General features: G+C 39.2%; 1 protein-coding gene and 2 long non-coding RNA genes across 3 annotated transcripts; 2 read left to right on the forward strand and 1 right to left on the reverse strand.

Moving 5' to 3' along the window:
- The first annotated feature begins 19836 nt into the window (after positions 1-19836).
- LOC109172968 lies at positions 19837-32737 on the forward strand. The gene is made up of 3 exons (XR_002052821.1): positions 19837-19846; positions 24772-24775; positions 32640-32737. It is a non-coding gene; the product is annotated as an uncharacterized LOC109172968 (long non-coding RNA).
- On the reverse strand, positions 32663-36852 carry LOC109172967. Its single transcript, XR_002052820.1, has 2 exons — positions 36814-36852; positions 32663-32785 (listed from the first exon to the last, which is right to left on the reverse strand). It is a non-coding gene; the product is annotated as an uncharacterized LOC109172967 (long non-coding RNA).
- A 13548-nt stretch (positions 36853-50400) lies between these two features.
- LOC109172964 (basic form of pathogenesis-related protein 1-like) lies at positions 50401-51096 on the forward strand. The gene has a single exon (XM_019322214.1). It carries the CDS (start codon positions 50420-50422, stop codon positions 50921-50923), a length of 504 nt encoding a protein of 167 aa, XP_019177759.1. The 5' UTR covers positions 50401-50419; the 3' UTR covers positions 50924-51096.
- Positions 51097-72089: the final 20993 nt, after the last annotated feature.

The raw sequence follows: 72089 nt of genomic DNA on the forward strand, positions 1-72089 counted from the left end.
GGGAATTAATGAGATTTCGCCTTTATTATATAAGCTTCAAAAGTTTAAAAATTTCGGGGTGTTACAGTTGGTATCTGATCCTAAGTTTGACCCTAGGATAAGACTATTAAGACAGACCTTAGGACATAGACTTGAACTTTAGGTACTTAGGGACATAGGATTCGGGAATCCTCTGACGCGCGTGAGATTATGAAACCTACACATAACCTCCCCTCACTTTATCCCTCCCCTATCTAAAGAGAACATTTCCCCCGGTTATCACATCGAAAGAAGAGCACCAAGCTCTAATTTAACGTTCTTATAAACATTGACCCAGAAAGACAACAGCATGGCGCCAAACAGAAGACAATCAAGGACTCCAGAACCCGCCGCACACGACCCCCTGACCCAAACCCTAGAACAACTAACGCAAGTCGCCCAGGCACTAAGCGACGTAGCTCTTCGCAACAACAGAACCCCGCCTCCTCCATCAAACGCGAACTCAGACGTCGCCCGACAAGTTTCAAATCATCGACCAACCACGTTCTCAGGAGAAGAGGATCCCGTAATCCTGGAGGAATGGATCCGGACCCTCGACAAAATTCTAGGGTTAGTGAAATGCCCAGAAGAATGTCGCGTAGAGATAGCCTCGTTCTACTTCGGACACGAGGCCGAGCTCTGGTGGATCCATGAGGGGCCCTGTAACACCCCGTGTTACAATCCCTAAAACCAATTAATCATTTAACCAAATTACCCAAAAGAAAGAATTAAATCACAATAATTAATTAGGAAAGGCCCACCATAGTCCACGGGCCCTCATCCCTAAACCCGAACCCTTAGTTCCAAAAGGAATAGAAAATTAGCAAGCCTATAATATTAGTTCCTAACCAGGACTCCTAAATATATAATTAGGGGACTTATGAGGCACCTAGAACCCGCGCCCCCCCCCCCCCCCCCCCCACCACAATAAACGACTCACCACCCCAAAGAGCTCCAAGAATTCCCTTAGAAGAAATCAAGAAAGCAAGAAAGCTTAAAGAAAGACCCTTCATAGCCAAGGAATTAATTAAGGCTAAGAGGTAACCCATGTCTCAACAAAACCTATTTTCATAGCTATGATTCCCCTCTTAGGATTTCCCCATATCATTGTGTATTGATGATTGTGATATTATTATTGATGATTGGTGGGATGATTCCATGGGTGATCTTGATGATGAGAGGTTCTTGATAATTATGGTGTTCTTGATAATTATATGACATTCTTGATGATTATATGATGTTCTTGATAATTGTAAGATGTTCTTGATGTTTATGTGATATTCTTACCGAATCTTGATATTAGAAGATGAATTGTGTCCTTGTTGATTTAAAAGTGATTAGAACCCTAGGTTGTATCGTATGATATCGTTCTTGGTATATGGGGTGGGAATTCGCATGATTGGAGGTTGATTATGTTTAGAAAAGCATGATAGGTTATGTGCTGTAAGTTTCTTGATTTTGATCCGTTAATTGCCTACGTGTGTTATCAATTGCGTTAGAAAGTGTCTAAGCATGGTTTCGGGTTCCACAAAGGTTCCCGGGGCATTTTTTTGATGAAAGAGTCAGTGGGGGGTAGGGGACCCGCCACCTACCCGTGGCCTTCTTGGGCAACGCCGGCAACGGGCAGCTGCCCGCCGGGCACCCGCTGCCCGGATTTGCTACCGCCGGCGGGTGATCCCTCACCCACCGGCTACCCGCTGGTTTGAACCCCGCATCGGGATCCTGGCTTCCCCGTTTGATGTTCCCCCGACCCCCGTGGTGTCCCAACGGACTCCGTCTATCGTGCCTATGTCTAGTTTGATATTTCGGGTACCGTTCGTAGGTTGTATGAGTCATATATATTGCATGCTATTTGAATTGGTATCCCGTTGACCTAGGTGAAAGAAGTATGAACCCCTTAGGATTATTCTTAGTATGTGAAGGATCACGCATAGGTTTTGTTATACATTTTCTCCCCCTTCCCAATGTCTTAATGTGAGTTGAATGTGCTTGCTATGTGTTATGTGTGCATGATACCCCAATCCGGTTGCGATCGGATTGGTTATTCCTGAGCTGCGGTTCAGAAGCTGGCTGCGGTCAGATTTACACTCTTGGGCTGCGGTCCACCGTTTGGTTGCGATCAAACGTTTCTACATGAGCTGCGGTTCATACTTTCCTGGCTGCGGTCAGATGACATACTCTAGGGCTGCGGTCCACTGTTTGGTTGCGATTAAACTATGATGAGCTGCAGTTCATCAGTCGGTTGCGATCGACCCCTCCGTGTTGCGATACGGGACAGGGTGCTGCGGGGCCGTGTCAGAGCTATATGCGCTGACCCTCATGTATGGGCATGCGATTGGTCCAGTGGCGCCAACAAAGTGTGCTATGTGATGAAATACGGATGAGTTGTTGTTATGAGTGTCTTGGGGATGTGACTAGGGGATTTACACTGGGAATCGCATGCGTTGGGTTATGGTCATTAATTATGCTTATCTTTACCTATCTTGCCTGTTTGTAACTAAATATGTTGGTATAACTGCTGTCTGTGCTTAGCCCTATCTGATGAGTGTATCCCTGTTTTAAAAGCTAGAGTTCGTAGGATATATCTTCATGTTCAAAATGGTTTTCGTATATCTATATATATCTATATTTATTGTATTTCAACGCGTTGGAGTGGGTTACCAGCATCTCTCGCTGAACAGATATATTTGGCTTTCAGGCACAGAAGAGTAAGTCACTGGAGCGCGCTAGAACTTGGAGCGTAAAAGTAGATAGTTTCCCTTTTGGCCTGCATGTCATGTCTATGCGTTTGCATTATTGAGGATATTAGTTAGTTCGCCTGTGCACCTGAGTTCTCTAACTTAGGTGTGGCATAGCACCCCGTACTCTTTTGTATCGTATTTTGGGATTTAATGAGATTCTATCTTTATTATATAAGTTTTAAAAGTCTTAAAAATCTGGGGTGTTACAGTTGGTATTAGAGCCTAAATTTGACCCTAGGATGAGACTCTTAAGACCAGACTTTAGGACACTAAGCTTAAACTCTAGGTACTTAGGAACATAAGATTTAGGAATCATAGGACGCGCGGTGAGATTGTGAAACCTACACATAACCCCCCTCACTTAATCCCTCTCTGACTTAAAGGAACTCCCCCCATCACTTATTGCATCAAGGTGAGAATACAAAATACAATCGACCTATGAACACCAGGATGGCACCAAAAAGGAGACAGACAGGAACACCAAAACTCCCCACTCAGGAATTCTTGACACAGAATCTACAACGCCTGGCCCAAATTGCCCCGGCACTGAGTACCACCATTCCCCAACCCTTACCAAGTCTCGGCACATCAACCACCCACCTTCTCGGGGAATGAAGACCCCACGGTCCTCGAGGAATGGATCGGAACTTTTGACAAGATATTCCGGACAACAGAATGCCTAGAAGACCACCAAGTCAGAATAGCCTCCTTCTACTTCAGGCACGAGGCCGATGCCTGGTGGGCCCACGAGGGGCCCGCATGTGAACAAAACCTCGAATTTAACTGGGAAACTCTAAAAACACGACTACGAGAACAATTCTACCCCAATCATCTAAGAGCCACCGTATATGAAGAGTTCCTCCACCTAAAACAAGGTGCAGCCCCAATCACGGAATACTACCAACGATTCCACCGGCTGGCCCGCCTCATCCCCGAGCTAGTACCCACCGAGAGGATCAAGATCAAGAAGTTCCTAACAGGCCTTTATCCCGAACACCAAAAAGCCCAGGCCACACAGGAGCCAGGAACCCTCGGGGAAGCCTATGCCAAGGCATCCCAACTACAACAAGTATTAAACCAACCCCGGGAGACACGTCTGGGGTACAAAAGGAAACCTAAGGGGGATCACACAAACCCCACCCGAGGACCTAAGAACCCCAGGGCCATCTCACCTCACAAGGTCTCAACGCCAACCATTCAGGAAAGGATCCTTACTCTAAGCAAAGCCAGGATCGGAGACAACAACATAGTCTCCGGAACCTTCCTGGTACAGGCCACCCCCGCCACTATATTGTTCGACTCAGGGGCTACCAACTCGTTTATAGCAACCGAGTTTGCCACTCAGCTCGGCCTCAACACCAGCACCAAGGTCCGACTTCAGGTCAAGGTGGCCTCCGGCGAAATCATAAAATGCGACCGCATGTACGAGAACGTAATGATTACCATCCAAGGGGTGGAATTTCCCAGCAACTTAATACAATTCAAGCTAGATGGGGTACAAGTGATCTTGGGCATGGACTGACTAGGGAAATTCCAAGCGCAAATCCTATGCGGAGAACAAAAAGTAGTCCTACGGGGACCAAACGGTAAAAGGGTATCACACCGCGGGAACCCCCAGGAATCAGGGATCAAATTGGTGAACATGATGAAAATGAAGAAATACCTAACCAAGGGAAGCGAGGCTTTCCTATGCTCGGTCGAGGACCTCAACGCCAAAACCCCCGGACCACAAACCATTCCAGTAGTAAACGAATTCACCGACGTCTTCCCGGACGAAATCCCCGGGGCACCCCCAGTCAGAGAAGTCGAGTTCACCATAGACCTCATACCCGACGCTGCCCCGATCTCTAAACCACCCTACAGGTTTGCACCAAAAGAAATGAAGGAACTGAAAACACAACTATAGGAATTGCTGGATAAAAGGGTACATCCGACCCAGCACCTCCCCATGGGGGGCACCAGTACTATTTGTTAAAAAGAAGGATGGAAGCATGCGCCTGTGGATCGACTACCGGGAACTTAACCAAGTCACGATAAAGAATAACTACCCCCTTCCTCGGATCGATGACTTGTTCGACCAACTAAAAGGGGCAGGGATATTCTCAAAAATTGACCTAAGGTCCGGATATCACCAAATACAAGTGGCAAAACCAGACATTCAGAAAACAGCCTTCCGGACACGCTACGGCCACTATGAATTCACAGTAATGCCCTTCGGACTCACCAACGCACCCGCCATATTCATGGACATCATGAACCGGGTATTCCGACCCCACTTGGATGACTTCGTCATTGAATTCATTGACGACATCCTAGTCTACTCCCGAAACAAGGAAGAACATGAAAGACACCTCCGCATAACCCTGCAGACCCTGAGAGAGCACCAACTATACGCCAAGTTCACTAAATGTGAATTCTGGAAAGACAGTGTGGCCTTCCTAGGCCACGTGATAGCCAAGGAAGGAATTAAGGTGGACCCCGCCAAAATCCGTGCCGTTAAGGAATGGACCACACTGAGCTCACTCTCAGAAGTCCGAAACTTCCTAGGCTTGGCTGGCTACTACGGGAGGTTTGTACCCGACTTCACCAGGATAGCCCAACCCCTCAACAAAATCATGCAAAAGGAAACCCCCTTCCGATGGAACAATGACTGCATCTCGGCCTTTCAAGAATTGAAGGATAAGCTGACCACGGCACCCGTGCTCGCCATCCCCTCCGGGGAGGAAGGGTTCGAGGTCTTCAGTGACGCGTCCAAAAAGGGATTGGGGTGCGTGCAAATGCAAAAAGGCAGGGTAATAGCATACGCATCCAGGCAACTCAAAACCCACGAAGAGAACTACCCCACCCACGACCTCGAACTAGCCGCTATCGTGTTCGCACTAAAGATTTGGAGGCATTACTTATATGGGGTGCAATGCAAGATTTACACGGACCATAAGATCCTAAAGTACATCTTCACCCAGAAAGACCTAAACATGAGACAACGAAGGTGGCTATAACTCATAAAGGACTACGATCTAGACATCCAATACCACGAAGGGAAAGCTAACATTGTGGCAGACGCCCTAAGCAGAAAGACTAACCACTCCCTCAACACCACCTGGATCCTACCGGACCAGTTGTACAAGGACTTCCAGAGATTGAATTTGGAAATAATAGAGCAAGATCAAGTCCACCCCGACGTCCACTTATTCAACAAGCAAATCATACCTACACTCTTCGAGGAAATCAAAATAGGACAACAGCAGGATCCGGAACTAGATAAAATCAGTCTCGACCTAACCCAGGGGAAGGAGGGGCCCTTCGAAATACACGAAGACGGTAGTCTCCGTTACCGAGGTAGGTGGTGCGTGCCCTCGACGCACCCCCACCTGAAACAATAGATCTTGGAAGAAGGGCAAAACTCCCCATACTCAGTTCACCCAAGGGGTGACAAACTATACCAAGATGTGAAAAGGTCGTTTTGGTGGCCCAACATGAGAAGGGAAATCGCAGATTTCGTGGCCAAATGCCTGAATTGCCAAAGGTTGAAGGCCGAACGATGCAAACCCAAGGGACTCGTACAACCCCTTGAGATACCACAAGGAAAGTGGGATTCCATATCCATGGACTTCGTCGGAGGGTTACCCCCAACAAAAACCAGCAAGGATAAAATTTGGGTCATAGTGGACCGACTAACCAAAACGGCACGATTCATTACCATGAAGGAAACATGGACAATGACACAACTGGCCCAAGCCTACTTGAGCCGAATAGTGAAGTACCACGGAGTCCCCCGGAACATCGTGTCCGATAGAGACTCTCGGTTTCTCTCACAATTCTGGAAGTCGCTGCAATTAGCCTTGGGGACACAACTAAAGCTGAGCACCGCCTTCCACCCCACCACTGACGGCCAAACCTAGAGAACCATTCAGACTCTCGAAGACATGTTAAGAGCCTATGTGTTAGACTTTCAAGGGACATGGGAGGGACACCTAGACCTTATTGAATTCTCATACAACAAGAGCTACCACGCAAGCATTCGTATGGTGCCCTACGAAGCTTTATACGGACAGAAGTGTAGAACCCCCTTATGTTGGGAAGACATGGTCGACCCAGTAGCTCTAGGACCCCAATACCTACAAGATACCATAACCAAGGTCAAACACATCGAGGAAAGGATGAAGGCTGCCCAGGACCGCCAGAAGTCCTACGCCGACCTAAGGAGGAAACAAGCCGAATTCAACACCGGGGACAAGGTCTAGTTGAGAATCTCGCCCACACGGGGGGTAATGAGATTCGGAAGAAAAGGGAAACTCAGCCCACGATTTATCGGCCCCTATGAAATCATAGAAAGAGTTGGGAACCTAGCCTATCGCCTCGCTCTACCCGTTGAACTAGAACGAGTACACAACGTATTCCACATATCCCAGCTAAAGAAATACATGCACGACCCAAGCCACGTGCTTCAACCCGAGGTCGTGGACCTCGACGAGTCACTAGTATACGAAGAAAAACCCGTGAGAATACTGGACACTAAGACAAGAACCACCCGACGTCGAGCCATAGAAATGGTGAAAGTCCTTTGGACCAACCATGGGACCGAGGAAGCGACATGGGAACTCAAAGACACAATGAAGGAACGCTACCCCAAACTTTTCACACCAGGTAACTAAGAAGAAGTCACTCGATAAGGACCAAGCTTTGGGGACGAAGCTTCCTGTTAAGGGGGGGGGGAGAGTGTAACACCCCGTGTTACGATCCCTAAAACCAATTAATCATTTAACCAAATTACCCAAAAGAAAGAATTAAATCACAATAATTAATTAGGAAAGGCCCACCATAGTCCACGGGCCCTCATCCCTAAACCCAAACCCTTAGTTCCAAAAGCAATAGAATAAGCAAGCCTATAATATTAGTACCTAACCAGGACTCCTAAATATATAAATAGGGGACTTAAGAGGCACCTAGAACCCCCCCCCCCCCACCACAGTAAACAACTCACCACCCCAAAGAGCTCCAAGAATTCCCTTAGAAGAAATCAAGAAAGCAAGAAAGCTTAAAGAAAGACCCTTCATAGCCAAGGAATTAATTAAGTTTAAGAGGTAACCCATGTCTCAACAAAACCTATTTTCATAGCTATGATTCCCCTCTTAGGATTTCCCCATATCATTGTGTATTGATGATAGTGATATTATTATTGATGATTGGTAGGATGATTCCATGGGTGATCTTGATGATGAGAAGTTCTTGATAATTATGGTGTTCTTGATAATTATATGACGTTCTTGATGATTATATGATGTTCTTGATAATTGTAAGATGTTCTTGATGTTTATGTGATATTCTTACCGAATCTTGATATTAGAAGATGAATTGTGTCCTTGTTGATTTAAAAGTGATTAGAGCCCTAGGTTGTATCGTATGATATCGTTCTTGGTATATGGGGTATTCACATGATTGGGTGTTGATTATGTTTAGAAAAGCATGATAGGTTATGTGCCGTAAGTTTCTTGATTTTGATCCGTTCATTGCCTACGTGTGTTATCAATTGCGTTAGAAAGTGTCTAAGCATGGTTTCGGGTTCCACAAAGGTTCCCGGGGCGTTTTTGTGATGAAAGAGTTAGTGGGGGGTAGGTGGGGGTAGGGGACCCGCCACCTACCCGCGGCCTTCTTGGGCAACGCCGGCAACGGGCAGCTGCCCGCCGGGCACCGGCTGCCCGAATTTGCTACCGCCGGCGGGCAGCCGGCGGGTGATCCCTCACCCACCCGCTACCCGCTGGTTTGAACCCCACATCAGGATCCTGGCTTCCCCGTTTGATGTTCCCCCGACCCCCGTGGTGTCCCAACGGACTCCGTCTGTGGTGCCTATGTCTAGTTTGATATTTCGGGTACCGTTCGTAGGTTGTATGAGTCTTATATATTGCATGCTAGTTGAATTGGTATCCCGTTGACCTAGGTGAAAGAAGTATGAACCCCTTAGGATTATTCGTAGTATGTGAAGGATCACGCATAGGTTTTGTTATACGTTTTCTCCCCCTTCCCAATGTGTTAATGTGAGTTGCATGTGCTTGCTATGTGTTATGTGTGCATGATACCCCAATCCGGTTGCGATCGGATTGGTTATTCCTGAGCTGCGGTTCAGAAGCTGGTTGCGGTCAAACTTACACTCTTGGGCTGCGGTCCACCGTTTGGTTGCGATCAAACGTTTCTACATGAGCTGCGGTTCATACTTTCCTAGCTGCGGTCAGATGACATACTCTTGGGTTGCGGTCCACTGTTTGGTTGCGATCAAACTATGATGAGCTGCGGTTCATCGGTCGGTTGCGATCGACCCCTCCGTGTTGCGATACGGGGCAGGGTGCTGCGGGGCCGTGTCAGAGCTATATGCGCTGACCCTCATGTATGGGTATGCGATTGGTCCTGTGGCGCCAAAAAAGTGTGCTATGTGATGAAATACGGATGAGTTGTTGTTATGAGTGTCTTGGGGATGTGACTAGGGGATTTACACTGGGAATCGCATGTGTTGGGTTATGGTCATTAATTATGCTTATCTTTACCTATCTTGCCTGTTTGTAACTATATATGTTGGTATAAATGCTGTCTGTGCTTAGCCCTATCTGATGAGTCTCTCCCTATTTTAAAAGCTAGAGTTCGTAGGATATATCTTCATGTTCAAAATGGTTTTCGTATATCTATATATATCTATATGTATTGTATTTCAACGCGTTGGAGTGGGTTACCAGCATCTCTCGCTGAACAGATATATTTGGCTTTCAGGCACAGAAGAGTAAGTCATTGGAGCGCGCTAGAACTTAGAGCGTAGAAGTAGATAGTTTCCCTTTCGGCCTACGTGCCATGTCTATGCGTTTGCATTATTGAGGATATTAGTTAGTTCGCCTATGCACCTGAGTTCTCTAACTTAGGTGTGGCATAGCGCCCCGTACTCTTTTGTATCGTATTTTGGGATTTAATGATATTCTATCTTTATTATACAAGTTTTAAAAGTCTTGAAAATCTGGGGTGTTACAGGCCCGCTTACCAACAAGAACCAGGATTCGACTGGGAAAACCTCAAGACGCGACTACGAGAATGGTTCTATCCAACACACGTAAAGGCATCCATGTACGAAGAGTTCCTCCATCTGAAACAAGGGACGACTACCGTCATGGAGTACCATAAACGATTCCTCGAACTAGCACGCTTCGCACCAGAACTAGTCCCCACCGAGGTAACCAAAATAGAGAGATTCGTATCGGGCCTCAACTTCGAAGCCCGAAAAACACTGGTGGTAAGCAGACCTCGGACCCTCAACGAGGCCTACTCCAGTGCCGCAAATCTCTATCGAATCCAACTACTCCAACGTGGGGTTCAAGAACAGATACGAAAGAGAAACACCGGAGGTGGAGCACCACCTGTAAAAAGGAAGAGAAACGACACCAACACAAGACCAAGCAATCTCACCAACCAAAGGCCGCCTCTAGGGAATAACGAAGCTAACACAAGAAGGTTCCCTTGCCCGAAATGCAACAAAAGCCATAGAGGTAAAGACTGCATGAGCAATCCCTGGCGATGCTTCAACTGCGGTGAAGAAGGACACAAGGCCTTCCAGTGCACCCAACCCCAAAAACCACGCCCCGCCACCATGGCCCAACACGGGGGCACCACTCACCAAGGAAACTACGGCGCCCCCGGGAAAATATTCGTCATGAGCCGCACTCAAGCCGACCTCGGGAACGAAAGCAATCTCGATGAGGGGAACCTAACCCCAGAAGACGAGGACCACGCAAACCCAGCGGAAGAAAACCAAGAGGACGATTTCTGTCTAGGATAAACTGGCAAAATTCCTTGTAATCACCTTTGTAGTAAAACTACTTATTTAGCAATTACTTCGGAATTATTATGAATAAAAGACTAGGTCGAAATTCGACACTAGAAGACGAAAGAGGGAAAAAGACAAGGACCACACCATCAAGAAAAGCCTAGTGTTGCCAATGGGAATTAAACCCTTAACCTCCCACATGCAAGACCAAGGTCTTAACCACTAGGCTAAAAGTGCTTCTTGAAACCTCAAGGGAACACTTTCTTCTTAAAAGCCCCTACAAATCCCTAAAACCCACAAAATCCCCAAATCAAAGATCCTTCTTCTCATTCTTCTTCTTCTTCTTCCTCACTTCATCCCCTTCCCTCTCCCACTCAGCTCACCGCCCCACCAGAAAATTCCGTCAGCCACACGACACCGCCACATGCCGAACGCCGCCACCGGCCGAGCGCCGTTCGTCAGCCCCACACCACCGCACCGCCGCCCAGCCGACCACCCACCTTCGCCCGGAAGTCGCCCACACCACGCCCAGCTGCAACCCGCTGCCAGCATCACCGGTCGCACACCCAGCCGCCACCGTCGATCGCCTCCCCCCCCCCCCCTCGCCGTTCGAAACAAACGAAGTTATCCCGCCCACCCAAGCCTCGCCGGAGCCCCGCCGCAGTCTCGCCGGAAAGTTCCCCGGAAAAACTCCGCCTTCAAGGGAAGCCCCACAATGCCAAAGAAACCCCTCGGAACCCGTACCCCGGAATGGAGCAACGCCGATTATACCGTAATCGGAGGTAAAGCCCTTGAACCCGACCAATTTTCTCCGGAATTGGTTGATATGCTTAAGCACCAAGGGCTTTTGGATACGTATCTCACCTTCAAGGGGGATACGTACCTCGAATTGGTGAAAGAATTCTATCAACATCTAGTGGCCACCAAACGGGGTGATAAGCTAGAAATCACCACCAAGGTCCGCGGCAAGGAAATTATACTCTCTGAAGGCCGTTTGGCCAAGCTCTTGAAATTGACCACCACGGGTGTGTCGAACTACGACCGAAAGGGGTGGATTGATACCAAAAACACGGGGTACAAAGACTATCTCAGGTACCTACTCGGGAAGGAGGAAGGATTTACCTCGGCCACACGACTGAATAGGAAGTGGCTATCGGCAGAGCAAAAGATATTGGTTATGATTGTAACCAATAGCCTCTTGCCCACGAACAATAAGAGCAAGGACGTGGGGAGTTTAGAGTGCACCTTTGCCTATCTCTTGAAACACAAAATCAAGTTCAACCTACCGGTCCTCATGCTAAAAGACATGGAGTTTTGCAAAACAAGCAACCGACTTAGCCTACCCTACGGGATGATCCTAAGTTGGATCATGGAGAAGAAGCGGGTGGACCTAAGCCACACTGAGGTTAAAACTGCGAATGGCATGATCTTTAACGCCCAGAACCTCCTCCGCAAGATATCTACTACACTGGAGGGGGACATTACCTCACCCTCGAAGAAATTTGCCTCAAACCCGAGGAAGAGCGAAGAGAATTGGTCGACCAATTGGATATCTCCAACAAAAAGCTCAAACGAGCAATGCAAGATTGTGGGGGTCTGGAGGGAAATGAGGATCAGGAGGAGGATGACGAGCCTAACCCATCGGTGCACCCACGAGCAAGAGGGAACCCAAGGGAACAAAACGAGGGTTCGGTCAATGAGCGCATCCTAGCGCAACTCAACCGGCAAAACCAAATCATGGAGGAAGGGTTCTCGAGGCCGCTTTGGGCACTCACGGGGCATCCAACTCCGGAGCAAGAGACCGAGGTAGACCCAAACTTTCCTATCACCACACCACCAGAAGTCCAGTCTACCCCAGCTAGGACAAAACGTAGGGCCACATTCCTCACCAGGAGGCCAAAATGCAGGATGTCCAGGGGTGAAAGAATGGATTAACACACCGGGCTTCGGGGACGAAGCCCCTCGTAAGTGGGGAGAGTGTAACACCCCGTGTTACGACCCCTAAAACCAATTAATCGTTTAATCAAATATCCGAAGAAAGAACTAAATTACAATAATTAATTTAGAAAAAGCCCACCATAGTCCGTGGGCCCTCTTCTCTAAACTCAACCCCTAGTCCAAAAAGGAATAGAGTTAGCAAGCCTATAGTATTTGGGCCCTAATTAGGACTCTTAGATATATAAATAGGGGACATAAGAGGCACCTAGAACCCCCCCCCCCCCCCCACCACAATAATCTCTCACCACCCAAGGAGCTCCAAGAATTCCCTTAGGAGAAATCAAGAAAGAAGAAAGCTTAAAGAAACACCCTTCATAGCCAAGGAATTAATTAAGGCTAAGAGGTAACCCATGTCTCAACAAAACCTATTTTCATAGCTATGATTCCCCTCTTAGGATTTCCCCCATATTCTTGTGTGTTGATGATTCGTTATATTAATCCTGATAATTGGTGTTATGATTCCATGGTGATCTTGATGATCTAAAAGACAAGAGGATCTTAATGATTATATGGTGTTCTTGATGTTCTTGATGATTATGTGGTGTTCTTGATGTTCTTGATGATTATATGATGTTCTTGAGGTTTAGGTGATATTCCTACCGAATCTTGATATTAGAAGATGAATTGTGTTCTTGATGAATTAAAAGTAATTAGAAACCTAGGTTGTATCGTGGAACTCGTATGGTATTATTCTCGGGATATTGGGTGGGAATTCGTATGTTTGGGTGTTGATTATGTTCAGTAAAGCATGATAGGTTATGTGCCGTATGTTCTTGCTTTTAGATCCGTTAATTGTCTACGTGTTGTTGTCAATTGCGTAGTTTCGGGTTCCACAATGGTTCCCGGGGCGTTTTCTATGATGAAAGAGTCAGTGGGGGGTAGGTGGGGGTAGGGGACCCGCCACCTACCCGCGGCCAATGTGGGCAATGCCAGCAGCGGGCGGGCAGCTGCCCGCCAGGCACCCGCTGCCCGGAAAGCTGCCGCCGGCGGGCAGCTGGCGGGTGAACCCTCACCCACCGGCTACCCGCTGGATTTTACCCCGTGGTGTCCCAACGGACTCCGTCTATCGTGCCTATGTCTAGTTTGATATTTCAGGTACCGTTCGTAGGTTGTACGAGTCTTACATATTGCATGCTAGTTGAATTGGTATCCTGTTGAACTAGGTAAAAGAAGTATGTACCCCTTAGGATTATTCTTAGTATGTGAAGGATCACGCATAGATTTTGTTATACATTTTCTCCCCCTTCCTAGTGTGTTAATGTGGGTTGCATGTGCTTGCTATGTGTTATGTGTGCATGATACCCCAATCCGGTTGTTATCGGATTGGTTATAACTGAGCTGCGGTTCAGAAGCTGGCTGCGGTCAGATTTACACTCTCGGGCTGCGGTCCACCGTTTGGTTGCGATCAAACGTTTTACATGAGCTGCGGTTCATATTCCTGGCTGCGGTCAGATGACTACTCTTGGGCTGCGGTCCACTGTTTGGTTGCGATCAAACTATGATCAGCTGCGGTTCATCGGTCGGTTGCGATCGACCCCTCCGTGTTGCGATATAGGGCAGGGTGCTGCGGGGCCGTGTCAGAGCTATATGCGCTGGCCCTCATGTATGGGAATGCGATTGGTCCTGTGGCGCCAACAAAGTGTGCTTATGTGATGAGATATGGATAAGATGTTGTTATGTGTGTTTCGAGAACGTAACTATAGGATTTATGCTAGCAACTGTATATGCTTGGTTATGTGCTTGTCTCAATCTATCATGCATTTTCTCTATGATGGAAAACTGTATATGCTTGGTATAACTGTTGACTGTTCTTATCCCTATCTGTCGAGTCTATTCCCTGTTTTGAAAGCTAGAGTCTCGTAGGATATATCTTCATGATTCGAAATGGTTTTTCTTATATCTATGTGTATATCTATATGTATTGTATTTCAACGCGTTGGAGTGGGTTACCAGCATCTCTCGCTGAACAGATATATTTGGCTTTCAGGCACAGAAGAGTAGACACTGGAGCGCGCTAGAACCTTGAAGCGTAGAAGTAGTTAGAAGGCCTGCGTGCCATGATTATGTATTTGCATTATTGAGGATAGTAGTTAGTTAGCCTGTGCACCTGAGTTCTCCAGCTTAGGTGTGGCATAGCACCCCGTACTCTTTGTATTGTGTTTTGGGAATTAATGAGATTTCGCCTTTATTATATAAGTTTCAAAAGTTTAAAAATTTCGGGGTGGTGTTACATAACCGATGGGGAGTCGACAAAACCTTGTTTATCAAAAGGTCAGGTAAACATATTACAATTGTTCAGGTTTATGTTGACGATATTATATTTGGTTCCACTCAAACAGGTGTTATAGATCAACTGGTTCAAGTCATGCAACAAGAATTCGAAATGAGTATGATCGGTGAACTGACCTATTCCCTAGGTTTACAAGTTCAACAAACAAATTAACGTATCTTTATATCTCAAGAAAAATATGCAAATGGCCTTCTAACAAAGTTTAGACTCGAGTCAGCTAAAGAAGCACGAACGCCAATATATGCAACTACAAAATCAAACCAAGATGAATCAAGAAAGCCAATTGATCCTACTCTATAAAGGAACATGATTGGAAGTCTACTATACCTAACAGCAAGTCATCCAGAAATTATGCTGAGTGTTGGAATATGTGCCAGATTTCAAGCTGCCCCTAAAGAATAACATCTCAAAGCCGTGAAAAGAATAATTAAATACGTCAAAGGTATTCTCAATTACGGCATTTGGTTTTCAAATGAAATTAACTTGAATCCTGTAGGATACAATGATGCCGACTGGGCTTGAAAATGCCGATGATCGCAAAAGTACCTCTGGTGGGTGTTTCTTCTTTGGAAAAAACTTAGTTGCCTGGCTAAGTAAGAAACAAAATTTGATATCTCTCAGCACAGATGAAGCCGAATATATAGATGTTGTACGCAGCTCCTATGGATGAGACAAATGCTTCTAGATTATGGTCTACATCAAGAGTGCATGACACTCTATTGCGACAATACCAGTACTATCAATATCTGCAAGAACCCGGTTTAGCATTCACGTACTAAACATATTGAAATAAGACATCACTTCATAAGAGAATTGGTAGAAGACAAAGAGATCAACCTGGAATACATTTCAACGAAGAAAAATCTAGCTGACCTATTTACAAAACCTCTTGATAACACGAGATTTGAGTTACTCCGGGCTGCTCTTGGAGTGCGCAGGTTTTCCATCTAATATATATATATATTTTTTTTAAATAAAGCTTTTGTTTTTTTTTTTTTGTTTTTTTTCTGGTTTGTTTTGTTTTGTTTTTTTTTTTTGTTTTTTTTTTGTTTTTTTGTGTTTTGTGTTGTTTTTTTCCTTGCATATATAATCTAGAAAATCCTCCAGATTTGCTCTCTGCTCCAGTCAGTTCTCCAGACCGTCTAACGAGTCATCCGACCGCACTAAAAGTCTCGCCTTTTTTTTTATTCTATTGTTTTTCCTCTCTCCTGACTGTTATACACCACCGTCTCCTTCCCCCTTTTTTAGAATCAAATCCCTAAAATCTCTCCCATCTTCCTTTAATTCTTCTCAAAGTTGCCTTCTAAAATTCTAATCCATGACAAAATCTTCCATCAAATCTACTTGTTATCCCGTACTCTCTCACATGGCTAGTCATTCTGATCTCAATCATTTCCTTCTTTACTTGACTGAGGATGAGCGATTGGATCTTTATCGCCAAATCATTCGAGGCACAGCTCCTATTTCTGATCTCTCCTCTCGCCGTGTTCTTGCGACTCTACTTCGCCATCCATCTCTAATGGAAGAATTGACCGTGAGAGACTCAAAGGAAATCTTTGCCAGGGCTTCGGGCATCACAGATGATCCCTGGCCTCTTGATGAGGAGTTCAACGAAGGGGATCTTCAAACAGAGCTTCGGGCTCGACAACTAAGGGCTTAATCTACTGTTTTATTTCTGTATCCTCTTAGGAAGCAATCACTTGTTGCTTTTTTCTAGGCATGCATCCATCTTTTTTGTTCTAATTTGCTTTTATCTCTTTGGCTGTGTTTGGTTGCTATGTGTTGTTGCTATGCATTTTTGTCTTAGGATCCCTCTGCCGGTCTATCTCTTGTGCATTTGTCTACAATTGCATTCACAGGTTCTCTACCACACCGCTCAGAAGAGGTCATCCCCACAATGCCTGAGCATTCATCTAATCCAACCTCTGCTTTAGCCTCTACTCCAGCTGCTGATCCAGCTTCTGCTCTAGGCTCTGTTCCAGAGGATGTTGGGGTTTCCATTCATGACATAGTCTCTGAGCCTGAGGATCCCTCCTTTCAAGCAGCCATTATGTCAGATCTTATTGCCAATATGCCCAACACTTCCCGTGTACAAATGGCGGTCCCAGTGATCACTGTGCCGTTTGCATCATCTAAGGCCAAAGGGAAGGCCAAAATCACTGATCCAGATGAACCTCCAGTTGCTCCTGTCCCAGCTCCAGCGGTTAAGAGAAAATTAAATTTGACCGAAGATATTGAATTTGTGTCTGAAACTCGCCCAAGCAAACGCTCTGAACATCGTCTGACTAGCCTTGCTCTGCGTACTAGATCTAGGACTGGCACGTCTACACCAACTCCTCCTCCAACTTCTGCTCGTGCTCCAAAGCCAGCCACTTCATCTAATACCAGGGCCTCTAAGGTATCCAAGGAGACACTATTCAGACCAATTTTGGTCTCTCCTGCCCTGGAAGCATTATGGCAACAACATTCCAGTCAAGACATCTTTGTTGAGAAGAACTTTAGCATTGAGTATCTTATCCGCACTTGCAACATCATTCCTCTTCTTCGTGCCCAGAATCTTCTTTAGACTATATAGAATGTGAGTGCTTACTCTGCTTGGCTAATTCCGAAATTCTAAAAAATCTACAATCTGATTCTCTCCTCCCAGCTTCTCCGCACTATCATCATGTTTTCTTGAGGGATGTTTGGTATGACTTCAATCCCTCTATTATAAATGCTTACTTTCAGCGTGATGTTTGTGATGATCTGTTTGAGCCTACTGGGGATTTTCTTGCATCGCACCTTACCCAAAATGAAGTTATTGTCTAGCCCAAAGATGGTTTTCCTTCCCATGTTCTTACGGCTGTTTACTCTGTTCTGTTCCGTTTAGCATCAAGTAACTGGATTCCAATGTCTCTGTGCACACCGTCACTAAGAAGATGGCTTCTTTGTTGTACAAAGTTAGGCATCAATTGACCATTGATCTTGGTCATCTTATTTATCATCATATTATGAGCTTTGCCAAAAAAGAAGGAAGCCAAGATTCATCTCCCGTTTCCGTGTCTGATCACCAGGATTTTACAACAACAAGGTCTACAACTCTATTCAAACGAAGAGCTCTGCCATATCACTCACAAGACATCTATGGACTCTCGCATCTTCCAAAGATCGCATTATGATGATCGGGCCACTCTCTCATCGATTCCACTTGTCCCTACTCCAGCTGATCCACCAACGACAGGCATAGACTCTACACCGACTGCTTCTACTACTAGCTCTACTTCGACACTGGCTGTGCTTAGACAGCAAGTCACCTTTCTCACCTCGCATATTGCTACCATGAAAGATGTTGGTCCTGATAGAGTGTAGTGAGAGTCTAGAGGGGGGGGGGGTGTGAATAGACTCTTTTCGTGTTTTGCCCTAAAGACCACCTTTCGGTGTTTTGGCGCAGCGGAAATATCAAGTTCGATTATTTGCTTTGCACGAGTTTATGTTGTAAGGAAAGCTTTCGGTAATAGTGATGAGGAAAATATGATGCAGAAGAGAAAAGCGTAAGTAAAGAGATAGAGAGACAAGGAATTTTATAGTGGTTCGGCTAACGTTGCCTACTCCACTCTTCTTCCACAACTTATGGAAGGATTGCACTATCACTTGTTATTACAATTACACAAAGACTTCCTTGATCACTAAGCCAGACAGCCTTCGTAGGTTTTTCAACTTCTCGAGTTTACTCCGCCTCTAGCAACTTCTTCTTCAGATTTGAGGTTGGTAGAAAATGATTTCTGATTTCTCCGACTTGATGAAGTCTTGACTGTGTGAGATGATTGCTTCGAACAAATGACAAGATTTCTTTAAGGTGTAATATGATGATCAATGAACTTTTTCAAATATCTTAGCACCTTAACACTGGTTTGCAAAAGCTTTAGAGAGCAGAGAGCGTTTAAGAGCTTTTGCATATATGGATCGAGTGAATGGAACCAGCACCTTCTTAGTTGATGAAGGTGGGTTTATATAGGTGATGAAGATTCATCCGTTGGAGGGAGAAGAAATTTTCGAACCTTTTAACCAGTGGATAAGGACCGGGGAGCTTCATGCATTAAATGCTCCATTAATGAGGTTGTACCATGTAGCCGTTGAAGGTGTGGAGAGCATTAGGGTTTTGTCCTTTAGCTCCAGGAGATGGTACATCTTCATTTAATGCTCCTTGGTAAACGTGTGCCACAAGTTGAGGTCCTTATAATTCTTAGGATGTTGTCAAGTCAGACAGATAAAACATTCTTCTCGTTGTTGAAGAGAAAGAATGCTTGGTGAGAATCGTCTTTAATAAATCTGTCCTTTCGAGATAGTTGACAACTCCTGATTAATTCTCGTTGCTGTTCATCACGCCTTGTGTCTTCTTTCGTCTTGGAGACCCTATCAACTAGACATAACTCATTTTCGTGTGTTTGTCTAGCTTAACACGAATTACAGGGGAGTTATGGCAACTCTCCTCTAAGACGAAAGTAGCAATCGAAAAAGTAAATAGTTAGGGGTCTACTTTCTACATTACATTGGTATCATCAAAATCCTAATACAAGGTTCCTAACAATTCCCCCTTTTTGATGATGCCAAAACCTATACTCTTCTTATAAGGCTGATAAAAAGTTCCATAAAGAATTTTTCTATTATAAAAGCATCCATACTTGAGAGTGTACAAGTCTTTTCTAGGATGAAAGCATTAATAAATAAGACAAGGACAAATAACGCAGACAAGTGACACGAGATGTGTGACAATGAGAGTTTCATATTAAGATGGTGAAAATTACAAAAAATTTATAATGAAAGCAGAACGAAAGGATATCTTACAATTCCAAGAGTTTTGACTTCTGTTGTTCAGCTTCCTCATGTTCACGGTCTTCCCTTTCCTTTTGGTGTTTGAGCATTCTGGTGAAGTCGATTTCCTCATTAATTCTTTTTTTGAGGACCTTTATCGAATTTGTCTTGACAAGATCTTCATGTTTTCCTTTGATGTTCAGACTTGTGTAGTTGTTGTAGGCTTCACGAATGTTTCTTCCATCGATTATTCCTGCTTTCCACCACGAGATCAGTTCGAACGAGTTCATTCTTTCTTGATAGCTCTTTCCCGACTCAGTGTGCACTTTGAAAGCTGCATTGTGAATGACACCTTGTGGAAAGTCTTTGGTTACATTTGAAAGGTCTTCAATCAGCTTCTTTATTCTTTCTCTTTCCTTGGATTCATCCTCTCTTCTTTTGACTTCTTCTTCACGTTTCTTCCATAACTCTCTGTTTTCTCTTGCCTTGTATAATTGTCCTTTGTCTTGAGCCAGACAGGAACGTTGCAACCCTCAAAACGTTTACCACTTCCCTCTTCATAGGGTACAAAATCCACAAAGTTTCCTATGTCATCCATAGTTACTTTGTTGTTCTTCATGAGTCTCTGCCTCAGGTTCGTCTGTTCTCTCTTGGAGAGACCTGTGAAGATGTACTTGGCTTTAGAACCAAAAGATTGGCGAGGCTTGAGTGATCTGGATTGATATCGTCCATGGTATCTTCGTTGTGAGAAATGGTGACCACGAGACCTGGATGTTGGATGGGACGGATTTGTGTTTCTTCGGCCAGAGTCTCTTGGTATCCGAGAAGGAGAGTGTCGTGCTTTTGGAGTTTCTCTCAGAGACGGATCTTTCGTGTTATCTCTTGGATGATCATCATCCTTATCCTTGTCGTCATTGTTTATCTTTTCCCCCTTTTTGGCATCATTGGCACAGGTGGTAGGAGGAACAGTGGAAAGCTTATTCACTGCAACTAATATGTCCTGGGTATATCCAAGAATCTGAAGAACATATTCACCCAGTTGGTAGGAATTATCTTGTGAGGTGTCTATCTTCATGCATGACAAATCAACACGTTCTTTGAGACTAAAGTGAGAGTGCTTGAGTTCGTGTTGCTGCCGTGTAATTTTGTTAACGGAGGTATTAAGCTCATGAAGCGTTTTTGCAATCCTCTCAAGGAACTGTCGATCAGATTGAGTTTGTTGAGGCGGTTGAGGCTGTTCTGGAGGTGGAGGTCGAGATTGAGATTGTGCAGCCATCAGGAGATCTACCTTCTTGCATAAGTCATCTAATACTTTCGTGTCTTTTTGCGGAAGAACCAAATATTGCAAATGAATCTTCTCGGCTGTAAGAACATCTACCTTCTTCAATGTTTGTTTGTGACGTGTCCATATGTTCATCTTTAGGTGGTGCTTCCCTTTTTCAACCACTTGCTGAGCTGAGAAGAATAGGTGAGGCTTCCATTTTTCCCTCAGTTGCTTCATCACGCTTGATTGGAGTCTCGTCCATAGGAGGAATATGTGGTACAATTGCACGAGACAAATCTTCTGGATGTTCAATTGAAATCTGTTGGGCTTGGTGTGAAGCTTCCTTCGTGTCATCACTGTCAGCGGGCAACTTTCTAAGTGGAGTTCTTTGAGGAAAGGTATCATAATCATGAGCGATCAATATTGGATCTGTAACACCCCAGATTTTCAAGATATTTAAAACTTATAAAATAAAGGTGAAATCTCATTAAATCCCAAGACATAATACAAGTGTACAGGGTGCTATGCCACACCTGAGCTAGAAAACTCAGGTGCACAGGCTATCTAACTAATATCCTCAATAATGTAAACGCATAAACATGGCACGCAGGCCGAAAGGGAAACTATCTACTTCTACGTTCCAAGTTCTAGCGCGCTCCAGTGACCTACTCTTCTGTGCCTGAAAGCCAAATATATCTGTTCAGTGAGAGATGCTGGTAACCCACTCCAACGCGTTGAAATAAAATACATATAGATATGTATATAGATATATGAAAAGTCATTTTGAGCATGAAGATATCTCCTACGGACTCTAGCTTATAAAATAGGGATAGACTCAACAGATAGGGCTAAGCACAGACAGCAGTTATACCAAGCATATACAGTTTACAACAGGCAAGATAGATAAGATAAGCACAATTAATAATCATAACACAATCTACAGTCATAATCAGCATATACAATTCTCACATAGGAAACAGTCATGGATAAGCACAACCAATAATCATAATTAAGCAATACTAGCAAGAGCCCTATAACAGTCACAACATCAACCCTTCTTATCTCTTCATGTAGCACACTTTGTTGGTGCATCAGGACCAATCGCATGCCCATACATGAGGGTCAGCGCATATAGCTCTGACACGGCCCCGCAGCACCCTGCCCCGTCTCACAGCACGGAGGGGTCGATCGCAACCGACCGATGAGCCACAGCTCTATATAATATTTATATACCTGACCGGTCTTTACCAGCCTGGTTAACAGTTGGGATGGTTCTCAACCCATTCAACTGCCCGTATAGTGGACCTTTGTCCTATATAATATTTATATACCTGACCGGTCTCTACCAGCCTGGTCAACAGTTGGGATGGTTCTCAACCCATTCCACTGCCCGTATAGTGGACCTTAGTCCTATATAATATTTATATACCTGACCGGTCTCTACCAGCCTGGTTAATAGCCAGTATGGTTCTCAGCCCACCCGACTGCCCGTATAGCCCGATTGATCTCAACCAAGTCAGAGTAACATACACACATAACATATAGCAAGCGCATGCAACCCATATTAGCACATTGGGGAAGGGGAAGAAAACGTATAATGAAACCTATGCGTGGTCATCCACAACTAGGAATACTCCTAAGGGGTTCATACTTCTTATACATAGGTCAACGGGATACCAATTCAACTAGCATGCAATATATAACCCTCATACAACCTACGAACGGTACTCGAAATATCAAACTAGACATAGGCACGATAGACAGAGTCCGTTGGGACGTCACGGGGGTCGGGGAAACATCAAACGGGGAAGACGGGGTCCCGAAGTGGGGTACTTTCCAGCGGGTAGCCGGTGGGTGAGGGTTCACCCGTCGGTTGCCCGCCGGCGTTACTGTTCCGGGCAGCTGCCTGCCCGCCGGCTGCCCGCTGCCGGAGCTACCCTTTTTGGCCGCGGGTAGGTGGCGTGTCCCCTACCCCCCCACTGACTCTTTTACACCAAAAACGCCCCGGGAACCTTTGTGGAACCCGAAACCAAGCTTAGACACTTTCAAACGCAATTGATAACACACATAGACAATTAACGGATCAAAATTAGGAAACAAACGGCACATAACCTATCATGCTTTTCTAAACATAATATACACCCAATCATGCAAAATCCCACCCAACATACCAAGAATAATACGATACGAATTCCACGATATAACCTAGGGTTCTAATTATTTTTAAATCAACGAGAACACAATTCATCCTCCAAAATCAAGATTCGGTAGGAATATCATATAACTATCAAGAACCTCATATAATCATTTAAGAACATCAAGAACACCATGTAATTATCAAGAACGTCATATAATCATCAAGAACACCATAATTATCAAGAATCTTTCATCATCAAGATCACCCATGGAAATCATCCCCCCAATCATCAATAATAATATCACAAATCATCAATACACAATAATATGGGGAAATCCTAAGAGGGGAATCATAGCCTTAATTACCTCTTAGCCTTAATTATTTCCTTGGCTATGAAGGGTCTTTCTTTAAGCTTTCTTGCTTTCTTGATTTCTTCTAAGGGAATTCTTGGAGCTCTTTGGGGTGGTGGGACGTTTATTGTGGTGGGGGGGTTCTAGGTGCCTCTTAAGTCCCCTATTTATATATTTCGGAGTCCTAGTTAGGAACTAATATTATAGGCTTGCAAATTCTATTTCTTTTGGGACTAAGGATTGGGTTTAGGGATAAGGGCCCGTGGACTATGGTGGGCCTTTCCTAATTAATTCTTGTGATTTAATTCTTTCTTTTGGGTAATTGATTAAATGATTTAATTGATTTTAGGGATCGTAACACGGGGTGTTACAGGATCGCTGTCATAGGCCAGATCATCTCATTGGACTCCCGCATTACCCAAATTATCATCGTTGTCATCGTCATCATCATCATCATGCTCATCATCTGCATCTTCGACATCATCGTCATCATTATCTTCATCTTCCTCATTCATGTCACTTTCGTCTTTCTCAATTTCTCGTCCATGCTCATCTTTCGAGCCACTGGTATTGCAGTTTGGATCATTATGGTGATCTTTCTCTAAAGTGGTTTTGACTTTTGATAGCAGCAAGGCATATCGAAGGTTCTTTAGTTCTTCTTCAACTGCTAGATCCAATGGTGGCTTGTTAAGTTCAATGCAGAGAGGGGCTTTGTCTTTCCCAAGAGTTCGATTTGTCATCTTGTAGGAGAACACTCGTCGTATTTCTTCAAGACGAAGTGCTTTGGAGACATCATCTGTACCAATCCATTCCAGGGCAAATTGTTCTTCGTCTTGCATGGCTTCAAAGGTTTCAATGAACGTACTTAAGGGGGCTGTGTGCCACTTTTGCCACTGCAAAACTCGTTGATAGTCACTTTCAATGGATTCTCGGAGCACTTGATCTCGTGATGGTGGTGGAACTGTTTCTTTGGGAATTGGAGTTGTTACTTGTGGAATAGCTAGAGTTGCTATTGGTATTACAGGTGTCTCGTCTACCAATGCAGGTTCTTGTGTCCGATTTACCTACTCTGCACTAGTAGGTTCTTGTGGTAGAGATGGAACTTCAATCATTGCATCAGTCACCTCTTTCGTCTTTTCTGGAGAACCAGGTTCTTGTGGAAGACTTAAGCGACTGGCCTCCATTTCTACATCAGCAGGTTGTTGTGTCAACCCTTGAGGAAGTTGCTCTGCTAAAGTAGGTTCTTGTGGATGGGGGACAGGGGAGGAGATGTGACCAAGTTCTGGTACTTGATGATCAGAAGGTCTTTCTGGTGAGACAACTCTCGGTTGATCTTCCCCCTGGAGAGGTGCTTCTTTCGTGCTTACTTCCCCTTGAGGAGGTGCGTCTCTCGTGTCTCCTACTTTCGGTGTAGTATCTTTCTTCGGGGAATGCTTTGGTTTGACAGGAGAACGAAAGTGACCCTTTTTACCAAGTCTTGAAAGGATCAGATTGTCTTCTTCGGAAGAGTCTTGCACAACTATTTTTACCAGTGATGGAGATTTTGGAGGTGGGGTTGTATTCTTCTTCCTTTGGGGAGATTTTGGAGGTGTTGGCAATGGTTGATCATCATCAGTCCTCTTTATCTTATCCCGAGAGGAGCGTTTTTCTTTACTTTGTCGTTTTGGCTTGGGTTGATCATCTTCGGATGCCTTTGGCATTCTGGACTTTCGTTTGGTTTTAACCAAATCAACTGGAATCCCCAGTTCCAATGCTTTCTGCTTGTCATAGCCAGATGGCTTCTACTTCATGTGGCAAGCTTTCGGTCCTGGCCGAATTCCTGGTCGCATTAAAACTCCTTTAGTGACAAGAAGATGACTTATCATAAATCTGTACCCTAGTTTATTGTTGATGTCTCCTGGACTCTTCCTATGATAGGTGATGGTGTGAACAAGATTGTTGAAAATAATCTTCGACCAGTCAACCTTAAGTTCATGAAGAAAGGCATGCAGCATCTTTAGTTTCTCTTTTGTCACATCATTGGTGCCTGAAGTCTTATGATCAACAACCTTATTGAAAATGTCAACTGTAAATTCATAATTTATCCGAAACCACTTCTTCTTTAATGGCCACGTGATCTCTGTCTTTAAAGGGGTTTGGTTGTTCTTGATAGACTCATAGAAATCTTCCGGATCGTAGTGATAATAAGTAAGGTTGGATTTGTAAGACTCATCTCTTTGTGGAAACCCGTAGGTGGCTCGAATGTCTTCAGAAGTGAGGACCACTTGATGATTGTGGACTCTGGAAGTGATGGTCAGAGAGTTGGAAGATATGTATTCATTCATGTAGAACTGTGTTACGTCGATGGGATACCGTATTGTGTAGAGATGTGTAATGAACCTGTACAATCCAGATTCCATGAGCAATCGTATGATATCTTCGCCAAATCTTCGATCTAACACGTACTCGAGAAATCCATGGGCATCCCACATGCTGCCTCCAATAATAAATGGAACTCTGGATTCAATAAATCGCATGTCTTCGGTTGGAAAGCTTGGAACTTCCAGGGTAGAAGGGGTTTCTGGTTCTTTTTCAGAGGATGTAGCTTGTGTATTTTCCGCCAATGTAGAGTGTTTGAGAGAATAAGTTTGGTAGCTTTTTCTGAGAGGTAATGAAAAAGGCGAGGTGTTAGTGGAATTTCAAAAGTTTAACCGTCTCCTCTTCTGCATATGGTAACTGATCAGAGCATGGGGGAGTGATAAGATCGTGTGCAGATCAAATTTGATCATTCCATACTTAATGCGGAGAGAGAAAGGTACTCGAGTATCTGTGGGTGCATTTAATGCACGTCAATTCATGTGTCAGTCATGATGGAGTAGTGGACCGTATTTCTTGGCCACACGATCCCCATGATGAACTATCTGACGGTTCAAATGAGACAGAGGCAAATGAGGCTTATCAAGCACGGTTCTAACCCGAAGGAGGATGAATTTGTCATAATGCAAGATTTGTAAGACAAATAAAGTCAAACAAATCTCTTATCATCGTAAGAGAATACATTTCCCGAGAGATTTAATATCAGGGAAATCCCAGTCCCCTCCTTTCGAGCGATCTTACAAAGCTCCTTTCGGATTTCATTATCGGTAAGAGAATACATAAGGTAGAGAGCCGTTTGTCTTTAAAGATATGTCCCGAATAAATTCATTTCCAAGAAGTTGTCCTTGATTCGGGATAGCCTCAGATAGATGTGAATGAGACAAGTAAAGTTTCGTTCACTTCTTTTAAGAAAAACAAAGACACGAGATTTTATTATTCATAAAAACGAGAGATGGCAGTACAAAACATAAAATACATAATCCGAAGGATTTGTTTTTCTTTCTCTCAATTTTCTTGACCTCAGATGCTTCAGCTTTTGCCTTCTTCAGATCTCCCCACATACGCTTGTACCATTTTCCGGTACGTGGATAGTTGGAACCCGAAGATGATTCAGGTTCTTCCCCCTTAGCCTTTGCTTCATTTTCATACTCTTTCTGCAGATAAGTCATGTAGTCCGGATCGCGGTACTTGCTGAGATTCTTAGGAGATTTTGGGAGGGATGAAATAGCTTCTCTCTGAGGGTTTTCGTCGGGCTCTTCAACAATGAACCCAGCCATATCGTCATACAGGGATGATTCTTCAGTATCCAATGAGATTTCCAACGGTGCTTGAAGGCTATTGCCTGGATACAAGTCTCCTTGCTCTTGTCTTATTTGTCTTGCGAGTTCACGGAGCTTGTTGGAATCTCCCCTTGTGAAGGGCTTTTTAGGAGCCATTTGTGGGGATGAGAATGGTATAGAAAAGCCAGATATAGTCCCCCTTGTATAGGAAGATTTAGAAGAGATAACGTTGTGAAACTGCTCTCAGCATTCAATGCTGCAATCAATGACTATGTATTTCTTCAACTGACCATTAATGGTGTAGAAGACTTTGAATTGACATTTTCAAGAATGTCATAATTTCAAGGTCAGAGATATGATTTCAAGATGTGTGAATGTCAGGTAGTCAGAGATTTATGACAGAAAACCTTCATTAATTCAAAGACAAATCACGAAACATGGATGAACAGAAATACATAGCTAGAGAACAATATTTGAACACAAGACACAGGAGATTTCATTTCTTTCCCTTTCCTTTTTTTCGTGTTACTGGTTTCGCCCTTGGTGACTTTAGAGTTTTTCTTTGATGTAGAAGCTTTTGGACGCATCGGTCCACCATTAGGACGTATCTCTTCATCAGAATCTCCTTCCACATACCCCACAAATGCAGATTTGCAATCATAATGTCGATAGAAATCACTGAGATCTCTATCCATAGTAGTGTTGTTCCATGCTTCCAATGTCAAGAACCCATTTTTAACGATTACAGGGGGTTCCTCATTAGGATCGAAAGATCTTGCATCTCCTTCAGCGTCTCTTTTGATGAATTCATCAAAGTCCTCAATTTCATAATCGGATGAAATGTTCAGAGGATTGATAGGATTATTTCCTGTAATGTGAATGCCTTGTTCATCCTCTTTTGGATGAGCTCGGGTCTTTCTTGACACCTTTTTGGTGATTGAGACTTTAGGAGCCATTTTAGAAGAGATGGATGCAATTTGAGCATATCCAATTAATTTCCAACTCATCCATTCCCTGCAAAACATCATCTTCACACGTATCATTAGTATCACAAAAATCAATATGACACTTGTTACCATTTTGTTCGAATTCTTCGTCGAGTGCGTCATTTTTGATCTGTGATTTTTCATCAAATACCACGTGTATGGACTCTTCAACCACCATTGATCTTTTATTCAACACTCTGAACGCCTTGCTGGCAGCTGAATATCCTAGAAAAATTCCTTCATCTGCACGCTCATCAAAAGCTTTTAGATGCAATTTATCATTAATATGAATAAAGCATTTGCATCCAAAAATATGAAAATAACCAATATTTGGTTTTCTCCCTTTATGTAGCTCATATGGCATTTTCTTGTACTGCTTATGGATCATGCTTCGATTTTGCATGTAGCAAGCAGTGTTGATAGCTTCCGCCCAATATCGTTTCGGGAGACCGGCTGCACTAATCATCACTCGTGCGGCTTCTCTGAGCGTACGATTTCTTCTTTCGGCAACACCGTTTTGTTTTGGTGTTCTTGCGGCAGATAATTGATGAGAAATTCCATGTGAATTGCAAAAAGCTTGAATAACTCTGTTCACGAACTCGGTTCCACGATCCGTTCGTATTTTTTATATTTGCAATTCTTACTCATTTTGTAGTTGCTTCAACAGCTTCGATAGAACTTGCTCAACTTCATTTTTCTTCTTGAGAAACATGGTCCAAGTGTACCTGGAAAAATCATCAACAACAACGAGTGTATATTTCTTACCACTTACACTTATTGGATCAACTGGTCCAAATAAGTCCATGTGTAGTAAGCTTAGCGGTCTTGACGTTGACTCGTGTGTTTTTGATTTGAATGATGATTTGATTTGCTTTCCGCATTGGCATGCATCACACACTTGGTCCTTCTTGAAGATAATATCTGGCAAGCCTTCAACTAGATTCTTCTTTGCAAGTTAATTGATAGTCTTGAAGTTTAAGTGGTTGAGCTTTATGTGCCATTCCCAATTAGCTTCATTTGAATTTCTGGCCATTAAGCACATTGAATCTTTGCTTGTACTCCAATCAACAACATACATGTTCTTTCGTCTTTTTCCAGAGAGAACAACTTCATTTGTGAGCTCATTTTTTATTAGGCAATTATCTTTAGAAAATTCTACAAGATATCCTTTCTCACAAAATTGACAAGTGCTCAACAAATTGAATTTCAATCCTTCAACGAAAGAAACATCTTCAATCTTTCATCCATTTTTCTTGATCGTGCCAACTCCTTTTGTGATTCCATAATTTTGATTTCCACCGAATATAACTTTTGGTCCATCGATTTCTTTGAAATTCACTAGATATGATTTATTTCTAGTCATGTGGCGTGAGCAACCACTATCGATGTACCAAACATCCTGCAAAAAAGATTAATTAACTTTAGGTACCCATACTTGCTTGGCTCCTTTAATATTAGTGATTTTAGGTAACCAAACCCACCTTGATCCTATTGAATTAAGATAAGGCTGTTTGTAACCGTTAGAGATACGATAATCATAACTCACTTTTGAAAACATTTTTGGCGCTGGATTTTGAAAAACATTTTTATATTTTGGCACCTGGGAAGATGATTGTTGCTTTGGTCTATAAAAAGCATTACATCTATTACACAACCAATCCTTTTGAGTGGGATGAAATTTCCCAACTTTATTTCTAGAAAAGCTTCCCTATTTTATATGAAATCTTTTTGCACTTGACTCTTTGACATATCTTTGCTTGAAGAATTTTTGTTGTTTTGTCATAGTGTAGATTTGTTTCGGCCTTTCAACATTCAACTTTGCTTTTGTTTGATAGCCAAGTCCCTGTCTCATCGTGCTATTCTGACTTTTAACAAATTTTACCACTTGAACTTTATTTTTTAAAGTAGTAGTAGAATTAGTCAGATTTTGAGGGGTTTGAGAACATGTGGAGTCATAACCGATTCCGGTTCTATCTCCTGATGGATTTTGTATGCTCACCATCTTATCCATTATTTTGGACAAGTTAGTGAACGTAGCAATGGTTGCCCGAAGGTTATGTTCTCTAACCTCTCTTGCTTTACACTCTTCTTGAATATGAATATTTTCACTCTTCAACTTACTCACTTCAAGTAAAGCATCTTGCAATTTTTATTCATTTCTTCTTTTTCAAGAATTAGAATATTATTGCGCTCCTTGAGTTGAGGATGAGTGAGCATAATCTCTTGACAATCTCACATTAGAATGACAATAGATTCATTAGAAAAAGAGGAATTAATAGAATTAAAAGAATTAGATGTTACCTCTTCTTCCTCTGCTTCAAGAGTCATAAAACAATCTTCACTTATACTCAACTCAAATGACTTGCATATTAGAGCCGTATCATCATCCGAACACGAGCTTTCATCGCTTGATGATGATTCCTCCGAATCATCATTTTCATTCGGTTCGTTGCTAACGAGAGCTTTTCTTTTTTCGCCCTTGAACCTTTTGCTATCGGATTTGTTCGGCGTAGATTCAACATTCTTGCCTTGATACTTGCTAACGATCGGATATGGACAATTTATTTTAAAATGTCCGGGTTTGCGGCAATTGTAGCATAGATTGTTGTTTTCTTCGACTTTTTCTTCTTGTGTCATGCGAGAGACAAATTTTACACGAGCAGAATTTTTGTTGTCTCCTTTTCGCATAAACCTTTTGAATCTTTTAACAAAAAGAGCAAATTGTTCGTCATTCATAAAATCAACATTCTTTTCTACTGACCTGGAGGTTGACGGTTGTTCGGCCATTAGAGCAGAATTTCGAGCATCATGAACATCATCATCTTTGGCCTTCATTTCGAACTCATATGCTTTTAGATCACTAAATAATTTGTTTGTTGACAACATTCTTAGATCTCGGTGATCGCGCATAGCCGTAACCTTCATATCCCATGCAGATGGTAAGCCTCGTAGAATTTTGAGATTAATTTCTTTTTGGCTAATATTTTTGCCAAGATCACTAATTTCTCCAAGAACTTTGATCATTCGGGCTTCCATGTCTGCAACACTTTCATTTGAGAGCATTTTGAAATCTTCGAACTTCTTCATGGCGGTTGTGAGCTTATTGTCTTTCTCCTGTTCATCTCCTTCGCCATTCTTGATGAGAGTTTCCCATATTTCTTTAGCAGTAGCACACATTCGGATCTTCAGAAATATTGTATCATCCACGGCTTTGAATAGAATATCCTTAGCAATATTGTCAAGATTGTTCCGTGTTCTATCATCCGATGTCCATTCGGGTTTAGGTTTTTGTACGTACTGTGGAGCATCCGGGGATAGGATAAACGTCGTATTGAATTTTAATATTTTGATAGGGCCAGTGGAAATAACGTCCAACATTTCATCGTTTAAAGTAGATAAGTGTACCTGCATACGAACTTTCTAATCATCAAATTTATCAAGTGAGAATAATAGATTTTGAGCTAAATCTTTCTTCATCATCATCATGAGAAATATGAAAGATTAATCCAATCACACACTTTGTAGAATGGATCAGCCTAGCAGTCAAAAACAGTTGACCCAATTAGGCAACGTGTTTTAATACCAAAGATTGGTATTTGTTGAAAGACAAGCTGACTCAAATAGGCTACAGGCTCTGATACCAATTGTTGGTATAAGTTAAAGACAAATTCTGACTCAGATAGGCACCCGCTCTGATACCAATTGTTGGTCCGAAACGAGGTAAGGTGAAAGTCTATAGGGGGGGGGGGTGAATAGACTTTCAAACTTTTTCGCACAGCATAACAATTGCTAAGCCAGAGATAAACCAAAACTCTTAACTAGATTGTTAGAGTATGGTGCACAGTGGAAATAAATAAATATAAAGTGTGTGTGAGATGTGAGCAGTACATATCGTGAGAAGCAAGCAAGAGAAGTAAGTAAAGAAAGCAGTAAAGAACACAAGACAATTATAGTGGTTCGGAGGTGGTGTAATCCTCCTACTCCACTTGCTCTTATCTGCAAGAGCAATTCACTATATCCACCACTTCTTGGTTCCAAGATACAATGAATTCCGTGATCTAATGCTTTCATCACCAAGCCCGCACTAATCACGCCCAGTGACACCACAGTGCTGCTTCGGGTTTCACGTCGCCGCACTACTATCCCAGGATTTCACGACTCCGCGTTACTTTCCCCCCTCCCCCCCACCTCCGACACTGATGCTTCGGATCTCACAGCTCCGTGTGACAATCCAGGATTTCACAGCTCCGTGCTACTTTCCTCCCTTCTCTTGTTTTGCTCCAAAAGAAGTTTTGTCTTGCTTTCAACTTCGAGACTCTGTAGTTGATCTTCAATGATGCGCTTAGTCTCTTTGATGAAGATTAAACACTCTTGATGATTTTCCCATGATAGCTCTGAGTGTTTTCTCTCTTTGAAAGTATCAAGTAAAGCACTTGATTTTTATGCTCTGTTTTGCTCTGCTTTTGAACTCTCAGAATATTTCTCTTTTTGAAGCGTTCTGAGTTCTTTTTCTTTTCTCACAATTTTCACTTGAAGATTTCTTTTGGTATGCTCTGTACCAAATGAGATTTTTTCTCAATGTATTTTTGCCCTTTGCTCTATGCTCGTGTGTTCCCCGCATCTTCAAGTCTTCATATCTTCACCCCGGACCGCCCGGATCCCACGAGTGATCGAAAGTTAGATCTACATTGGATCTCACCTGAATCGCCCCATCTATCCTCCTGAGGAGGAGTTTGGTTTAAAACCCCGGTTCGAACAGGAGGAGTACACCAAGCTAATGTGCCTTGGATGATCCACATCTCAGGGTCAGGCGCCGATGAGCACAAAAAATCTTAAAAGAAAATGTTTTAATTTGGAAAATATTTATTTTGGTCTTAGAAAAAAAGTGGCTAATCATTTTATAGCTGGTAATGAGGATCTGCCCTTGGGAAAGAGACGATCTCATTTTTGAATTCTTGTGTCTTTTTGTCAGAGATCTTATCTTATCTTCTGGCAAAGTGTCAGAAGAGATAAGCTAGCCGTTGGTAGAGCTTCAACTTCATGCAAATGAGTTCCCAAACTTCATCTGATATTCCTCTGGTTTTCTCACGTTTCTTGGAAATATCTGGGTCTCAGTTTTGTGTAGAATGGCTTCTCTGATCAGCTCTGAAGTGGTCCTTGGGATTTAAATACTTCAAAAAATATTCTTCAATTTAATCCCATACTAGTTAGACTAGTATTTTTCCTTCTGAGAAATGCTTCACTATAAGTTTTTCTTCATCTTCTTCATTCTCACGTCTGGGTGTTCTGATGTTTCAAACTGGCTTTGAACTTCCTCCCAAATTGAATTTCTCCTTTGTAATTGACACCCAATTTCAATTGACTTGTAATTGGAACCCAATTTGAATTTCTCCTTTGTAATTGGTTCCCAATTCACTTTGACTTTCAATTGGCTCCCAATCTAAATTTCTCCATTGTAACTGGCTTCCAATTGACTTTGACTTGCAATTGGCTCCCAGACTTCTCCTGGTGCTTCAATTACTTCCCAATTTGAATTATATTGACCATGACTTAGAAATTGGCTCCCAGACTTCTTCTGGTATTGAATTTCATCTCAATTCAATTGCTTCTCAATGTCTTCTTTTAATTGGTCCCCAAATTGAAATTGCATCCCATACTACAACTTGAATTGGCTCCCAATTTCAATTTTACATTGGCTCCCAACTTGAATTAATTCTCATGTGAAACTAGCTCCCAATTTCAATTTCTCTGAAATTGGCTCCCAATTTCAAACTCGGCTTCTCAAACTTGAGCGATTTCGCATAATATATCAGGCATCTTCCACTTCGTCCATACAACTATTGATTAAATCTCCAATCGTCTTTGATGTACTCCTTTCTTTCCATAGATGCTTGATCTCCAAGTCAATTTCATGCATTCTTCCAATATTAATTTTCTTCACGAAAATTCTTCTGGGATATCTTCTATGAGTAGCATTGACGTGATTTCATATCATTCATCTTCTTCTTCAATTTGTCATTTTGTCCAGACAAACTCTTGATTTTAGGCTTGATATCTTCTTCTTCTATTTTCATGCATCTTCCTCTGTTTTTCTCTTTTCCAACTTAAATAAATTCCTGATCATGGTCTAAGACTCTACTAGGCCTAACAAATAAAATTGGGGGATCTACAAATACATATTTGGCATATCAAAACCATTACACTTTATTCCTAACAATTTCCCCCCTTTTGATAATGCCAAAACCTATACTCAGTCAATGGCTTTAAGTCTTTGAAAAATAATCTTTTTGCTCAATTTTATTTGACAAAGCCAAGATGAGTTTAACAATGGTTTTCTAGACACAATCAAAAGAAACTTGTGAATTAAATTTTTAGACAAGCTCCTAAACGCATCTTGAATTAGTTTTATTTTGATCATCATCAATTTTTAATTTTGTCGTGCGTATGACATATTTCTTGTCTTTTAATTCACGAAAGTCTAATTACATTAAACAATCAAAATTAAAGACTCAAAGTAGACCATGGGAAATTATTATTGATATATTTCGAATTTATAGAGAAAAACGCAACAGAGGTTCGAAAATAGAAAATATCAGCTTAAGAGAATTTTCAGATTACCTTCTGGGTTTCTTCACACCAGAGTCTTTCTTCAAAATTTCCTTGACATGTTCTCTGAGCTTGAAGAAATCATCATTAAACTTTGCATTCTGAAATTTCTTTGTAATCTGTCCGGCCATGTAATGTCCAAAAGCTTCTTTGATATTATTGCCCGGAAGAACTCCGTTTTCCCACCATAAGACACATTCTTCGAAGCTTCTTTCTTCTCCAAGATTCATGCCCATATTTCCAGTGAAATCTCTTAATTCATACCACATCTCGGTTCTTTTCCTTTTGCCTTCTTCTTCTTTATTCTTCTCCTAGATCCATTGGGCTTGATCGGCTGCAGGCCATTTCTTGACCATGCTTGGTAGATTTTCCTTGGTCCATACTGTTGTTTGAGTGGCGGTACCTTTAGAGCATTCAAACCAGCCACGCGGTTCAGCAACCTTCGATGTACTCGTACCAAGACTGGGATTCGCGAACTGAGCAAAACCAATCTGAGATGGTCCTTGTGAGGATTGTCCGCGGCTTCAGCCTCTACCTTGAGTAGACATTACTGGCTGTTGTTGGCTTCCAAGAATACATTACTGGCTGTTGAGTGGCGGTACCTTTAGAGCATTCAAACCAGCCACGCTGTTCAGCAACCTTTGATGTACTCGTACCAAGACAGGGATTCGCGAACTGAGCAAAACCAATCGGAGATGGTCCTTGTGAGGATTGTCCGCGGTTTCAGCCTCTACCTTGAGTAGACATTACTGGCTGTTGTTGGCTTCCAAGAATAAATTCTTGTTGTTGCAAAGCCAAGTGACTGAGAATTTCTTCCCCCCTTTTGGCGTTATCAACCAAAAATGCAAGGGTCTTAAAATCTCGGTCTTGGTTTGCCTTCACAGTTTCAACACTATTGTGCGTTTCAATGGAAACGGTTTGTATGTTGTCCAGCTTGTTTGTTGTAACTGCGAGTTCAACTTCAAGTTTGTTGATTCGGCTTTCTTGGTCTTGAATCGCGTTGACTTGTCGCAAGTGGCGTTCATTGTTAATCTTTTCAGCTGCTTCTCGTTCCTTCTTCATGAGCTTAATCACTTCAAGTAAGCCTTTTGTCAATTCTCCTTTCAAAATTCTTTCTGCTTTGTCAATCTGGGTCTTCAAAATATTTTGATGCTCCATTAATTCCTTCAGATTGACTCGTGTATCCGTGTGTTGTTGATCCATCCTTTGATTTTGTTCAACCAACTTTTCTCCAATCGTTTGACAAACAACATCACTGGATTCGGCTACTTTGGCAAATAAGGATGAAAATATGCCATCATCTTATCATTCATCTGCACAAAGTTTTGAGGGGATCCGAATGGACTTCTATTCGGATCTGTGAGAACAACTGTATCAATAAGTTGCATCTCTTCTTCTTTAGGTGATTCGACTTCTTGATTGAGATCACCAATTTGTTCTTCTAAGACTTCTATACTCGTGTAATTGTCTGCAAATAATTCTTCATTTTCTAGAACAGGGTCCATGGTAGGCATGGTAGACTCAGTATGTTGTACTTGCAGTACACTGGATAAATTCTCTGTGATCTGTTGCCTATTCTCAGTAGCAACTTCTACTGCAACTTCCACTGGTATATCTCTTCTACTTTCTTCTGACATTTGTTCTCTTACTTCTTCTCGTACTGACACTTCTCCTCTTAATTCTTTTCATCTTTTATCCCTTTTTGTTGCCATAAACAATTTTTTTTTAAATTCCTTTTTATTGTTTTTATTCATATATTTTTTGTGTATCTTTTTGGCTACGAAACTTTTGATCTTTTTATATACGTAGGGATTTTTCATTTTGTAGGAGAGAGAGATAGAGAGAACCAGAAGCAAAAACATTCATTTTTATTTATCTCCTTCTTACAGAGAAGGAGAGAGAGAGAGAGATAACATAACACTTCTTCAACAGGCAGAGAAACCAGTACTCATGCAGTCTTCTGAGTCATAATCTCCTGGTGGTGAAGGACCATATCTTGGTCCTGAGTCACCACTGGACTCACTCTCCTCGAACATTGACCCGTTAGAGCTTGAAGATGAGTAGGTTTGATTGAAAAACCTAGTAAAGTCCACAGGGGGTCGGATGAACGGGTTGAGAAGCATCTGCTGAGGAGGCGGTGGAGGAGCAGGAACTTCTTGTGGCAGAGGTGCAAGAACTGGCAGACTTGGTGGAAACTTCGGAAGAGGCTCTGGTGGAGGTGGAGGTTGATAGAGCCCATCGAAACCGAAACCAGGAGGAGGTAGCACTGGTCCAAAAGTCAGTTGTTTTAAATAATGGAGATATTCTGAATTGCTCATATTCAGAATCTCAGCATAACTATCCGGTTGAACAACTGGTGAGAATTTCATGAATGGAGGCTCAGACCCTTCCATCTTGTCTTGTTCTGCCAACGAGTTCTTATCACCATCTTCTTCATATATGAAGCCAGGTTCACGCGGTGGTGATTCTACAACTGGTTGAATTTGTGGTGACTCCTTTTCTTGCTCCTTTTCTTCAGATATTAACACAAGAGGGTTGCTTGGTGTTTCTCCTGCCGTTTTACGTCCGTCCGTTCGTGTTGCCCTTCGGGGTTGTTTGAGAACTTTCTCCCAAGTTCTCCTGACTTTGCTTCCTTATCTCGTTTTCCTGAGACTCGCTGGACACTATCTTGCACCTGCAAAAATTTCAAACAACAAAATCTTCCACAACAGGTATGTCTCGGCTGTCTCCCAATAAATAGGGCGATCAGGGAGACTTATCGGTTCACTTGCAGATGGAGAGTAAATATTGCTTACCGTCGTTTAGAGTTTATGGGATGTGACGGATAGCGGCAAGACTTCTCATTGGCTGAGATGGCGGTGGATGGGAAGAGATTTGATGGGCAACGGTTTAGAGGGGAGAGTTTAATGAGGGGTTAGGTTTTAATTGCTCTGTGGGAGACGATTGATATTATTAAGCTGAGAGAAGGTATGGGGTGCCGATTTGAGAGAGAGAGAATATCAGTTTGGAAAGATTTGATCTAGGAGAGGATTATGGGGGGAGGTTTTAGGTTGGGTGGAGGTTTAGAAAGGGTAGGAGTTTATGGGTGGATGTTTGATACCCAATTAAACTCTGATTTTCCTCCTTTATCTCCTGATTTCCTTCTCAAAATCGTGTACCACAAACATAATAACACTCAAACATCTCGTTAGTAGCAAAAATTACTCCACAAATAGTTAATCACACATACCAATTATATTAAACTCATACACGGTAATTTCCAATCAAAAATTAAACACATTTTGGAAACTAACAAAATTAACATTCATATTCCAAATTAACATTTAGAAACATCTTTATAAAATTAGCACACAAATCAGATTCCAAAATATTTTAGAAACTAACAAAAATATTAACTTCGAGATTTCTAAAACATTTTATTGTAAATTATATCACATACATTGCATATATACGAAACACATATACAATTAACACTTTAAATCACATTTTGCACATAACACATATATATTATTAAAAAAACACGGTAAATCACTTTTTAGAGCAAATTGTTCATGCAAACAAGTTAGTTAATTTACAGAAACATGAACACATACTCAAAAACTGATTAACACATTAAAACATGCAATTTTAAACTAATTATCAAATAAAACACGAATTGCACATTTTATCAAATTAATTTGCATGGCATATGATCTCACGTTAAATAACACATGCAAATACACAAATAACTTCCTAACACATATTGCAAATTTATTACACAAAAATTTCGAATAAAAACATACATGCAAATACATAAAACAATTTATTCATATAAAACAATTTATTTTGAGCACAAGTATCAATTTAAATTGAGAGATTAAGTCCAGTGATACTTAGCTCATTTCGATCATTCCCAACTCGTGCCTTAAGGTAGAAAATCTCGTTTCGCATAAAGGCTTTGTGAGAATATCAGCAACTTGGTTTTCCGTAGGGATATATTCGATCTTCAGATTTTTCTTTTCAACGTGATCCCTTATGAAGTGATGTCGAATGTCGATATGTTTGGTTCTTGAGTGAAGCCCCGGATTGTGAGTGATAGCGATTGCACTAGTATTATCACAATAAATACTAACGTCATCACAATTAACTACGTAATCCTTCAATTGTTGCTTCATCCACAAAATTTGCGCACAACAACTTCCTGCAGCAATATATTCGGCCTCGGCGGTACTAGTTGCGATGGAATTTTGCTTTTTGCTGAACCAAGAAACAAGCCTTCCCCCCAAGAACTGGCATGTCCCGGAAGTGCTTTTTCTGTCTATTTTGCAACCTGTAAAATCCGCATCTAAAAAACCCGTTAGAGTAAAATCTGTACCTTTTGGATACCACAATCCAACATTGATTGTGCCTTTCAGATATCGTATGATCTTCTTTGTTGCGGCGAGGTGCCTTTCTTTTGGATTTGCTTCGAATCTTGCACACACTCCCACAGCATAAGAAATGTCCGGCCTGCTTGCAGTAAGATATAGAAGAGAACCAATCATTCCTCTATATTTTGTTTAATCGACATCCTTTCCATCTTCATCTTTTTCTAGCCTTATTGAAGTGCTCATTGGAATTTTGATCGATGATTTTCCATCAAGGCCAAACTTCTTTATCAAGTTACGGGTGTACATTGCTTGATTGGTGAATACTCCTTCTTTCAGTTGTTTGACTTGTAAGCCCAAGAAGTAATTCAATTCACCCATCATACTCATTTCAAATTTATTCTGCATAAGCTTCGAAAATTTCTCACACAAAGAATTGTTAGTGCTTCCAAAAATAATATCATCAACATATATTTGCACTAATAAAATATGATCACCATCTTGAATTCTAAATAGAGTTTTGTCAACAAGGCCTTTGGTGAATCCACAGCTTATCAAGAACATTGACAAAGTATCATACCAAGCTCGAGGTGCTTGTTTCAACCCATACAATGCCTTTTTAAGTTTGTAGACTTTATCACCTTCGCCTTTTACCTCAAAACCTGGGGTTGTTCGACATAAACTTCTTCTTCGAGTAGACCATTCAAGAATGCGCTTTTCACGTCCATTTGATAAACGGTGAAATCTTTGTGTGCGGCGTAGGCTAGGAAAATTCTGATTGCTTCAAGTCGAGCCACCGGTGCAAAAGTTTCATCACAATCTATTCTTTCTTCTTGAGAGTATCCTTTTTGCAACGAGCCTTGCTTTATTCCTAACAATCACGCCTTCTTCGTTTTCTTTGTTCCGGAACACCCATTTGGTTCCTACAACATTGTGGTTCGGCGGTTTTGGAACAAGTTCCCAAACATCATTTCTTTTGAATTGATCGAGCTCCTCTTGCATAGCATTTATCCAATCCGGATCATTGAGAGCTTCGTCAACTTCTTTTGGTTCAATTTGAGATAGATAACACGTGAACAATGCTTCCATGGTAGACGATCTTGTTTTCACGCCTTCATGAATATTCCCAATAATTAATTCTGGAGGGTGATTTTTGAGCCATCTTAAATCTGGTTCAAATGGGTGCATGGTACTGGGTGGATCCATTTGTTGTGTACTGGGAGAATTGGTTCAAATTTCCACATTTAATTCTTCTTGAAATTGATTACCAACTTCACCAGTAACTTGATCACAAACTGGGACCCGTACTGCATCCTCATTCCCACGTGAGGCATCACTCCCAAAATTATTATTAAAAGAATTTCCAACTTCTTCTGGATGAGGGATGGGATTTTCTAGAGAATTAATTTCCAATTCATCCATTCCCTGCAAAATATCATCTTCACACGTATCACTAGTATCACAAAAATCAATATGACACTTGTTACCATTTTGTTCGAATTCTTCGTCCAGAACGCCATTATTGATCTGTGATTTTTCATCAAATACCACGTGTATGGATTCTTCAACCACCATTGATCTTTTATTCAAAATTCTGAACGCCTTGCTGGTAGTCAAATATCCTAGAAAAATTCCTTCATCTGCACGCTCATCAAAAGCTTTTAGATGCAATTTGTCATTAATATGAATAAAACATTTGCATCCAAAAATATGAAAATAACCAATATTTGGTTTTCTCCCATTATAAAGCTCATATGGCGTCTTCTAGTACTGCTTATGGATCATGTTTCGATTTTGCGTGTAGCAAGCAGTGTTGATAGCTTCCGCCCAATATCGTTTCGGGAGACCGGCAACACTAATCATCACTCGTGCGGCTTCTTTGAGCGTCCGATTTCTTCTTTCGGCAACACTGTTTTGTTGTGGTGTTCTTGCGGCAGATAATTGATGAGAAATTCCATATGAATTGCAAAAAGCTTGTATAACTCCATTCACGAACTCGGTTTCGCGATCCGTTCGTACTATTTTTGATATTTGCAATTCTTTCTCATTTTGTAGTTGCTTCAACAGCTTCGGTAGAACTTGCTCAACTTCATTTTTCTTCTTGAGAAACACGGTCCAAGTGTACCTAGAAAAATCATCAACAACAACGAGAGTATATTTCTTACGACTTACACTTATTGGATCAACCGGTCCAAATAAGTCCATATGTAGTAAGCTTAGCGGTCTTGACGTTGACTCGTGTGTCTTTGATTTGAATGATGATTTGATTTACTTTCCGCGTTGGCATGCATCACACACTTGGTCCTTCTTGAAGATAATATCTGGCAAGCCTTCTACTAGATTCTTCTTTGCAAGCTGATTGATAGTCTTGAAGTTTAAATGGTTGAGCTTTCTGTGCCATTCCCAATTAGCTTCATTCGAATTTATGGCCATTAAGCACACTGAATCTTTGCTTGTACTCCAATCAACAACATACATATTCTTTCGTCTTTTTCCAGATAGAACAATCTCATTTGTGAGCTCATTTTTGATTAGGCAATTATCTTTAGAAAATTCTACAAGATAGCCTTTATCACAAAATTGACTAGTGCTCAACAAATTAAATTTTAAGCCTTCAACGAAAGAAACATCTTCAATCTTCAATCCATTTTTCTTGATCGTGCCAACTCCTTTTGTGATTCCATAATTTTGATTTCCTCCGAATATAACTTTTGGTCCATCGATTTCTTTGAAATTCACTAGATATGATTTATTTCTAGTCATGTGGCGTGAGCAACCACTATCGATGTACCAAACATCCTACAAAAAAGATTAATTAACTTTAGGTACCCATACTTGCTTGGGTCCTTTACTGTTAGTGATTTTTGGTAACCAAACCCACCTTGATCTTATTGAATTAAGATGAGGCGATTTGTAACCATTAGAGACACGATAATCATAACTCACATTAGAAAATATTTTTGGCGCTGGGTTTTGAAAATTATTTTTATATTTTGGCACCTGGGAAGAGAATGGTTGCTTTGGTCTATAAAAAGCATTACATCTATTGCACAACCAATCCTTTTGAGTGGGATAAAATCTCCCAACTTTATTTCTAGAAAAGCTTCCCTCTTTTCTATGAAATCTTTTTGCACTTGACTCTTTGGCATATCTTTGCTTGATGAATTTTTGTTGCTTTGTCGTATCATAGAATTGTTTCGGCCTTTCAACATTCAATTTTGCTTTTGTTTGATAGCCAAGTCCTTGTCTCATCGTGCTATTTTGACTTTTAACAAATTTTACCACTTGAACTTTATTATTTAAAGTAGTAGTAGAATTAGTCAGATTTTGAGGGGTTTGAGAACATGTGGAGTCATAACCGATTCCGGTTCTATCTCCTGATGGCTTTTGCATGCTCACCATTTTATCTATTATTTTAGACAAATTAGTGAACGTAGCAATAGTAGCTCTAAGATTATGTTCTCTAACCTCTCTTGCTTTACACTCTTCTTGAAGATGAATATTTTCATTCTTCAATTTACTCACTTCAAGTAAAGCATCTTGCAATTTTTTATTCGTTTCTTCTTTTTCAAGAATTAGAATATTATTGCGCTCCTTGAGTTGAGGATGAGTGAGCATAATCTCTTGACATTCTCGCATTAGATTGTCAATAGATTCACGAGAAAAAAGAAGAATTAACAGAATTGAAAGAATTAGATGTTACCTCTTCTTCCTCTGCTTCAAGAGCCATAAGACAATCTTCGCTAGAACTCAACTCAATTGACTTGCATACTAGCGCCGTATCATCATCCGAACATGAACTTTCATCGCTTAATGATGAATCCTCCGAATCTTCATTTTCGTTTGGTTCGTTGCTAACGAGAGCTTTTCTTTTGTTGCGCTTGAACCTTTTGCTTTCGGATTTGTTCGGCGTAGATTCAACATTTTTGCCTTGATACTTGCTAACGATCGGATACGGACAATTTATTTTAAAGTGTCCGGGTTTGCGGCAATTGTAGCATAAATCCTTGTTTTCTTCGACGTTTTCTTCTTGTGTTATGCGAGAGATGAATTTTCCACGAGCAGAATTTTTGTTGTCTCCTTTTCGCATAAACCTTTTAAATCTTTTCACAAAAAGAGAAAACTGTTTGTCAGTCATAAAATCAACATTATTTTCTACTGACCTGGAAGTTGACGGTTGTTCGGTCATTAGAGCAGAATTTCGAGCTTCATGAACATCATCATCTTTGGCCTTCATTTCGAACTCATATGCTTTTAGATCACTAAATAATTTGCCTGTAGACAACGTTCTTAGATCTCGGTGATCGCGCATAGCCGTAACCTTCATATCCCATGCAGATGGTAAACCTCGTAGGATTTTGAGATTAATTTATTTTTGGCTAATATTTTTGCCAAGATCACTAATCTCTCCAAGAACTTTGATCATTCGAGCTTCCATGTCTGCAACACTTTCATTTGAGAGCATTTTGAAATCTTCAAACTTCTTCATGGCGATTGTGAGCTTATTGTCTTTTTCTTGTTCATCTCCTTCGCCAATCTTCATGAGAGTTTCCCATATTTCTTTGGCAGTGGCACACTTTCGGATCTTCGGAAATATTGTATCATCAACGGCTTTGAATAGAATATCCTTGGCAATATTGTTAAGATTATTCCGCGTTCTATCGTCCGATGTCCATTCCGGTTTAGGCTTTTGTACGTACTGTGGAGCATCCGGGGATATAACAAACGCCGTATTGATTTTTAATATTTACGAGAGATATGAAAGATTAATCCAATTCACACACTTTGTAGAATGGATCAGCCTAGCAGTCAAAAATAGTTAACCCAGTTGGGCAACGTGTTTTAATACCAAAGGTTGGTATAAACTGATTCAAATAGGCTACAGGCTCAGATACCAATTGTTGGACCCAAAAGAGGTAAGGTGAAAGTCTAGAGGGGGGGGGGGGTGAATAGACTATCAAACTTTTTCGCACAGCACAACAATTGCTCAGCCAGAGATAAACCAAAACTCTTAACTAGATTGTTAGAGTATGGTGCACAGCGGAAATAAATAAACATAAAGTGTGTGTGAGATTGTGTGAGCAGTATATCTCGTGTAGAGCGAATATGTAAAAAGCAGTAAGTAAAGAAAGCAGTAAAGAACACAAGACAATTATAGTGGTTCGCGAGGTGGTGTAATCCTCCTACTCCACTTGCTCTTATCTCCAAGAGCAATTCACTATATCTACCACTCCTTGGTTCCAAGATACAATGAATTTCCGTGATCTAGTGCTTTGATCACAAAGCCCGCACTAATCACGCCCAGTGACACCACACTGTAGCTTCGGGTTTCACGTCGCCGCGCTACTATCCCATGATTTCACGACTCTGCGTTACTTTCCCCCCGTCTTCCACACTCCAGTAGAAACGTATCCCGTGATCTAGTGCTTTGATCACAAAGCCCGCACTAATCACGCCCAGTGCCTCCGACACTGCTGCTTCGGATCTCACAGCTCCGTGTGACAATCCAGGATTTCACAGCTCCGTGCTACTTTCCTCCCTTCTCTTGTTTTGCTCCAAAACAAGTGTTGTCTTGCTTCCAACTTCTGAGACTCTGTAGTTGATCTTCAATGATGCGCGGGTCTCTTTGATGAAGATAAACACTCTGGAATGATTTCTCTTGATAGCTCTGAGTGTTTTCTCTCTTTGAATATATCAAGTAAAGCACTTGATATTTTTGCTCTGCTTTGCTCTCTTTAAGAACTCTCAGAATATTTTTCTCTTGAAGCTCTCTGATTTCTTTTTCTTTTCTCACTTCTCACTTGAAGATTTTTGGTATGCTCTGTACCAAATGAGATTTTTGCTCTATGCTCTTTTCAAGCTTAATTGCTCTATTCGATCTCCTTGATGAGTTCGAATTTTCTGCTCTATGTTCTTCACAAGTTTGTTATTTTCTCAACTGCTCTATCTTCAAGTCTTCATATCTTCATCATTTTATAGCTGGTAATGAGAATCTGTCTGTTGGAAAGAGACGCTCTCATTTTTGAAATCTTGTGTCTTTTTGTCAGAGATCGTATCTTATCTTCTGCAAAGATGTCAGAAAGGATAAGCTAGCCGTTTGATGAATCTTCATCTCCATGTAAATGAGCTCCCAAACTTCATCTGATATTCCTCTGGTTTAACGTTTAGTGGGAATATCTGGGTCTCTGTTTTGGTGTAGAATGGCTTCTCTGATCAGCTCTGAAGTGGTCCTTGTATCTTTGGGATTTAAAAATATTCATTAATTTAATCCCATACTAGTTAAAACTAGTATTTTTCCTTGTGAGAATAGTTTTACTGTAAGTTCATCTTCATCTTCTTCATTCTCACGTCTGGGTGTTCTCAGACTTCAAACTGGCTTTGAACTTCCACCCAATTTGAATTTCTCCTTTGTAATTGACACCCAATTTCAATTGGCTTGTAATTGGCACCCAATTTGAATTTCTCCATTTTAATTGGCTCCCAATCTACTCCTGTGCTTCGAAATTGGTCCCCAATCTTGAAATTGCATCACATACTACAGCTTCAATTGGCTCCCAATTTCAAATTCAATTTGCAGCTTCAATTGGCTCCCAATTTCAAATTCAATTTGATCTCAATTGGCTCCCAATTTCAAATTCAATTTGCAGCTTCAATTGGCTCCCAATTTCAAATTCAATTTGATCTCCATGTCTTCCCCAATCTTGAAATTGCATCACATACTACATGTCTTCCCCAATCTTGAAATTGCATCACATACTACAGCTTCAATTGGCTCCCAATTTCAAATTCAATTTGATCTCCATGTCTTCTTTGAATCGGTCCCCAATTGAAATTGCATTCAATTCTACATCTTGAATTGATTCCTTTGTGAAACTTGCTCCCAATTTCATTTCAATTTCTCTGAAACTAACTCCCAATTCCCAATTTCAATTGCATGCTTCGAAATCAGCTCCCATGTGGAATTGCATCTCAATTGCCACCCAAGTGATTAATTTAATCTGGCTTCTCAAATTTTACCTTGTAAAATTGTTGATGGTGAGTTTTGAACTTGAGCCATTTCACATAATATATCAAGCATCATCCACTTCGTCTGTACAACTATTAATTAAATTTCCAATCTTCTTTGATGTACTCCTTTCTTTCCATAGATGCTTGATCTCCAAGTCAATTTCATGCATTCTTCCAATATTAATTTTATTCACGAAAATTCTTCTGGGATATCTTCTTTGAGTAGCATTGACGTGATTTCATATCATTCATCTTCTTCTTCAATTTCTCATTTTGTCCAGACAAACTCTTGATTTTAGGCTTAATATCTTCTTCTTCTATTGTCATGCATCTTCCTCTGTTTTTCTCTTTTCCAACTTAAATAAATTCCTGATCATGGTCTAAGACTCTACTAGACCTAACAAATAAAATTGGGGGATCTACAAATACATATTTGGCATATCAAAACAATTACACTTTATCTCTCCAAAATCCTAGCTTTTCTTCCAAGCCAAGTTGAAGCTTTGTCAAGACTTCAAGAGTTGTCTCCAAGATTCTACCTTTCATACATTTGGAAAGTGTAAGGATAGAAATGAGGTGTTCTTACTAGGTTAGGTTACAATACTAACACAAGGTGAAAGGTCAAGAATACCCTTACTAACATGGAAAGGTGTAAGGAACAAGGGAATTCCTTACAAAGCTCAAGGTACAACTTTGACTATGGGGTTGACTAGTCAATTACTAGTCCCCGACTATTAAATTTCAAGAATTTAAGGAATTAAATTACAAATTGAAATAAGATTAATTACTTAATTAATCCCTTAATCGAATTTGGATTTCGGGGTGTCACAGCCGCCACGTCCAAGCTTCGACGCCGTCGCCGTGTCCAACCTCTGCCGCCATCGCCTCCTCCATCCTCTGTCGCCGTCGGTCCAACCGCCGCCGCCGTGAAGAACTGAGGTTTAGCTTTTAGGGTTAGCTTTTCTATTGTAATGTAATAAGCTGTCAAATTCATCCAAAAATTATCTGATTGTATCAATGTGTGTGTTTATGCTAAACAATTTTAGATTTAAGCTAGGGTTGGGGAATTAGGGTTTGAATTTGTGCAAAATTTCTGTGAAATTTCGCTATTTAATGTTCATATCTTGAGTTCTAAGTAGACCTGGCAATTCGTGTATACGGGTTCGTTAACGGGTCGACACGATAACGACACGAACACGATAAGGCTAAACACGGACACCACACGTTAAGGTTAACGGGTTCAAATTTTTAACACGAACACGAACACGATTTGTCAACAGGTTAAACGGGTTGACACGATATACACGTTTTGTTAACAGGTTTCGGGTCGTGTCGACACGAAATTCGTTTAAACCCGCTAAAACTATTAATATATTTTTAAAAAAAAACTAAAATTTAAATTTAAGTTATATAAAAAAGAAATAAAATCTACAATTCAATCCATCAAACAAACGAAATAAAATATTCAATTTATAACATTCATGAAATGATAAAATAACATACAAAAATCATAATTAAAGAAGTCCAAGCTAGTTTTTAGAATAAAATTGAACACAATAAAAATTCAAATTTCATATTGTTGAACATCAATAATTGGTATATGATCTTGGCCTAATGTAGTAAATTCATCATTAGTCATGTTCATGATATCTTTTGTAATCTCATTCATGAAAATGGTTCTTAGCGGGTTATAAACAGGTTTGTGTAAACGGGTTCGTGTAAACGGGTTGACACGATAATATTAACGGGTTCTTAATATGTTTAACGGGTTGACCCGTTAAGACACGAAACATAACGGGTTCTTAACGGGTCAACCCGTTAACGACCCGGGACACGTTAAGGCTAAACACTAACCCGTTATTTTCGTGTCCGGTTTCGTGTCGTGTTAACGGGTCGTGTTCATAATTGCCAGGTCTAGTTCTAAGCACCCTGCAATAATAAAAATTTAGTCATTTTGTGTATGGAACTCAAAAAATAATACCAGTTAGTTATTTCCTTATATAATAAAAAACATTAAAGGTTTCTCTCCATTAACTTTATGTACCTATTTGATGTCATCACTAGTTGTAGTTGTAACTAATGGTGGATTTCCATTCTCTGTTCGGATCGACCTACTTTCAAATATATCCATGCGCTTCTTAAGGTCACGGTTTTCTTTATCCTTCTCATGGAGTTTAGCCTCTAGCTCTTTGATGTAAATAGATTTTGTGTCATTAAAGTTTTTTCGCTTCACTCCACCCCCATAACCATATACATGACCATGACGTTGTTGTCCAAAATGTTTTTCAACAATTTCAAGGTTTGAAAGTGATGGGTTAAACCTAATAATCTTCACAATTTCATTCTATAAAAAGTTTACAAGTAAACAAGATTAATGCAGAAGTATATCAAGATAAAAAGATTAATGCAGAAAGGCTAAATAATGACACTTATATTAGCTTACATATTTTCTTCTTCTTTTGTGCCATTTAATTTTTCAATTTTGCTTCTAGTCTTTAAGAAAATTACTCCCAAGTCAGGCGGTTGTGAATCTTTACCTCCCAATAAGTTGAGAAAAAACAAATGTTATTCTAGGTAAAAAAAGAAAAAAGAAAAAAAAAGACTTCATAGATAACTAGCAGAACTGCTTTTTTAGTACATTTTCAATATGATCATTCCCGTATCTAATGTTGACCTATTCTTACTGTTTTGCTAACTGATTTTCAGCATAACTTTCAAATGTAAGTGATTATTTAAATAAAAAATAATTTTTTATAATATATAAAACCGTCATTACCATATCAACATACCTAAAACTTTTCAGTCATAAATTTGTTAGTGACAAACCACTTCCAATCTTCAACATTTACTCCAGGTGGAACACTTTTTAAAGCCTCAGTCTTACTTGATGCAAGGTCTCAGAAATTTTATATTCAAAAGTGACCTCCAATTTGTCCAAAAAGTACAGGTATGCTCTAGGGTATCATCACGATATAACTCAATATTTGAATTATCAAAACATTCCTATGATTTTTTTTTTTTAAATCAAAACAATATTCCTATAAAATTTTGAAGAAAACATAAAATTTTAATTTAAATGTCAATACACAATTATTAAATTTGTTGAAAATGCAATATTTACTTATACCTTTACTACTTCCCACATATGCTGCTTATCTGTATTCTCTATATCTTTCCATGAAAACACTTGCATTGGAAAAATATTTCGATCACAGCCGATTTTTGCTAAGTTTCTTGACCAATATTGATGATTTTTTTCCCACTGGACAATTGTTATAGAATACAATATCAAGCTTTTCTCCTTTTTTCAAGGGTGCAATTTTTATTGATCTTGTTTTCCCTCTTAACTTTTTTGTCTTTACTTGGAGATGAAACTATTAAATAAAATGAAGCAATAAATATTTGTATTGGAAAATTTTTTGGAGTCAGACGAGCTCCAATATTAAACGAGCCACGGAAGTTAGATGAGTTGTAACGTCAGAACTACAAGAATTAGACGAGCTATCTGGGAGGTCTACTAGTAAATAAAACCGGGATGTCTATTAACCCTAAGCTAGTGAGCTCCGTTGGAAAAGTGGGTTATCATATCCTATAACCCTATCAGATCAAATACAATATACACGACACACATTTAATACAATTCCAATGTTTTCATACGTGTCATTCTAAGGTTTAGACCTTTGACCCAATATCATAAAATGAACACTTTAATTTGTATGTATCACATTATCACCTTATATAAAACCATCATTACCATATCCCTAGAACTCCTAAATGAAGAAAGATAATTAGTAGTCTAAATTATAAGTGGAAATATATAAAACTAAATAAGTTTCTGGGACCAATTTTCATCCGTGTTTACACCTTAGACCCAATATCATAAAATGAACACTTTAATTTGTATATATCACCTTATCCAAAAACAAGTGCATGACAACAGAAAACTTGCAAAGCATACAAGTGTAACATCATAGTGACATGCAGAATTGTTTGGCATGATAATGGGAACCTTACAAAGTAAAGGACAAGATAAAGTCCAACTTGGTCAAGGACTCTTCTCCTTCTCCTCTGCAGTCTGCTCTCTATATGTGTGTGTATATATAGTATAATAAAAAATTATTTAAAATTTTATTCACTCCTCCTAGACTACCAGAACCAATTTTTTTCAACCTACTATACGTATCTAACTTTAATTTCTTCCTATTCTATATATAGATACTCTACCTATAAATATATATAATATAAAATATTTGTGTTTCCTTATTAAATGCATTCCATGCGCTGATAAATATTATATTTGTGAGGTGACCATTATTCTTGTATTTCTAAGCCATAGAAATTATTAAAAGCAATCCATTCTTTTAGGATACAAACAATCCTATAAATACCCTATAATACAATGCCAATGGTCATTGCATCTCTACAGATAGAGACACAATAAAAAGGAAATGGAGTTTTCTTTTCTGCAGCTCACCATCGCCATAATTACCTTTGCCGCCATTGCCCAAACATCTTTCGTACAATCCGATTGTGACTCTGATTGCATTAAAGGATTTGTTGCTGCACATAACGCGGCCCGACAAACTGTTGGCTCTCCACCTGTTCACTGGAACTCCACCGTAGCAGACTTCGCCAAATCCTATGCCGCCAAGAGGTCTGCTGACTGTGCGCCGCAGCACTCTTTTAACCAGGCGTATGGGGAAAACATTGCGTTGGCCTCTGCCGAATTGTCTCCGGCGGATGCCGTGAAGTCGTGGATGGATGAGAAGAAGGACTATGACCACAAAATTAATGCTTGCGTCGGCGGCATGGAGTGCCACCATTATACGCAGGCGGTTTGGGGCGGTAGCACGAGTATTGGCTGTGCTAGGGTTACGTGCAAAACTGGTTGGATGTTTGTCTCCTGCAACTATTACCCTCCGGGTAACTATATGGGCGAAAAACCATATTAAAGGCAATTTTCTTTCATGGTTATTATGATCTTGTGAAATGCAGACAGCGCATTATATAAAAAGAATATAAATATCTAAAAACTACACTAATGTATTATCATGAAACAAATATTGTTTCATGCATATATGGATGTTGATTCAATTCAATTTAATTTGAACTTTTTCTTTTATTACTTCTGGCTAGCTATTCTTGAATTTTTTTTTCATGGTTCATGCATAAATACTTGGTATCCCACCGTTGTGAGTTCAATCATACTTGTAGAGTATATCTATTTAATATGCTGCACTCAATTAACTACATAATTTAGGGAAAAATAATATCACATTTTCACAAATTATTATCTCTAAAAGAACTTTTTTGATCAAATTGATAATCTACTCATTAGTCGAGTTAACTAAAATTTTTAAAACCAAATGTGCCAATAAATGATAAGCATAATTTTATTCGTTTGTGAACACATAAAACTAGTTCTCATTAACATCTTTATTATGCGCAAATTCTAAAATCTTACAATCTTGTAAAAATCTGAAAGTGGTTGAAATATTAAATGATTGTAAAGTATTTAGTATGTGGGCGAACCTCCTTGATTTTCTTTGTTGATTAGTATGTTCTTATGAAATGCAAACAGTGCATTATACAAATAAAATATAAATATTTAAAAAATATAAGTATTTATTGTGAAACAAATATTGTGAGTTCAATTTTGAACTTTTTCTTTTCCTTCTGGCTAGCCATAACTATACTTTTTTCTGGGTTCGTGTAGCATACTGATGGTATCCCACCATTGTGAGTTCAGTCATACTTGTGGAGTATATTTGTTATCCAAGAACACTCTTTAATATTCTGCACTCAATTAACTGCATAATTTATGGCATTAAGATTAAGTATAGCAATTTGATAAGAGATTATGTAAACGGCTAAGAAAAGAAGGGAACACATAGAGTTTGATTTATTAAGGCAAAGGAAAAGTGAGATTATTATATTGTTGATTTGTAACATATGTAACAGTTATGTCATTTAGTATAATACTTAATGATTGTACATGTATATATATTCAGATATTGAAATAACAGAATGAGAGGTCTCTCTCGCTTATTGGGTTCTTCATCTCTTCTCTACCTTCTTTCTACGACGATGATGATCGGACAGCCAATACTGAATCCGACGGCCGGTGGATCACCGGCGATGGCGCCATTGACGAAGGGGTTTGATGAAGGCCAAGGAGGGCCTTGGCAATGGATCGCCGGTATCGAAAATTGGAGCCCTAGATTTGCGATGAAGACGATCGTCTTTCCCTCTCCGATCGCCGGAACTTTTGGGGCTCCCATGGAAGAGCTGCGAACTATCATCCCTGCGGCAGACAGCAGGGAATCGAATGATCAGAAAATGAGTTAAACAACTCCATCAACAGGTTCTGTTAGGTTGTGGTTTAATGTTTAATGCGTTATCTGTCATTATAAATCATAATCTTTGCAAAATGAAAATCTATCACATATACATGCAAGTCTAAAGGCATATCACATATGATTATTTTAAATGGATTGCAATATCTGTTTATAGACTAAAATTGTCATGTTTGATGACATTGCCAGTGAAACTGACAATTTTGTGGATGCCCTTAACACCATTGAGTCTGTATCTGAAAGTGATGATTGTCAAACAAGAAACAGTTGGATCTAGTCTCTTATTTGGAGACCAAGGTAGTAGAGGATGCTATGCCTTAAGTCATAGCTAAGTATGTTGATAGCCTCTCGCCTAATTTGACATCTAAAGCTGGTAAAATTCCTGCTGGAAAGTATATTTTTTGGGGATTACTCTAGTGCAATGCCCTGCAATCATGATTCTGCAGTTTGCGTTTCCTTGGACAGGGTAACATGTGAAGATGCTTTCCGATTGAATACATCAGAATGTAATTCCCACTAAGAGTCCCCACAGACGGACAAATGGTGGTGTTTTTGTTACGAAAACATCCTCAAGATAATCATCAGTTGATTTAGATGCTAGAGTAGAGAAGTCAAATCACACATGTCAACAAACACAAAAAGTCGAATGCATATTGCCAGATATTCATTCTATTTCTAATGCTATGTTACCCTTCAAAAGTCAAAATTGACTCACATCATGCTGGTTTGCCTGAAGCAAACAAATTGTGAATTTTTTTTACACTGTAATCACTGCCTGGAAATTCTGACCGGCACAGTTTGAAAATTAAATTCGTAAAAAATACTTCTTGAACTCCTTTTGGCATGAAAATTTTTTCTAGAGAACCTAGACTTGTGGTATTTGATGCCTGTGAAAAGATTTTCTTAAAAATATGCTTTGGTTGTTCCAGAAAAACTATGTAAAGTTCTGGCAGTGTGCTGCCAGTTATTTTTCTGCCTGACGCAATGTTGGAAATATTTTGAGAAAAATACTTCTAGACCTTGGATTGTCATGAAAGTTTTTATGTATGTTCTAGACTTGTTGGAATACATATCTGCAAAATTTTGTGCCAAAATGTGTTACCTTTTTTCCCCATAAAATTCTGCAATCCAAGTCAAAATTCTGAAATTTTCTGCTGATTTCAGCTTGTATATCTTGCTATTTTGTGATGTTTTCATACCTATATGAAACTATGAGATAAAATGAGAGCTTGCTTGGAAAAGTACTGTTTTTGACTCCCTGAAATAAGAATGAATGGGCCCAGCAGCAAACATGTGCTCATTATTCATCGGCGAACGGTACTTCTCTCATTTTTCTAATTTATGAATTAATAAGAATATCTCTTGTCATGTCATGCATTGTGTGTACCACGCATGATACTCTTTGTTTAAAGTGGATGTGCATGACTTATTTGAGATTTTGGTGTCCAAGAAATAAAGGACAATTATACTGCATATTGAATATGCGTATCTTTAATTGACAATATTTAGCCTATAGTCTCTTGATTAGGCTCATAGAAGAGAATTTGTTATTTCTCTTATTGGCAATTAATTATTTGCTATAGGTCATAGCTATTGTGATTTTTCACGCAACTTATAAGTGAGATAATAGCATGAATTCTCAATATGGTTTTCATTGCTAGGTTGCACCTGTCGTTGCTAAACCTTAATTTGATCCTGTGATATCGATGGGATGATATGAGTCTAAATATTGTGATATATAGCATAAATATTGAATATAGCTTTGCCCAGAAGGAGAATTTATTGCACTAATTATATGATAATAGCACTATGACAAATTTCCAAAAAGTAAATATTTACTTGGTATGATTTAAAAGTCAATTGTTATTTGTCAAAATTCAAGTTCATTGGTTGTGCTAATCTATTATAGCATTGTTTCACATGAGTCTTTGACATTGAAATAAATACAAAATTTGAGTATTTACAAAAAGGATAGTACCTGCTTTTTTAATATAGTTTTGCCCAGAAGGCAAACTAAGAACATTAATTTATTTGTCACTCGTTATCTTGGGTGTCATTTATGATAGTCACATTGTACTCCGATAGTAGTTCTTTGAGTGACTAATGACTCATGACTCGTGAATGAAGTCTGCAACTTCTATTTTTGAATGCTATGCTACTATGCAAAAATGCTATGTGCTTAACAGCCAAAAGTGAGTCACACCATGTTGATTTGCCTGAAGCAAATTTTTTGGCGTTTAATCTCCCTAAAATTGTCGAATGTTTCACTCATTTTGTTAAATGTGTATGCTTGCCCTATCTGATTTTATATTGCTTTTGTGGTTAATTTCATATACATTTGACAACTTATTATGTTGTGATAATCTTTACGTTGTAGAGACCCATTTTTTAATTATGGCATGACCAATCGGGTCTCTTAGGGCAAACATAATGAGTTAGATATTACAATTTCTTATCCACATGAGTATTTTATAGAGCATGTGTGAAGGAGAAATTACTGAATTATCTGTTTTGGGGATATACTTTTGTTTTAAATCCAAATCTAACTCACTGCATATCACAAATTAATTCCTTAAGGATTGTTATGATTGTTATACCTAGTACATGGTTTCCAAATAAAGATTTCCCTATTTGCGTTATTATTTATAGTGCACAGTCTATTTCAATATATCATCACCACATCGTACCTCTAAAAAGGCTACCAAAGAAAACTCCGTCTCTTTGATTAATTAATGCCAAGAGCACATGATAGGAGACCAATATACATATCCTTAGGTACGCTGACTGCATACTTAATTAATGAAGATTGTTTCTCGGCATTAGGGGGAGATAAGAGTTCAAATTTGATCGAATGCCAAGAAATTTCATAGAATGAAAATATCTTCATTATTTAAATCCATGTACTAGTTAGACTGAACTGGAAGTTCAGAAGATATATATTTGCGATATTAGCAAATAATCTGCCAAATATATCTATTGATCATACTGATCATAAAAGAGTGACTAGGTCCCATATATATTCCCCAATTTGGACCAAATATATCTACTGATACTCCTTGACGCCAGAAGTGTAGGAGATCTATCGGTGTAAGAGATAAGAATCATTATACTAGATCTAGTAAATAAACATTGTCACTCTTGAAATAGCTTGAACAATTATGTCCTGCAGACGTTCGTTCAAGATGTCAAAAAACCCTAGTAAAATTTATAGGTGCTCCAAACAAACGTAATACTAGGGATGCGGAACGACCAGATCAAAATATCTTTGGGAAATGTCTAGAATCTGGTTGTTTTAGAAATTGCCATTACTTTTACAAATATGAGAGTTTTACAAAAAAGGTTATAGTTGTCGACAACACAATTGCCATTACAAATTGCTCGTTATATGATAATCTGGATCCAGAATTAGGCACCAGAAGTGCCATGACTATTTAATATATAAAGGAGCAATTAAGGCACAGCTTGACTTGCTAAAATGAATAAATTCTCTTTATAACAATACATCATTAACCGTTAACCCTGAAGGTTACAAATCGGTGTGTGCATGAAAGAGAAGTAAGAATAACAAGGTGATAAAATATGAAGTGAGTTTGTAGCCTATGGGTTCACGCAGAGACCCTTAATTGATTTTAATCAAATATACTCTCCCACGGTAAATGGCATTATGTTCCGCTACATAATACAATTGGCAGAGTAATAAATTTAGATATGCAGTTAAATTTATTTTGAGAAATCCTGGATGGATTCATAATTCTCGAAATGAGGATTTATTTAAGTATTATTATGTGTCATTATTTACTCTTTTTAAAGGGTTGCGAATGGAGTTAATATCCTCATTGAAGGAATAATATGTACCATTGTGTGCTCGATAAAGGATTGATAATGAACTTATTTATTATTTATTATCTCAGTCAAGATTGATGGTGTAAACATCAATGAAATATATAAAGAGCTTGATAATGTCATTTCATGTTTAAAGACTGAGATTTTTGAAATAAAAAGCTTGTGAAAGCTATAAGTATTATCTCGACTTGAAGATCGAGTTATTCTTTGAAGATTTTTTTATATACCAGTCAGCCTACAAATGCTTTTTCACAGGTTTATATGCATATAAGTGTCATGTTTTTATCAAACTAGAGGTTGCCTAATAATCTCTTGAAGCAGATAAGGAACCTTTTTGGACTCGAAGTCCCTTACATCATTATTGTTGGAGCACCATTATAGAACCAGAAGTTCCATAATCACAACATATTTGCGATGAAATTGCTAGAAAAATTTAGTGCTCCCCCTACAAATGAAGTACTTGAATAATGATTAACATATCTTCCGGTATCTTCGAGATACAAAGACATGACATTTATGTAAGAAACCATGATACGGTTTTAATAGGCTACTTGGGTACTGGCAGTTTTGTTTGATCCCCGCAATGCCAAGTCCAAACTGGTTATACAATGAATTTCCCTAAATGTTCAAAATGAGGACAATAACACTTGTGTTGCACAAATGTTATATGAGCTCTAGAAGAGCCCTAAGATTATTGTACACTACTCTAGTGACAATCCAGAAGATTTGTCTAGTCTATCTCTTCAAATTTTGAAATATATGTAAAACTTGAAGATTGTTATCTTCAGGGGGAGACGGGAAGTACATTTACTCGAATCAATCCGGAAGATTGAACGTAAAATCCTGAAGATTAAGTCATAAAAGACTAACAATTGCGCACTATTTGCAACACATAAATACATACATATCATGTACTCTTTACCTCACTAGTTTTCTCCCTTTGGGTTTTCTAGTGTGGTTTTAAACGAGACATGAGTATGATATAATAATGACAATAGGGAAAAGTTTCAAAATAATTGTTTAAATGGACAAATCCCAAAATCCTGAAGATTATGCAGTTTGCGCCCTGAAGGCTTATGGTTATACTTTTTTTCCCTTAACTAAGTTTTTCCAACAAGGTTTTCTTAAGTTAAGGTTTTTAATGAGGCGACCAATACAATATATGTTCTTACATATATCATGTACTCTTTTCTTCAACTAGGTTTCTTCCCACGTGGTTTTCCTAGTGAAGTTTTTAATGAGTCATGAATATATTTTCTATTGTACTCCCTTCTTGTCTAGGTTTTTCCCACAGGGTTTTCCTAGCAAGTTTGTTATTGAAGCAAGATTGTGGACAAATAATTTAACACCGTGTTTTCTTAGCAAAGTGTGCTAACATTGTTTGTTATTTTTGTATATTTTGAAAATTATATGTATATAGGTAAATGATTTGGGTGATCAAGAAAGAGAGCTTGGCTATAAGTTTGGTCAAATTGATAGATTATTTTCAAGGAGAAAGATCAAGTTTGTAATAGTTAGTTATTGGATTATTGTTTAGATTATTTGGTAATTTTTAGCCTTAACGTTTGGGTGTAAGAAAAATACCTAAGCGTGACGGTAACACCCAGTTCTTTTTGGTTAGTAAATGCTTCCGCTAGAGTATTAATGAAATTTTAATTGAGAAAAAGTATTACTGTAAAGGAAATTTGGAAATGAAAATTTTGGGGTGTTACAAATTGGTATCAAAGCAGTTCGAACCCTTGGGAGACTAGGCTATTAAATTTTGGATATGGGAAGTCTAAGAGCCTAGGTTGTTAAGTTTTGAGGATATAAGAAAATAGAAATGAATAGGAATTTAAGATTCTGGAAATATTGCAATAAGGATTTGTGGTGTTGTATAATTGTTTCATGTCTATCTTCGATGATTGCTAATACTTGCAGATGGTGTTATATGACTTGGTGAGAATTGAAAATTTTGGAGGTAATACTTTATTTTATAGTTAAAATAAAATATTTGAAAATTGTGATTTTATGGACGTGATTTATTATGGTAAAAGTTGGTGATGTTAGGGCGTAATTACTTATTCTGGAGCTATTTTAATAAGGTATTCTTTTAAGTTACGAAGACGTAACTGTATTTTTAAGGAGGGTAGAGTTTAACACCGTGTTTTCTTAGCAAAGTGTGTTAACTTTGTTCGTTATTTTTGTATATCTTGAAAATTATATGTATACAGGTAAATGATTTTGGATGATGAAGAAAGAGAGCTTGGCTATAAGTTTGATCAAAGTGATAGATTATTTTCAAGGAGAAAGATCAAGTTTGTAATAGTTAGTTATTGGATTATTGTTTAGATTATTTTTTAATTTTTAACCTTAGCATTTGGGTATAAGAAAAATACCTGAGCGTGGCGGTAACACCCAGTTCTTTTTGCTTAGTAAATGCTTCCGCTAGAGTATTAATGAAATTTTAATTGAGAAAAAGTATTATTGTAAAGGAAATTTGGAAATGAAAATTTTTGGGAGTTACAAATTGGTATCAAAGCAGTTCGAACCCTTGGGAGACTAGGCTATTAAATTTTGGATATGGGAAGTATAAGAGCCTAGGTTGTTATGTTTTGAGGATATAAGAAAATCGAATTGAATAGGAATTTAAGATTCTGGAAATATTGCAATAAGGATTTGTGGTGTTGTATAATTGTTTCATGTCTATTGTAACACCCCAAATTTTCAAGATATTTAAAACTTATAAAATAAAGGTGAAATCTCATTAAATCCCAAAACGTAGTACAAGAGTACGGGGTGCTATGCCACACCTGAGCTAGAGAACTTAGGTGCACAGGCTAACTAACTAATGTCCTCAATAATGTAAATGCATAAGCATGGCACGCAGGCCGAAAGGGAAACTGTCTACTTCTACGCTCCAAGTTCTAGCGCGCTCTAGTGACTTATTCTTCTGTGCCTGAAAGCCAAATATATCTGTTCAGCGAGAGATGCTGGTAACCCACTCCAACGCGTTGAAATACAATACATATAGATATATATAGATATACGAAAACCATTTTGAACATGAAGATATATCCTACGAACTCTAGCTTTTAAAACAGGGATAGACTCATCAGATAGGGCTAAGCACAGACAGCAGTTATACCAACATATATAGTTACGAACAGGCAAGACAGGTAAAGATAAGCATAATTAATGACCATAACCCAACACATGCGATTCCCAGTGTAAATCCCCTAGTCACATCCCCAAGACACTCATAACAACAACTCATCCGTATTTCATCACATAGCACACTTTGTTGGCGCCACAGGACCAATCGCATGCCCATACATGAGGGTCAGCGCATATAGCTCTGACACGGCCCCGCAGCACCCTGCCCCGTATCGTAACACGGAGGGGTCGATCGCAACCGACCGATGAACCGTAGCTCATCATAGTTTGATCGCAACCAAACAGTGGACCGCAGCCAATAGTATGTCATCTGACCGTAGCCAGGAAAGTATGAACCGCAGCTCATGTAGAAACGTTTGATCGCAACCAAACGGTGGACCGCAGCCCAAGAGTGTAAATCTGACCGCAGCCAGCTTCTGAACCGCAGCTCAGGAATAACCAATCCGATCGCAACCGGAATGGGGTATCATGCACACATAACACATAGCAAGCACATGCAACTCACATTAACACATTGGGAAGGGGGAGAAAACGTATAACAAAACCTATGCGTGATCCTTCACCTACTAAGAATAATCCTAAGGGGTTCATACTTCTTTCACCTAGGTCAACGGGATACCAATTCAACTAGCATGCAATATATAAGACTCATACAACCTACGAACGGTACCCGAAATATCAAACTAGACATAGGCACGATAGACGGAGTCCGTTGGGACACCACGGGGGTCGGAGGAACATCAAACGGGGAAGCCAAAATCCCAAAGTGGGGTTCAAACCAGCGGGTAGCCGGTAGGTGAGGGATCACCCGCCGGCTGCCCGCCGGCGGTAGCAAATCCGGTTGTATATAGGAGGTCAAGGGTTCAATTCCTATTGGCAACACTAGGCTTTTCTTGATGGTGTGGTCCTTGTCTTTTTCCCTCTTTTGTCTTCTAGTGATGGGATCTTTTGTCTTCTAGTGATGGGAGGCTTGGCTTGTTATATAGTTTGTGGTTTCGTTTTTATAAGCAGGATCGAATTTTAATCGAATCTTTTATTTATAAAATTCCGAAGTAATCGCTAAATAAGTAGTTTTACTATGAAGGTGATTACAAGGAATTGCCGGTTTATCCTAGACAGAATTCGTCTTCTTGATTTTCTCCTGCGGGGTTTGTGTGATCCTCATCTTCTGGGGTTAGGTTCCCCTCCTCGAGGTTGCTCTCGTTCCCGAGGTCGGCTTGTGTGCAGCTCATGACGAATATTTTCCCGGGAGCGCCGTAGTTCCCTTGGTGGGTGGTGCCTCCGTGTTGACCTGTGTTGGTGGGGCGTGGCCTTTGGGGTTGAACGCACTGGAAGGCCTTGTGCCCTTCTTCTCCGCAGTTGAAGCATCGCCAGGGATTGCCCATGCAATCTTTCCCTCTATGGCTTTTGTTGCATTTTGGGCAAGGGAAGCTCCTTGGGTTTGCTTCATTGTTCCCTAGGGACGGTCTTTGGTTGGTCAGGTTGCCTGGTCTTGTGTTGGTGTCGTTCCTTGTTCTTTTTACCGGTGGTGCTCCCCCTCCGGTGTTTCTTTTTCGTATCTGTTCCTGAACCCCGCGCTGGAGTAGTTGGATACGATAGAGATTGGCGGCACTGGAGTAAGCCTCGTTGAGAGTCCGAGGTCTGCTTACCACTAGTGCTTTCCGGGCTTCGAAGTTGAGGCCCGAGACGAATCTTTCTATTTTGGTTACTTCGGTGGGGACTAGCTCTGGTGCGAAGCGCGCTAGTTCGAGGAATCGCTTGTGCTATTCCATGACGGTGGTTGTCCCTTGTTTTAGATGGAGGAATTCTTCGTACATGGATGCCTTTACGTGTGTTGGGTAGAATCGTTCTCGTAGTCGTGTTTTGAGGTTTTCCCAATTGAATCCTGGTTCTTGTTGGTAAGCGGGACCCTCGTAGATCCACCAAAGATCGGCTTCGTGTCCGAAGTAGAACGAGGCTATCTCTACGCGACGTTCTTCTGGGCATTCCACTAACCCGAGGATTTTGTCGAGGGCCCGGATCCATTCCTCCAGGATCACGGGGTCCTCTCTCCTGAGAACGTGGGTGGTCGATGATTTGAAACTTGTCGGGCGACGTCTGAGTTCGTGTTTGATGGAGGAGGCGGGGGCCTGTTGTTGCGAAGAGCTACGTCGCTTAGTGCCTGGGCGACTTGCGTTAGCTGTTGTAGTGTTTGGGTCAGGGGGTCGTGCGTGGTGGGTTCCGGAGTCCTTGATTGTCTTCTGTTGGGTGCCATGCTGTCGTCTTTCTGAGTCAATGTTTATAAGAACATTAAATTAGAGCTTTGCGTCTTTCTTTAACGTGATAAGCGGAGGAAGGTTTTCTTTAGACAAGGAAGGAATCAAGTGAGGGGGTTTATGTGTAGGTTTCACAATCTCACCGCGCGTCCTAAAATTCCTGCGTCCTATGTTCCTAAATACCTTTAGTTCAAGCCTAATGTCCTAAAGTCCGGTTTTAAGAGTCTTATCCTAGGGTCAAACTTAGGCTCTGATACCAACTGTAACAGCCCAAATTTTCAAGATATTTAAAACTTATAAAATAAAGGTGAAATCTCATTAAATCCCAGAACGTAGTACAAGAGTACGGGGTGCTATGCCACACCTGAGCTAGAGAACTCAGGTGCACAGGCTAACTAACTAATGTCCTCAATAATGTAAATGCATAAGCATGGCACGCAGGCCGAAAGGGAAACTGTCTACTTCTACGCTCCAAGTTCTAGCGCGCTCCAGTGACTTATTCTTCTGTGCCTGAAAGCCAAATATATCTGTTCAGCGAGAGATGCTGGTAACCCACTCCAACGCGTTGAAATACAATACATATAGATATATATAGATATACGAAAACCATTTTGAACATGAAGATATATCCTACGAACTCTAGCTTTTAAAACAGGGATAGACTCATCAGATAGGGCTAAACACAGACAGCAGTTATACCAACATATATAGTTACGAACAGGCAAGACAGGTAAAGATAAGCATAATTAATGACCATAACCCAACACATGCGATTCCCAGTGTAAATCCCCTAGTCACATCCCCAAGACACTCATAACAACAACTCATCCGTATTTCATCACATAGCACACTTTGTTGGCGCCACAGGACCAATCGCATGCCCATACATGAGGGTCAGCGCATATAGCTCTGACACGGCCCCGCAGCACCCTGCCCCGTATCGCAACACGGAGGGGTCGATCGCAACCGACCGATGAACCGCAGCTCATCATAGTTTGATCGCAACCAAACAGTGGACCGCAGCCCAAGAGTATGTCATCTGACCGCAGCCAGGAAAGTATGAACCGCAGCTCATGTAGAAATGTTTGATCGCAACCAAACGGTGGACCGCAGCCCAAGAGTGTAAATCTGACCGCAGCCAGCTTCTGAACCGCAGCTCAGGAATAACCAATCCGATCGCAACCAGATTGGGGTATCATGCACACATAACACATAGCAAGCACATGCAACTCACATTAACACATTGGGAAGGGGGAGAAAACGTATAACAAAACCTATGCGTGATCCTTCACATACTACGAATAATCCTAAGGGGTTCATACTTCTTTCACCTAGGTCAACGGGATACCAATTCAACTAGCATGCAATATATAAGACTCATACAACCTACGAACGGTACCCGAAAAATCAAACTAGACATAGGCACGATAGACGGAGTCCGTTGGGACACCACGGGGGTCGGGGGAACATCAAACGAGGAAGCCAAAATCCCAAAGTGGGGTTCAAACCAGCGGGTAGCCGGTGGGTGAGGGATCACCCGCCGGCTGCCCGCCGGCGGTAGCAAATCCGGGCAGCGGGCAGCTGCCCGCTGCCGGCGTTGCCCAAGAAGGCCGCGGGTAGGTGGCGGGTCCCCTACCCCCACCTACCCCCCACTGACTCTTTCATCACAAAACGCCCCGGGAACCTTTGTGGAACCCGAAACCATGCTTAGACACTTTCAAACGCAATTGATAACACACGTTGGCAATTAACGGATCAAAATCAAGAAACATACGCCACATAACCTATCATGCTTTTCTAAACATAATCAACACCCAATCATGCGAATTCCCACCCCGTATACCAAGAACGATATCATACGATACAACCTAGGGTTCTAATCACTTTTAAATCAACAAGGACACAATTCATCTTCTAATATCAAGATTCGGTAAGAATATCACATAAACATCAAGAACATCTTACAATTATCAAGAACATCATATAATCATCAAGAACGTCATATAATTATCAAGAACACCATAATTTTCAAGAACCTCTCATCATCAAGATCACCCATGGAATCATCCCACCAATCATCAATAATAATATCACAATCATCAATACACAATGATATGGGGAAATCCTAAGAGGGGAATCGTAGCTATGAAAATAGGTTTTGTTGAGACATGGGTTACCTCTTAGCCTTAATTAATTCCTTGGCTATGAAGGGTCTTTCTTTAAGCTTTCTTGCTTTCTTGATTTCTTCTAAGGGAATTCTTGGAGCTCTTTGGGGTGGTGAGCCGTTTATTGTGGTGGGGGATTCTAGGTGCCTCTTAAGTCTCCTATTTATATATTTAGGAGTCCTGGTTAGGAACTAATATTATAGGCTTGCTAATTCTATTCCTTTTGGAACTAAGGGTTGGGTTTAGGGATAAGGGCCCATGGACTATGGTGGGCCTTTCCTAATTAATTATTGTGATTTAATTCCTTCTTTTGGGTAATTTGTTAAATAATTAATTGGTTTTAGGGGTCGTAACACGGGGTGTTACATCTATCTTCAATGATTGCTAATACTTGCAGATGGTGTTATATGACTCGGTGAGAATTGAAAATTTTGGAGGTAATACTTTATATTATGGTTGAAATAAAATATTTGAAATTGGTAATTTTATGGATGAGATTTATTATGGTAAAAGTTGGTGATATTAGCGCGTAATTACTTATTCTGGAGCTATTTTAATAAGGTATTCTTTTAAGTTACGAGGACGTAACTGTATTTTTAAGCAGGGTAGAGTTGGACACCACAGTTTCTTAGCAAAGTGTGCTTACTTTGTTTGTTATTTTTGTATATCTTGAAAATTATATGTATACAGGTAAATGATTTTGGATGATGAAGAAAGAGAGCTTGGCTATAAGTTTGATCAAAATGATAGATTATTTTCAAGGAGAAAGATCAAGTTTGTAATAGTTAGTTATTGGATTATTGTTTAGATTATTTGGTAATTTTTAGCATTAGCGTTTGGGTATAAGAAAAATACCTGAGCGTGGCGGTAACACCCAGTTCTTTTTGGTTAGTAAATGCTTCCGCTAGAGTATTAATGAAATTTTAATTGAGAAAAAGTATTATTGTAAAGGAAATTTGGAAATGAAAATTTTGGGGTGTTACAAATTGGTATCAAAGCAGTTCGAACCCTTGGAAGACTAGGCTATTAAAATTTGGATATGGGAAGTATAAGAGCCTAGGTTGTTAAGTTTTGAGGATATAAGAAAATAGAATTGAATAGGAATTTAAGATTCTGGAAATATTGCATAAGGATTTGTGGTGTTGTATAATTGTTTCATGTCTATCTTGTATGATTGCTAATACTTGCAGATGGTGTTATATGACTCGGTGAGAATTGAAAAATTTGGAGGTAATACTTTATGTTATAGTTGAAATAAAATATTTGAAATTGGTGATTTTATGGACGTGATTTATTATGGTAAAAGTTGATGATGTTAGCGCGTAATTACTTATTTTGGAGCTATTTTAATTAGGTATTCTTTTAAGTTACGAGGACGTAACTGTATTTTTAAGGAGGGTAGAGTTGAACACCGTGTTTTCTTAGCAAAGTGTGCTAACTGTGTTTGTTATTTTTGTATATCTTGAAAATTATATGTATACAGGTAAATGATTTTGGATGATGAAGAAAGAGAGCTTGGCTATAAGTTTGATAAAAATGATAGATTATTTTCAAGGAGAAAGACCAAGTTTGTAATAGTTAGTTATTGAATTATTGTTTAGATTATTTGGTAATTTTTAGCTTTAGCATTTGGGTATAAGAAAAATACCTGAGCGTGGCGGTAACACCCAGTTCTTTTTGTTAGTAAATGCTTCCGCTAGATTATTAATGAAATTTTAATTGAGAAAAAGTATTATTTTAAAGGAAATTTGGAAATGAAAATTTTGGGGTTTTACAAATTGGTATCAAAGCAGTTCGAAACCTTGGGAGACTAGGCTATTAAAATTTGGATATGGGAAGTATAAGAGCCTCGGTTGTTAAGTTTTGAGGATATAAGAAAATAGAATTGAATAGGAATTTAAAATTCTGGAAAATTGCAATAAGGATTTGTGGTGTTGTATAATTGTTTCATGTCTATCTTGTATGATTGCTAATACTTGCAAATGGTGTTATATGACTCGGTGAGAATTGAAAAATTTGGAGGTAATAGTTTATGTTATAGTTGAAATAAAATATTTGAAATTGGTGATTTTATGGACGTGATTTATTATGGTAAAAGTTGATGATGTTAGCGCGTAATTACTTATTCTGGAGCTATTTTAATAAGGTATTCTTTTAAGTTACGAGGACGTAACTGTATTTTTAAGGAGGGTAGAGTTTAACACCGTGTTTTCTTAGCAAAGTGTGCTAACTTTTTTATTATTTTTGTATATCTTGAAAATTATATGTATACAGGTAGATGATTTTGGATGATGAAGAAATAGAGCTTGGCTATAAGTTTGATCAAAGTGATAGATTATTTTCAAGGAGAAAGACCAAGTTTGTAATAGTTAGTTATTGAATTATTGTTTAGATTATTTGGTAATTTTTAGCTTTAGCATTTGGGTATAAGAAAAATACCTGAGCGTGACGGTAACACCCAGTTCTTTTTGTTAGTAAATGCTTCCGCTAGATTATTAATGAAATTTTAATTGAGAAAAAGTATTATTTTAAAGGAAATTTGGAAATGAAAATTTTGGGGTTTTACAAATTGGTATCAAACCAGTTCGAAACCTTGGGAGACTAGGCTATTAAAATTTGGATATGGGAAGTATAAGAGCCTCGGTTGTTAAGTTTTGAGGATATAAGAAAATAGAATTGAATAGGAATTTAAAATTCTGGAAAATTGCATAAGGATTTGTGGTGTTGTATAAGTTTGGCTATAAGTTTGGCTATAAGTTTGATCAAAGTGATAGATTATTTTCAAGGAGAAAGGTCAAGTTTGTAATAGTTAGTTATTGGATTATTGTTTAGATTATTTGGTAATTTTTAGCCTTAGCATTTGGGTATAAGAAAAATAGCTGAGCGTGGCGGTAACACCCAGTTCTTTTTGGTTAATAATTGCTTCCGCTAGAGTATTAATGAAATTTTAATTGAGAAAAAGTATTATTGTAAAGGAAATTTGGAAATGAAAATTTTGGGGTGTTACAAATTGGTATCAAAGCCGTTCGAACCCTTGGGAGACTAGGCTATTAAAATTTGGATATGGGAAGTATAAGAGCCTAGGTTGTTAAGTTTTGAGGATATAAGAAAATAGAATTGAATAAGAATTTAAGATTGTGGATATATTGCATAAGGATTTGTGGTGTTGTATAATTGTTTCATGTCTATCTTGTATGATTGCTAATACTTGCAGATGGTGTTATATGACTCGGTGAGAATTGAAAAATTTGGAAGTAATACTTTATGTTATAGTTGAAATAAAATATTTGAAATTGGTGATTTTATGGACGTGATTTATTATGGTAAAAGTTGATGATGTTAGCGCGTAATTACTTATTTTGGAGCTATTTTAATAAGGTATTCTTTTAAGTTACGAGGACGTAACTGTATTTTTAAGGAGGGTAGAGTTGAACACCGTGTTTTCTTAGCAAAGTGTGCTAACTGTGTTTGTTATTTTTGTATATCTTGAAAATTATATGTATACAGGTAAATGATTTTGGATGATGAAGAAAGAGAGCTTGGCTATAAGTTTAATAAAAATGATAGATTATTTTCAAGGAGAAAGATCAAGTTTGTAATAGTTAGTTAATAGATTGTTGTTAAGATTATTTGGTAATTTTTAGCCTTAGCGTTTGGATATAAAAAAAATACCAGAGCGTGGCGGTAACACCCAGTTATTTTTGGTTAGTAAATGCTTCCGCTAGAGTATTAATGAAATTTTAATTGAGAAAAAGTATTATTGTAAAGGAAATTTGGAAATGAAAATTTTGGGGTGTTACAAATTGGTATCAAAGCAGTTCGAACCCTTGGGAGACTAGGCTACTAAAATTTGGATATGGGAAGTATAAGAGCCAAGGTTGTTAAGTTTTGAGGATATAAGAAAATAGAATTGAATAGGAATTTAAAATTCTGGAAATATTGCAATAAAGATTTGTGGTGTTGTATAATTGTTTCATGTCTATCTTGTATGATTGCTAATACTTGCAAATGGTGTTATATGACTCGGTGAGAATTGAAAAATTTGGAGGTAATAGTTTATGTTATAGTTGAAATAAAATATTTGAAATTGGTGATTTTATGGACGTGATTTATTATGGTAAAAGTTGATGATGTTAGCGCGTAATTACTTATTCTGGAGCTATTTTAATAAGGTATTCTTTTAAGTTACGAGGACGTAACTGTATTTTTAAGGAGGGTAGAGTTGAACACCGTGTTTTCTTAGCAAAGTGTGCTAACTTTGTTTGTTATTTTTGTATATCTTGAAAATTATATGTATATAGGTAAATGATTTTGGATGATGAAGAAAGATAGCTTGGCTATAAGTTTGATCAAAGTGATAGATTATTTTCAAGGAGAAAGATCAAGTTTGTAATAGTTAGTTATTAGATTATTGTTTAGATTATTTGGTAATTTTTAGCTTTAGCATTTGGGTATAAGAAAAATACCTGAGCGTGGCGGTAACACCCAGTTCTTTTTTGTTAGTAAATGCTTCCGCTAGAGTATTAATGAAATTTTAATTGAGAAAAAGTATTATTGTAAAGGAAATTTGGAAATGAAAATTTTGGGGTGTTACAAATTGGTATCAAAGCCGTTCGAACCCTTGGGAGACTAGGCTATTAAAATTTGGATATGGGAAGTTTAAGAGCCTAGGTTGTTAAGTTTTGAGGATATAAGAAAATAGAATTGAATAGGAATTTAAGATTGTGGATATATTGCAATAAGGATTTGTGGTGTTGTATAATTGTTTCATGTCTATCTTCTATGATTGCTAATACTTGCAGATGGTGTTATATGACTCGGTGAGAATTGAAAAATTTGGAAGTAATACTTTATGTTATAGTTGAAATAACATATTTGAAATTGGTGATTTTATGGACGTGATTTGTTATGGTAAAAGTTGATGATGTTAGCGCGTAATTACTTATTCTGGAGCTATTTTAATAAGGTATTCTTTTATGTTACGAGGACGTAACTGTATTTTTAAGGAGGGAAGAGTTGAACACCATGTTTTTCTTTGCAAAGTGTGCTAACTTTGTTTGTTATTTTTGTATATCTTGAAAATTATATGTATACAGGTAAATGATTTTGGATGATGAAGAAAGAGAGCTTGGCTATAAGTTTGATCAAAGTGATAGATTATTTTCAAGGAGAATGATCAAGTTTGTAATAGTTAGTTATTAGATCATTGTTTAGATTATTTGGTAATTTTTAGCTTTAGCATTTGGGTATAAGAAAAATACCTGAGCGTGGCGGTAACACCCAGTTCTTTTTTGTTAGTAAATGCTTCCGCTAGAGTATTAATGAAATTTTAATTGAGAAAAAGTATTATTGTAAAGGAAATTTGGAAATGAAAATTTTGGGGTGTTACAAATTGGTATCAAAGCCGTTCGAACCCTTGGGAGACTAGGCTATTAAAATTTGGATATGGGAAGTATAAGAGACTAGGTTGTTAAGTTTTGAGGATATAAGAAAATAGAATTGAATAGGAATTTAAGATTGTGGATATTTTGCATAAGGATTTGTGGTGTTGTATAATTGTTTCATGTCTATCTTGTATGATTGCTAATACTTGCAGATGGTGTTATATGACTCGGTGAGAATTGAAAAATTTGGAAGTAATACTTTATGTTATAGTTGAAATAAAATATTTGAAATTGATGATTTTATGGACGTGATTTATTATGGTAAAAGTTGATGATGTTAGCGCGTAATTACTTATTCTTGAGCTATTCTAATAAAGTATTCTTTTAAGTTACGAGGACGTAACTGTATTTTTAAGGAGGGTAGAGTTGAACACCGTGTTTTCTTAGCAAAGTGTGCTAACTTTGTTTGTTATTTTTGTATATCTTGATAATTATATGTATACAGGTAAATGATTTTGGATGATGAAGAAAGAGAGCTTGGCTATAAGTTTGATCAAAGTGATAGATTATTTTCAAGGAGAAAGATCAAGTTTGTAATAGTTAGTTATTGGATTATTGTTTAGATTATTTGGTAATTTTTAGCCTTAGCATTTGGGTATAAGAAAAATACCTGAGCGTGGCGGTAACACCCAGTTCTTTTTTGTTAGTAAATGCTTCCGCTAGAGTATTAATGAAATTTTAATTGAGAAAAAGTATTATTGTAAAGGAAATTTGGAAATGAAAATTTTGGGGTGTTACAAATTGGTATCAAAGCCGTTCGAACCCTTGGGAGACTAGGCTATTAAAATTTGGATATGGGAAGTATAAGAGCCTAGGTTGTTAAGTTTTGAGGATATAAGAAAATAGAATTGAATAGGAATTTAAGATTGTGGATATATTCCATAAGGATTTGTGGTGTTGTATAATTGTTTCATGTCTATCTTGTATGATTGCTAATACTTGCAGATGGTGTTATATGACTCGGGTGAGAATTGAAAAATTTGGAAGTAATACTTTATGTTATAGTTGAAATAACATATTTGAAATTGGTGATTTTATGGACGTGATTTATTATGGTAAAAGTTGATGATGTTAGCGCGTAATTACTTATTCTGGAGCTATTTTAATAAGGTATTCTTTTAAGTTACGAGGACGTAACTGTATTTTTAAGGAGGGTAGAGTTGAACACCGTGTTTTCTTAGCAAAGTGTGCTAACTTTGTTTGTTATTTTTGTATATCTTGAAAATTATATGTATATAGGTAAATGATTTTGGATGATGAAGAAAGAGAGCTTGGCTATAAGTTTGATCAAAATGATAGATTATTTTCAAGGAGAAAGGTCATGTTTGTAATAGTTAGTTATTGGATTATTGTTTAGATTATTTGGTAATTTTTAGCCTTAGCATTTGGGTATAAGAAAAATAGCTGAGCGTGGCGGTAACACCCAGTTCTTTTTGGTTAGTAATTGCTTCCGCTAGAGTATTAATGAAATTTTAATTGAGAAAAAGTATTATTGTAAAGGAAATTTGGAAATGAAAATTTTGGGGTGTTACAAATTGGTATCAAAGCCGTTCGAACCCTTGGGAGACTAGGCTATTAAAATTTGGATATGGGAAGTATAAGAGCCTAGGTTGTTAAGTTTTGAGGATATAAGAAAATAGAATTGAATAGGAATTTAAGATTGTGGATATATTGCATAAGGATTTGTGGTGTTGTATAATTGTTTCATGTCTATCTTGTATGATTGCTAATACTTGCAGATGGTGTTATATGACTCGGTGAGAATTGAAAAATTTGGAAGTAATACTTTATGTTATAGTTGAAATAAAATATTTGAAATTGGTGATTTTATGGACGTGATTTATTATGGTAAAAGTTGATGATGTTAGCGCGTAATTACTTATTTTGGAGCTATTTTAATAAGGTATTCTTTTAAGTTACGAGGACGTAACTGTATTTTTAAGGAGGGTAGAGTTGAACACCGTGTTTTCTTAGCAAAGTGTGCTAACTTTGTTTGTTATTTTTGTATATCTTGAAAATTATATGTATACAGGTAAATGATTTTGGATGATGAAGAAAGAGAGCTTGGCTATAAGTTTGCTAAAAATGATAGATTATTTTCAAGGAGAAAGGTCAAGTTTGTAATCGTTAGTTATTGGATTATTGTTTAGATTATTTGGTAATTTTTAGCCTTAGCGTTTGGGTATAAGAAAAATACCAGAGCGTGGCGGTAACACCCAGTTATTTTTGGTTAGTAAATGCTTCCGCTAGAGTATTAATGAAATTTTAATTGAGAAAAAGTATTATTGTAAAGGAAATTTGAAAATGAAAATTTTGGGGTGTTACAAATTGGTATCAAAGCAGTTCGAACCCTTGGGAGATTAGGCTACTAAAATTTGGATATGGGAAGTATAAGAGCCAAGGTTGTTAAGTTTTGAGGATATAAGAAAATAGAATTGAATAGGAATTTAAAATTCTGGAAATATTGCAATAAAGATTTGTGGTGTTGTATAATTGTTTCATGTCTATCTTGTATGATTGCTAATACTTGCAAATGGTGTTACATGACTCGGTGAGAATTGAAAAATTTGGAGGTAATAATTTATGTTATAGTTGAAATAAAATATTTGAAATTGGTGATTTTATGGACGTGATTTATTATGGTAAAAGTTGATGATGTTAGCGCGTAATTACTTATTCTTGAGCTATTCTAATAAAGTATTCTTTTAAGTTACGAGGACGTAACTGTATTTTTAAGGAGGGTAGAGTTGAACACCGTGTTTTCTTAGCAAAGTGTGCTAACTTTGTTTGTTATTTTTGTATATCTTGATAATTATATGTATACAGGTAAATGATTTTGGATGATGAAGAAAGAGAGCTTGGCTATAAGTTTGATCAAAGTGATAGATTATTTTCAAGG

The sequence above is a fragment of the Ipomoea nil genome, unplaced genomic scaffold, assembly GCF_001879475.1.
Source record: "Ipomoea nil cultivar Tokyo-kokei standard unplaced genomic scaffold, Asagao_1.1 scaffold0457, whole genome shotgun sequence".
NCBI lineage: Eukaryota > Viridiplantae > Streptophyta > Magnoliopsida > Solanales > Convolvulaceae > Ipomoea > Ipomoea nil.

What these genes read in the sequence shown, in the direction of transcription:
- LOC109172964 (XM_019322214.1), top strand. Translation starts at nt 50,420, where the DNA reads ATGGAGTTTTCTTTTCTGCAGCTCACCATCGCCATAATTACCTTTGCC.